The sequence below is a fragment of the Pleurodeles waltl genome, chromosome 11 (genome assembly GCF_031143425.1).
Source record: "Pleurodeles waltl isolate 20211129_DDA chromosome 11, aPleWal1.hap1.20221129, whole genome shotgun sequence".
Taxonomy (NCBI): domain Eukaryota; kingdom Metazoa; phylum Chordata; class Amphibia; order Caudata; family Salamandridae; genus Pleurodeles; species Pleurodeles waltl.
In genome coordinates, this window is record NC_090450.1 from 33,703,952 (window position 1) to 33,769,745 (window position 65,794).

The 65,794-nt window shown below is 46.1% G+C and overlaps 1 protein-coding gene across 1 annotated transcript; it reads left to right on the top strand.

Moving 5' to 3' along the window:
* Window positions 1–32,418: 32,418 nt before the first annotated feature.
* LOC138265061 (5-hydroxytryptamine receptor 3A-like) lies at window positions 32,419–59,845 on the top strand. Its single transcript, XM_069212609.1, has 9 exons — window positions 32,419–32,497; window positions 36,154–36,317; window positions 39,251–39,295; window positions 42,252–42,361; window positions 44,335–44,504; window positions 48,702–48,847; window positions 53,898–54,108; window positions 56,941–57,165; window positions 59,589–59,845. The coding sequence occupies exons 1-9, from the start codon at window positions 32,419–32,421 to the stop codon at window positions 59,843–59,845; spliced, it is 1,407 nt and encodes a 468-aa protein (XP_069068710.1).
* The last annotated feature ends 5,949 nt before the right edge of the window (window positions 59,846–65,794 follow it).

Consider the following 65,794-nt stretch of genomic DNA (forward strand, 5'->3'; position numbering starts at 1 on the left):
GTCCGGTTACTGCTATTAAAAGCCATGTTTTTAGGTGCTTTCTGAAGGTTACGAGATCCTGGATACCACTATCTTATACAATAAGATAGTGGTTCCCAACCTGTGGTCCGGGGACCCATGGGGTCTGCAAAGCTTCCTTAGGGGGAGCGCGACTGCTTGGAAAATTACATAATATTAACAGATTAGGTTCCCAGCTTTAAGTAATGACTCAGTGGGGGGTCCCCAGATTCCAATAATAATTCAGTGGGGGTCCCCAGGTTCCAGTAATGATAAAGTGGGGGTCCACAGCAGTCAAAAGGTTGGGAACCACTGCAATAAGACATTACATGGGTAACCTAAAAAGGAATTCAGGTTAAAGGGAACATGATGAATAAGCATTTTCCATTACTGCAGCAAAATGAATCTTTAGGCTTAGTCTAACTATGAAAACCTTAGTACATTTTAATACAATAACACATATAAATCACATTGCGCACCTTACATTTAACTCAGAATATGCAGAGCAAATCAATTAATTGCCTTTATTTTTACATCACTTGAGAACACAGTTTAAACGTGCTTTCATTTTTCTGCACACAATTAAAATTCATAATAAATCAAAATAAATACAGTTAAGTCATATTCGTTTACTATGTTATATTTTTCACATCTAATATATCACTAAAATAATATTTTCATGGAAGCCCTAAGTTGATACTTATTTAATTCACATTGCACGACTTTTGCCATGTTAATACGCAATACATAAACACTTGGTGATAACAATGTCAGCCATAATTCAAAAGTGCACGCTTTTACAGTGCAGGTTAATATTTTCTATTAGGCATTCGAATGAGGGTTATAAGTCACCATATGCTGAATTCTATGCCACAAATGCATTGGTAAAATGTAAGCTCTAACAGTGGGTGATGCAGGACTGTGGGGCTTCCCAATTACAGTTTTGTAATTGTAATTGTATTTATATAGCACTTACTACCCCTGACAAGGCGTCAAAGCACTTTTCGGCGAGTAGCACAGTTATATGGCATAAAAGCCTGACAAACATATTTAAAAAACACATATCATTGCCAGGCTGTACAGAATTGTCCTCCAAGGTGAATCCACCATGTCTGCCATGACAGCAGCATCCAAAAATATTGAACCTGACTTGAACGTCAGTTAAGGGTAACCAGACGTAACAATTGCTGGTACCCCTAGCACTGCCATTCTACCCCTCTTCTCAGGGGGTCACATATGTAGTATACGAATGAAACCTGTCTACCCTGTTTACTTCCTGTCCTTTCAGCTCCCTTTGCGCAGAGGCCTTCAAGGCCAAGAGGGCCATTTGTTATGCCTCCAGGGAACAGCGACAAACATCGTGTTCAAAACAGTGCTGTATTAAAGTGACACTTAGCCAATCTCTAATGGGCCATCAATAATGGGGGTTTTCACTCAGTTTCTGGCTGGGAATAGGTGTCAAGGCAGAAGTGGGGTGGATTAGACCGCCCCAAATACCCCTCAAAGTCCTTACCCCCATTTCTCATAAAGTAAGAGATTGGGGATACTTTTGCTCTTTTAGGGGTTGTATTTTTAAAAGTCTTAACTGAACACAACTGCAGTGCTTGAATTCCTAAATATTTGAAGACCTGGCAATTTTATAGAATGCTTATGAGCAAATATCTTTTGTGTTTCTGGGTGGCCCAATGATTTTTAAGTGTGGCATTACAAAGTTTAAGGACCATTGCCCTAGAGTCTCAGCGGCATACTGGGTGGCGGCTGCTAACGATGGACAAAAGGGCCAAACAGTTGATATCATTGGGGGTTCAAAGAGAAGATGAGGTCACTCCTGCTAGAACTGGCACTTTGGTTCTGTGAGGTCGAGCCCGACCCCTCCTTCACAGTCCATAATCTTTCCTTTTGCAGCTGAAGCGGCACCTACCTCATTAAAAAAAGATCAGATCTAATGCATCATGAACTGACTGGAATTTGGACAAAAAAGCCTTTTTTTAGTCAGAAAGAGATAATGAATTCTAAGAAGGTACTGGCCATTAACAAGCTCAGACACTTAGCACAAAGAAGGTGGGTTGAGCAACCTCTGGGCTGCAGATACCTGATCTCACCCTGACAGTCTGAATGATGTGGGGACAGGTGCTCTTGCAAACTCTATGCTGCTTCCAGCTGAGTGGCTTAGTCCTGGGGCCTGGTGGGACCGTACCCAACTCGCCATATGAAGAGGCAATAAAATATTTGAATATCAGTCTCTTTTTAGAAAACCTTTGGCGGTCAGTGAATTTTATAGGCCAGGTTGTCGTGTGCTTATTATAAAATCATCAACTTCTCATTTGCCTGTTTTATTGACAGTCCTTTTATTAGGATTTTATTTGATAACTTTATTAAGTTGTGTCTGTGAAACGTAGAGTACTGAGTCGCAAATAGTACGCACATCTGGTACACAGATTTTCACAACCCCCGGAAAATGATCATTTTGCAGTTTGGACCTTTCTGCCCTCCTAACAACACTGGTATTTTTAGAGCATTGTTTGCAGATGAGAACCAACATTTTCTCTTGTGATAAGACACCTTGCTATAGTTGCCTTAATGTAGCAATGGACCAGACGTGAGTCAATAAAGAGTAAAGCATCAATTTGTTTGTTTAGATGTTGTCAGGCCAGTTCTCTGGGACCTGTGAAACTCAAGGGCGATAGGCAATCTTTGTGAAAAGTCTTGCTGTTGTTCCTGAAACACAGAAGCCAGAAGTTACTGTGAGCTTACTGGACTTCCAAGTACCTTCTGTTTGAGCTTTGACTTTTATGGTGTAGTGAGTTTATTCAGACAAAACTTACTCTTGCATTGTGGTTTGTGGTAGAACACCTGCTTAGTTCTGGTAGCACCTACACCACTTACAATAAATGGAATGTCCTAGAAGCGGTGGCGGTGTGCTTGGTAACGCCAAGAAGTCTTATTAATGTCCTGAGTAAATGTAGCTATAATTACACACTAGCAGATTATGTGGGCTTTGATTGCAAGGATACAGATTCAAAGGTGATTTAAATTATATAGCCAAAGTGTAGTGTTGGGTTATCCAGGACACAGAGTCACAAGGTCATACCTTACTCAGCTCTGTGGATGGAGCGTACACAACTCTCATAGGGCACAATGGGTGAGAACAGACAGGAAGTGGGAATGACCAAGGCCTCACATACCCTCATGCTCTCCCTGTGTTGTGTTTAGGGCAGAACACAAGTACAGCTGTGAGTGGAGAAGAACATGGACCTCGCATTCTCTTTGACCCCCTCGTCAGGTTCTTGACCGACCAGGTCTGCATCCACCAGCCTCTAGTCTGTGCGGTGTTGATATTGTCGAGCTCTTCCCATCAATCTTTACGATAGTTGTATTCTTGTTTACACCTAAACCAAGATGGATTCCGTACTTCAGGAAGCAGCAGTATTCTTGACTTCCGTCTTGGGATATTTGTCCAATCCCTACAGGGGAGACAGCCACAGATGTTGCCTCTGGTTCCACCCCTCCTCCGCACAGGACTACAGAGTCTTCCAAGTGGCAGATGAGCACTGGATAAGTCAAAGTTATTAGCTTACACCCAGCCTGGTGACAGCTGGGCTCCAACCAGCTGGCCACACAAATTCAAAAGGTCCTTAGCAATTGGGTGGAGCTAATCTGTCAAAGGTGCACCTCCTTCATGTGTGGGTTTGCATATAAAACACTAAAGACTCTTCCATAAGACCTTAATGTGCATGTGTCCTGGGACCTGAGATACAGGGTCAAATAATTCAAGTTTAGTCTCTGCACTAAGAAAGACACAGACTAAAAAGAGTGGGGAGATTGTGTCCTTGAGGAAAGTGCTTGCTGTGACACCTGTCTCTGTTCAAAGAAGAAGCTTGCAGTGTGCAGGCCCCAGCAATCTTGGTATATCTGTTGGGATCCACACGGTGCAGGACTTTGTGCATAGAAGAGAGACATGGGGAAATGTAAGGCTGTTGTAGGCATAGAGCTGTGTAATATGTTCTCAAATCACTGACCATGGAGACGTACTATCCCAGGAGGAAGGTACAAATTCTAAGAAGCATCATTCAAATATATTGTATGAATTTGTGGGTCTTCTAGAGACCAAAGATTAACACTGTCATACATTTATTTGATATTAACAATCGAAAACAGTCAATTTATTATGTTATGAATTTTAATGGTCTTAATTTGAAAGAGTTTTTTTTTTAGTTTTGTATGATATGTAAATAGCCTGTGAATTGTGTACCTATCCGATTTGCTTAATTTGTATACATTTATATATAGTTATTACTAACCTAAAATAAATAGTGTGCAAACTGTGGGAGTCCCTGAAGGGTCGACCAGCCCAATGTGAGTTAAAATAGTGGTAGCTTGTTGATGAACCCACAAATGATGAGAGGAGAATCGGGGCCTGGTCACTGGGGCCTTCCTGAGCCTTGATAAATGAACCCTACATGTGTGCAGGAAATACACTGGTCACAAGGAAGCACTCCCTGGCTGAGACTTGTTAAAGGGAAAGTGTCTCACAGCAATCTGTGGTTTTTTTTAAAGCATCTTTTTGATTAGTATTTTCCACAATACAAAGATAGGGGAGGAGAGCAAGAAAAATGAAAAAGGAGGAGACAGCTTACAAGAACATGTGGAAGCATCCTATGCTCTCAGTCGCCAAAGAGCAATGTGTGTGTTTTTAACCATGAAAGTAATTCTTATGTCTGGGTTTTGACAGTGACGCGGTCAGGCAGACTTACATCCTGGAATATACATAGGGCTTCATTACCAGTGGGCAGTTAAATCCATGAAGGGGCTGATTTAAGAGCCCCTAGTGCCTCCTTGAGCCACATTAGCCTAATTTTTTTTATGCTAATGTAGCCCAACGAGGTTAAAATTGCCGTGCCAAATTTACAAAGTGCTCAATGCATGCATTTTGCACCCCTTTGTAACCCTTTGCGCTACATTATGCCTGAGCCAGGAATAATGTATGCAAAGAGGGCATTCCCCCGTTAGGGGGGGGGGGTGAAAAAATGGTAAGATCTAAAAGATTTCTTTGCATCATTTATTTCTGCACTTTTAATGCCTGCTCAGAGCAGATGTTAAAAGGGGGCACACCATTGTTTTCAATGGGCTTTGCAGGATTAGCATCACCATGTTTGACGCTAATCCTACAAAGCTCCGAGCTAGTGTCAAAAATGTTGACGCTAGTTCCCCTAACTACTGCGTTGGTGTGCTGTATCTTAGATACGGCGCACACAAGGTGGCGTTAGGGGGTGCTAAGGGGCACTAGGAAAGTGGTGCTGTACTGGGTGCAGGGCCACTTTTCTTAAATCAGGCCCTAAGTGTGGTAACTCCTATTACTACACTTACTGGAATTCAAAGTTTTTTAGCTAACAACACACTACCACAGTTTTCTTTAGCTAACTATCGACTCATCAAACTTACTCTCTTTTATGTGAGAAAAATGTCTGGTAAGTACTGGGACATGCTGATTTTGGTGCAATAAGTTTGCATTGAATGGGACCAGGGACTACTTTACAACCATAACCCGCTTTGTCTGTTCCTTCTGACACCCGCCTGTGTGACACTGTAATGTGCTAGCTCTGCATGAGTTACCACATTAAACCCACACCCAATGGCTTTGCCAATGCTTGTTTGCTGATCTGGCCCTGCTATTAGGATACTTGCCGGAGGTCCATTGGATTCTGTTTTATCAACATTGTGAAGAAATGAATGTGAGACAGCATCATGGTGCTCTCATAGCAACACAATTTCTACATCACCCGGAGGCTCAGGAGATTTGTGATGATAAAAAAAACAAAGGGAGGAGCGAGGCATATGGTTTCTCACAAGCCTCACAGTCGGTTAATGAGGACTTTGGGAAGAATGGGTGTTAGGAATTGGGTTGTCGGTTGACTGAGGTGTGAGGCCTGGTCAAGCAACAGCCACAATCCCTTGCACAGTGATCCACAAAAAGTCACTAAATTAACCTGTGCTTGACCCTGGGTACCTTGGCACACAAAGCAGTCAACTTAGAGGCAACGTGTAAAGCATTTATGCAACACACAAACAGTAATAAAGGGAAAACAACACAAGCAAAAATCCAAACTAATTTAGAAATATAAAGTCTAATACATTATTTGACACCAAAACAACAAAAATTCAATCAATAGAAGTGGACTTATGAATTTTTCAACTTTTTAGTAAAACTAGGACCTAAAAGATCAAAACACCAACTGTAGGCGACAAATAACACGAGACCGAGTCAAAGTTGAAAAATATGACCGACCCACTGGATTGCAATTCGGATATAAGAAGTGGATTGGAGCGGTAAGTGCTTACATTCAGACTTAAAAAAATTATTGATAAAAATATTCTGAGAAGGTAAAGTTCAGAGGTGCAAGGCTGCAGGGGATGGCCAAGGAGGGAGCATGGTCATCGGACAGCCTTTGGTCAAAGCAGCGGTGTAGATTTCTACATTCAAACTTGGGGCCTGATTTAGGTTTCAGCGGATGGGTTACTCTGTCACAACTGTGACGGACAGCCTGTCCGCCAAAATCTAAATCAGGCTCTAAGTCTCTGAAATGAAAGTTGAAAAACTCCAGCAGAACGAAGCAGAGGGCTGTAGTCAAAGACATTTGCACGTGACCTCTTTGGCAAAGGACCACTGAAATAGACTTGCTTCTGTTTAGAAGAATGTAGTAGGAAAAGCCTCAAAGTCAATCCGACCGGCAACACACCTTGGGTGGTTTCTATGTTCCCAATTTTGGATTCTAGCTTTCTGGGCACATTTAGTACCACTTCCATCGGTCCAGGAGTGAAGGGGCACCACTTGAAGGGTCAGGACTCCCTCAGGCTCGGTCCAGGTACAGGTTCAAGATGGAGGAAGCCTTTTGTGTCCCTGAGGCTCTGAACCGGAAGCCAGCAAAGTACCCTTGACTACCTTAGAGGAGACATATGTAATCAAAGGGGAGTTTAAGGCTTGGCAAGGGGGTTTTAATGGTAAGTCGACATGGCAGTTTAAAACTGTATTCGGAATCCAAAGGCAGGCCTGGGACATGTTTTAAGATGTTACTTAAGCGGGTGGCACAATAAGTGCTGCAGGCGCACTGGTTACACCCAACAAGCAGGCCCTAGTAATCCAGAACCTTGGGCCTGTACATACTAAGAAAACCACAATGGTTCTGGACAAAAAATAAAAAATCATTCTTTTGTTAATAAAATATTATAGTAAATAAATCATGTAAACATATATTACAAGAAAAAATAATAACCCAACAAGGTACCCACAAAAGAATTCTTAAACAAAAGTAGATTATTATTATTATTCCAATACGACATTGAAAATGGTCACAAAAGACAAGAAACAACACTCAAGAATTAGTGCACACCCTATTTCGCTAACCAAACAATATGCAAACAATATAAAGGCGGTCATTCTGACCCTGGCGGTAAAAACCGCCAGGGCCGGGGACAGCGGGAGCACCGCCAACAGGCTGGCGGTGCTCCTTTGGGCATTCTGACCGCGGCGGTACAGCCGCTGCCAGAAACGGAAAGTCGGCGGTCTCGCGCCGGCTTTCCGCTGCCCAGGGGAATCCTCCATGGCGGCGCAGCTTGCTGCACCACCATGGGGATTCCGACCCCCATACCGCCATCCTGTTCCTGGCGGTTTCGGCCGCCAGGAACAGGATGGCGGTATGGGGTGTCGTGGGGCCCCTGGGGGCCCCTGCAGTGCCCATGCCAATGGCATGGGCATTGCAGGGGCCCCGGTAAGAGGGCCCCACTTAGAATTTCAGTGTCTGCTTAGCAGACACTGAAATTCGCGACGGGTGCTACTGCACCCGTCGCACCCCTTCCACTCCGCCGGCTCCATTCGGAGCCAGCTTCCTCATGGAAGGGTGTTTCCCGCTGGGCTGGCGGGCGGCCTTTTGGCGGTCACCCGCCAGCCCAGTGGGAAACCCAGAATGACCGCCGCGGTCTTTTGACCGCGGTACGGTCTTCTGGCGGTTCCCGCTTGGCGGGCGGCTCCCGCCGCCCGCCAAGCTCAGAATCACCCCCAAAGTGTATACAAACATAACAAGTGGAAAGAGATCTTTTTTTTAAAAACTGTTTTTATTAAGTTTTAAATGTTGAAACCAACAAAAAATATACAGTACAGTGCAGGTTACAGCAAAACAGTACATCATCATTGCATAAGGGTACCAAAGGACCTTTTTCAACAGAGTCCAAGTCATGAGAGAGTCACAACCACTGTACAAACATTACCCCCATCCCACCATCCAACCCAGATCATCATGAGACCAAACTTTAAACAGCTTATGCAAATAGGAACATGTTGAATCCATAGTTGGCCGTCACCTGCTCAGAGGATGCGATGTGTGTCCCCACCCCCCTTATCCTCCGCACTTCTTATAGAGCTTATGTCCTCCCCACCAGTAAACCATTCCAACAAGGTGCCCCAAGCCTCTACATCACCGAGTGCCCTCTGGTCTTTTCGTGTCAAGCACATATGCTGCTCCTCATCTGCCCCCCATTCCAGTAAATCCCATATCCAGTTGGAGATCATCGGGTTCCGGGAGCTCATTCACCCAATTGCTACCCTACGCTTGGCCAGTACCAGCGCTAGCTGTGCCAATTTATATGGAATACTCCGACCACGTGGCTTCCGCCCCACTCGCAAGAGACAGGTCATCGGCGTTGCCTCTAACCCCAATCCCGTGGCCTCCTCAATCGTTGCTGCCACTTCCTGCCAGAAGTCATATACTGTCCTGCAAATCCAGGCCAGGTGTAGGAAGGAAGCACCAAATGTACCACACCTAGGGCAGCAGGCTCTACGGCTCGGGTCAATCCTGTTTAGTCGACTGGGTGTGAGATACGTTCTATGTACAAAGTTAAAATGCAACAACTTAAACCTATTGTTACACGACACCGTATGCACCAAAGACAAAGCCAAATCCCAGTCGGCATCCGCTATTGGTTCCCACAGGTCACACTCCCATGCCCTGCATCCCACAATTATCACACCTGGTTGATCCTCCCGGAGGGCTTTATAAAACCAGGTAATCAAGTGCGTCCCCTCACCCCAGTTAATCAGACCGTTCAGCACCGAGGAGGCCCCTGAGGTGACCGGAAAACCACTCCAGATCTCACGTGCCACATTCTCAATTTTTGCATATTGCATATTGCAAAAATTGACCAGGGCCCAGATCAAACAAATCCTAAACGTCAGTAAAAGAGAGAAACTCTCCATTGGGATAAAGATCCCCAGCCACCTCACATCCTCCCAGTCTCCAAGCCTCTACCGACATTAACTTCTACATATCCCAAAATGGGGCTAAGTCCCATAACTACAGCTCCCTATCAAAAGGGGCTCGTCGGAGTACACGTTTAACTTCCTGCTCCCAAATCCCAGCAGTGGTCTTGATCAGGTTGGGCGCAGCAGGGTCAGATCTTCCCCCTGACATCAATATATGCACCAATTACCGCCCATCGCACATTCCTGCATACAACCTCTTCTCCCAGTTATCAGTATCCGTCATCCACTTGGCAGCATATTGCAAGTGTGATGCGTAATAGTAGTGTCGGATGTTAGGAATCACCACCCCCCTCAAGATCCCTCTGCAGCACTGACAGAGCCACCCTACTTTGTTGACCAGCCCACACCAAAGAGATCAGCAGACTATCCAAACGATGAAAGAGCCGGGCCACCAACGGATACAAAGAGTTTTGGACCAAGTATAAACACTGTGGCAAGAACACCATCTTTGCCACCGCAGCCCTGCCCATCACAGAGAGAGGTAACCTGTTCCAAAATGAGACCAAGCGTTCCAGGCTGGCAACTACTCGCTCAACATTGTATTTATCATGCGCAGCCATGGAGTGAGTGACCCACATACCAGAAACTCTCAACCTCACACCTGAGTCCTGCTCTAGGTAGATCAGCCTGTAAAACCCTGGTAAGGGACCCCAAGGGGAACAGGAGAGATTTTTTCCTGTTGACTTTGAGACCAGAGACAGCCCCAAAAACATCCAACCTCTGCAGCAGCATCGGCACTGAAACACGAGGTTCCCGTACAAATCCCCCACGGTTCCAGCTCCTCTCGAAGCCATATCGCTTGTGGCTCCGCCTCCAGAGCAAACAGGAGAGGCGACAGCGGGCATCCCTGCCTCGTGCCTGTGCCGATCTCCCAGCTGTCTGAGAGCTCTCCCCCTACCCGTACAGTAGGAGCAGTATACAGTAACCACACCCAAGCGCAAAAACCGGGGCCAAACCCCATACCCTGCAAGACATCTAAAAGATAATCCCACTCAACTGTGTCAAAGGCTTTTTCCAAATCCAAGGACACTAGCGCAAATTTGTCTCCAGTATTTTGTGCAGGACATGTGCCAAGCGATGCAAATTATAGGACGTACTACGACCAGGGATAAACCCAAATTGATCCTCGTGCACTATTCCCTGAATCACCCCACGGAGCCTGGTGGCTAATATCTTCCAAAGTATCTTGACATCACTATTTAACATGGTAAGCGGATGATACGAGGAGGGGTCACCAGGGTCCCCCCCAGCTTGAGCATCAAACACACAATACCCTGACACATGGTGTCTGGCAACATACCACGCACTCAAGCTTCCTCAAAGACTTCCAGTAGCTTCTCCCGTAGAGACAAGGAAAACGTTTGATACAACTCAACAGGAAAACCATCACCACCGAGGGATTTGGGCTAAGTCATCGCAGCCACTGCCTCACTCACCACTCTACAGTAATCGCAGTCTCAAGGGCATTCCTACTCTCCAAGCCCAAGCGCGGGAGCTTCATCCACTTCAGAAACCCCCCCACACCCTCCTCAGGTAGTACAGCGCCAGCCCTCGACACCCTTTGAAGATGCGCAGCCAATTCCCGTAGAATGTCAGTGCGCTTCGTGAGCATTTCGCCGCCAGTGTTCCTAATATGCAAAATAAGAGGGGCTTCCACCTCCCATTTCAGAATCCACGCCAGAAGTTTGCCAGACTTATCTTCCTCCCAATGCAGTCGCTGCCTATAACCTCTAAGTGTGATCCGGCTTAAAGTATCCTAACAACTATTAACCTCCTTATGTAACCTGAGTTCCTCCCGTTCAGCCATTCTCGTGTCCGGTAACTGTTGCTGCAGCTCCCTCAATTTCTCCTCCAGTTCTGTAAGATCCCACTCCAATTGTCTGCGTACCCCGCACACCATGCCTATACACTACCCCCGTATGACTGCCTTCATAGCCTCCTACTCCAGGCCCCTAGATAGTATTGTGTTCCAATTCAATTCCATGTACTGTTAGATGGCCTCACCCACCCTTTCACGACACCCCGCATCAGTAAGGAAGTCCGCAGGCTACGCGCTAGACTGGTGGCCGCTGCACCCCATTGTAATTACATTCGCACTGGTGCATGATCGGATAAGAACCTACCCATATGTGTAACATCCAGCACTTGCGGGCTATTGAGACCACCCAGCAGAAACCTGTCCAATCTGGTATGCATATTATGTGTTCTGGAATGACAAGTGTATTCCCTGCCCTTAGGGTGCAGCACCCTCCAACTGTCCCATAACCCTAAATGTGTCATCACTTCCGTGAGAGATTTCACCATCAAAGGCTTAGTCCCCAGCTTCGGCGGAAGGCGATCCAGTTCACCGTGCAATACACAATTGTAGTCCCTGCCCAGACCAAAGGTCCATCCACACTGTCCCCCAAAATCTCAGGTATTCTGGTATAAAAGGAGTGATCATCAGTGTTAGGTCATATATATTGGGGATAACAATGGGTGAGCCATCCAACATGCCTTCCACCAGAACATATCGACCCTCGAAATCTACTTCACTGTATATGTGGGTGAATGGAACCCGCGGACCGACCCATATAGACACACCTCGCGCATAGGAGGAGAAGGAGGATGAAAACATTTGACCCCACCACTTCTTGGACAGTTTGTGTGCTTCCTCCTCAGTCATGTGTTTTCTGAAGACAGGCAATATGAACCTTATGCCTCCTTAGACATGAGTGCACCCTATAGAGTTTGGTGTAGCTCTTCAACCCCCTGACATTCCATGTCAACAAATACATTTGACGACCCATAGTGATACTGAGTTGCCCTCCCTCCCAACTGAACACCTCTCCCAGTGTCCCACACCATCATGGTAAGACAAGGGAAAGACATATTGCACATCCCGCCCTTATACCTGCACTGTTGAATAAACTTCAAACATTGACAAACTTGGCCAATCAAACCCCCTAAACCCCCAACTCCCACCCCGGATATACAGTAAAACAACCATAACAAAAAATACTGTAAGTCCACTCCATAGATGCTGCCAGGACAACAGCCTAAACCCCAACTTACAATGTCTAAAGTCCTACCACAACTGTGGAGTGACCACCCCTCACCCTGGCATCAATCCACTGATTACCCAAGTACCACCCCAATCTTAGTTCACTAAGTATCAGAGGCCCCCGATGAACAATACAGTCCAATCCTTAAGTGAGGCCCCGTCAGGACCGGAACCAAATTAGGGCTGCATCTCTCCACCAGAGAAATACTTTCATTGTTGACACCAACCCCACAAGGAAGGGCGCAACAGCACCCTGAATCATTAAGATCATAGTCAGACTTGCGCAGGAGCCCCCCCAGCTCCTCACCCCAGCACCACATCCAGACCCCCAGCCAAACCAGCAGACACCACCGCCATTGTTCCGTCCTGTTGTATCTCAACTCTGCAATTAGAGTCCACAGCCGACCCGCCAGTCCCAGTATCCTCCAGCCGACCAGCTTCACGTGACCTCTAATCCGGACTCTCCGTTCCGGAGGCCCAAAGAGTGACGCCTCCAGTCCGTTCCGTCCTCCCCAGGGCCACCTTATCCCACATCTCCAGCCATCTCAACACCTCTTCCGGACGATCGAAGAAGTGTGATCTCCCACCTGAGAGTACCTTTAAGCATGCCGGATACAGAAGCATATATCTAATGTTCATGGTGTGGAGTTTTGCCTTGACCTCAATGAATCCCTTTCAAGAACTCTGCACCTTGTTCCTGTAATCAGGATAAATGGATATTTTGCAGTTCTCATATATTGCCTTGTCGGAATCACAGGCGGCCGGCAACACACAGTCGTGGTCCTTACAGTTCAGAAGACGGGCAATTATGGCCCTGGGCGGCGCACTAGACCGGGGAGGCGCAACAAGTGCCCTATGCGCACGCTCCACTATAAATACCTTGGATAGCCCAGTCGGCTGCAGCACATCTCTGATCCAGCTCTCCACAAAAGACTCTGCAGCGGACCCCTCTGCACGCTCCAGGAACCCCAGCAGCCTGACATTGTTCCGCCGGGAACTCCCATCTGCGTCCTCCAAACTCGCCTCTAGCCGGCCAACCGTGGAATTGTCCTGCAGCGTTTGTTTCCGCAGGGCCCCCACCTATGTTTGTAGCTCCACAGTAGAGCCCTCCGCCACTTTGACCTTGGCAGACACCTTCCGAAGGTCCTCCCGAAGCAGATTACCTCCACTGCCACAGTCTCTATGTTACCCTCCAGAGCCACCCTAGAGCCCTGGATGGCAGCAAGGAGCTCCGCACATGAAGGTTCCTCAGGATTCGCTGGCACCCTCATATCTCCGCTCCCCTCCGTTCCATGCTGGACGCTGTGGCAGGGGCACCGGGGTAGTATACTGCTCCATTGTGTTACCCTGTGATGTGTCTGTCCACTTATGCCGCCCCATCCCATCCTGTACCCGGACCAGGGGTCTGACCCAGTCCCGGCTGTAGCAGGGAGATGTCAGTAAAGTCTGGAAAGCAAAGTGCCACAAAAGCATAGTCTGCTGCTCTTCCCACTGCCAGGCACCACTGTCAATCCACTATTTCACAAAGTGTCCAGTGCAGAGGCCGCAAATACCCCCATTAAGAGAGGGCCCCTCTCGATGCGTTCATAGGTAAGAGCCAAAGGGATCAAAAAGGTAGAAAATGTATGTCCAGGAGCCGCTTCCGCACACACCTGCTCCGGTGCGCGCTAACCAGCGAATGCAGTCCAGCTGGCCCAAATGCGGCTCCCCAGATTCCAGCAGGCCCCCCCCGGTGCCCCCACAGGATACCACGACCCGTCTCCAGGTCTAGGCAATCTCCACCAGAGGCCGCGTATCCAGCAGGCCCACCAGAGTCAGCAGCGTGGCAAACGCCGCCCACCCTCCGACACCGCACCAGTCAACGGACCCAGCAGCTGGCCCCTGCACAGCCCAGGGGAGGCCTCCGACCACAACCTCCACTCACTTCAGGCCCTCATGCAGCTCACCAGGGCCCAGCCATCTCCTTCGGGTCCGTCTAGGATGCGGCTGTCCACCTCGCGGCCCAGAAGGCCTTCTGCATAGGATGGGGGCCACCTAATCAGCGAGCCCCCCCAAACCGGCAGCGCAGCCGATGCGCCCGCTCGTCGCTCCGACACGAGCTCCCCGGGCCCAGCCACTGCCTCCCGCGTGGCCCAAGAGAGGCCCACGAACCACGGCCTCGACGCCTGCCTCCGCGGGTTCCAAAAAGAGGGACCGTGATGTGCCTGACTTCTCAGCACGTCATCCCACTGCAGAAGGGGGGGTCCCCGCTGCCTCAGGTACCCCAAGATCTCTTCAGGATGTCGCCGGGAGCGGGAGCTCACTAGGAGCGCGTCCCGCCAGCCATGTTGCTTGACCACGCAACCCGTGGAAAGAGATATTTAATTCATATGAATGGTCCATTTTCAAATACAGGAACCTAATACAGCAAATATTTGATCTCAGTCTGCCTATTTGGTGTTGACGGCATTTTGATCCTTGTGATTCGTCGGATCATCATCAAATATTAGAACAGTAAAATTAGAGGCCCCATACTATCGTACAAAATAAGATATTTGTTGGGACAGATTAATCAAGGGATAAGTACTCATGTCGTTGACCACTGAAAAGAGACTTTTCCCAGTCACTTTCCTTCCCAAACACACCACTTAGGGAGGCCTTGATTTATTCATGTTTTTAACCACTAAACACAGACTTTTTCCAGTCACTTTAGCTCTGAAATACACCACTTAGGGAGGCCTTGATGTGTTTACTATATAATACTTTTTTAACAAATTAAAGATTTTGTATTTATTGTCCAGAACCATTATGGTTATCTTAGCAGGCCATTGGTAACATTTACATTGCAAGCCCTAGGTATATCCTTTATCATTCTATAGGGGACTTACAAATAAATAAAATATGCCAATTGGTTATAAGCCAATTTAACTATGTTTTAAGAGAGTGAGCACAAGCACTTTAGCACTGGTTAGCAGTGATAAAGTGGACAGAATCTTAAGGCCAATGAAAACAAATTCAGTAAAAAGTGGCTGCAGGAGGTGTCTAAGGAGGGAGTGTCAGCGTCAAATAGCCTTGGGTTGAAGCCACAGTGAAGATTTCTATGTGCAGACCTATTCTCTCAAATGGAAGTCAAAACCCTCCGGAGGGATGAGGGAGAGGGCTGTAGCCAAAGACAGATCCACAAGGCCTGATACCCCTTTGGCGATAGACACCATGAATTGTATGTAATATATGGGTAGTTCACGAACTTATACTGAGGCTCTTACAATTATTATTGTTTCATGGACTTTATTTACCTCAACTTACTTGTTAAGAAGTATCCCCCTATTGTATTACTTTAGTATTGTCATACTGTTAATGTGGACAAAAGATAAATACCAGAGAAATTGGTTAGTGGTGAAAATTGTATTAATCAAACAATGTGGCGAACACATAAAAAAAAACTTCAAATTTCGCATAAGTGACAATACAACTTATAACATACATCCACATTAATGAGTGTACAACAAATAAATACATACTTTCCCAATATAGAAAAGTGTCCACTAATATAAGTGTCAACAAACATAAGTGTCCAAAATATAAAAAAAATCTTTGTAAACAAGTGATAGTGTCGGCCTTGTTAAACTCTGTATGAGGGGGGTATTATTTTCCTCCACACATATGGTCCTTCAGGTACAGTAGGGCCCTAAGCGGATGGAGCATGTATCTTTTCTCAGTTTCTCGGGCTATATGAAGAAGGTAAGTCACAGTCTTCATAGTCAAATTGTTTGCTACTTTATTTGAATTTACTGCCCCCTATTCCACATTACAGAGTACCCCGGTACGTTCCGACCTTCAGATTGGGCCTATCATTTCTTGGAAGGTCTGCTTCAGGGCAAAATGCTCGTATACTGGAGAAGGAACACACGCCTTTGGTTTTGTAAGGTCCTTTTTTGCCTTGGGACCTGGATGCACCAGTTTAAGTCTTGTTGATTCCACTGAGGAGATGGAGAGGAACCCGGGAACTTCTGGTGAGTCACAGGAATGATGGCTGAAATGCCTGCAGTACGAACAGAATTGCTTGCCTTCTTTGCCTGGTGAATCGCACTCATGGATAGTGCACTGTTGTCATAACCTCAAAAACACGCTTCCAAAGATAGTGTGCATGGCAGCTCCCAAAAATAGTTTCAGTAGAGGTGCACCTAGCAAGTTCTGCAAGTGACATTTGTAAAATTGCAATCCAAACTCCACTTTACCCTTAAATAGGGTTTTTCATTAAAATTCCATAGACACCAAACATGAGATAGCTACTGGCTTACATTTTGAATTTACAGTTTATTAAATGTAATAAGGAATCCCAAATGTTATCCTAGCGGAAGAGTAGGCCTCCAAGTAGTGAAAAATACATGTAGGGTTTTTTCACTACTAGGACAAGCACATTTAAAAGTACATGTCTATCCTTTTAATTACATAGCACCCTGCCCTATGAGCTACCTAGGGCCTACTTTAGGGGATGACCTATATGTAATGAAAGCAGAGTTTAAGGCGTGCAAGGGGCTTTAATTTACAGGGCCTAGGTATATGGATTACCTCGCTACAAGGGATTTAAAAGTAAATTAAAGATGCCAATTTGGGTATAAGCCAGTTTAGCCATGTTTTAGGGCAGTGAGCACAAGCACTTTAGCACTGATTAGCAGTGGTAAAGTGCACAGAGTCCTAAGGCCAACAAAATGAATTCAGCAAAAAGTGGATGTGTAAGAGGGTTCCCCGGGAGGTTCCTATTTGTACCAGGTGCTATAGAACTGCATAGGCCAAATGACAAACATGAATGGGTGATAAATGAAGTGATTTATTATCTTGTCTCTAATAGTTCACACTTTTAGTTTAGTCCAGCACTCTGTTTTCCTTCTTGTCCCTTTTCTCTCAGGTGGTTCCGGTCTTCGGGAAAATCAGCGATCGGTTGTGTGCACATTAAGAAAAGAGAGAGAAAGGACCAATGACAGGTAAGTCTATTGATCGGTATGTGGTGTTTCTTATATAAGAAAAAATATATTATATTATAATGGGGGGAGTGGATATTTAGTGAAGAGGGTGGATACTGATATGCAAAAAAGAAATAAAGGTGACTGCATACACTGTGATTCCTACCGTGCACCAGTCAGCATGCTTCCCCAGTCAGGTTTTCAGACTCTTCCAATTCCCCTCCCTATTCCCCCACCTCCTCTTTCCCCTTCTTAATATGGATGAGGCAGAGCCTCGCAATTGGGCACGTAACTGGGATAGCCACTTCCCGCCTGGGACGTGGCAGGCTTTTGGGTCCTGACTCTTGGAACCTTGGTGGTCCTCCGTTGGGCTGGTTCTTCCGCAGTCTCCTCCTGCTCCCTCCTCGACCGCTTCGCTGATCCACTCTCTTCCGCGCCTGTTCTTCTCCTGCTCCCTGGTTGCGTTTTCCCCTTGTTCTCAGGCAACGTCTACTTCCTGCTCTCTGGTCGCGTTCTCCTCCTGTTCTTTGGCGGCACTCACCACCTGCTCCCCGCTCACGGTAATTTCCTGCTTGATGGTGTCTTTTCTCTGCTCACTGTCGGCGTCCTCTTCCTCCTGTTGGCTCGTCCATTCTCCCCTTCGGGTTCCCTTGTCATGTCATCACCTGCGTGCTTTCCCCTACGTCAGCATGTACGATTCTGCATGGTCCCGCTGGGGCACCCTTCGGTTGGCCCCAATCCTTCAGCTTCGTTGACGGGGTCTAGTTCCCCGTCACAGGATGGAAAAAGGAAAAATGTTGTGAGTGACGCTGCAGAGAGGGCCAGGTCCAACAGTGGGGTACCGGCTATTTTTGTGGGAACACATCACATGATGGGTTCCACTGCAGGTGGTCCAAAAATGAAAAGATCCACTTTTGACATTTTAAAAGAAAGGAACCCTTCACTGAGATGATCAGATAAGCTTTGCTGTTGCATACACAGATCTACTAGCCATTGCCTCTACCACAGGCGCCAGCCTCCACCTGCACACCAAATGATGCTGCCCCTTCCTCCCAAGGCCACCAAAGTCTGCTGTAGGCTCTTCTCATCCAGGATGGCAGTAGCAGCAACAATGAAGTAAGACTGTCTCTCAAGTGGAGTGAGATGCAGCAATCTATTCTGTAAATACAAGAAGTAAGTAGTTGCTCCACGTCCATAGATACGATTTATGGAAGGGAAAGAATATTTTACTAAAAAAGGTAAGTCTATGACATAAATGTCTTACAGAATGAACATCACTTCCCTGGCGAACTACTTCTGCAATAATTAAAGTTCACCTTTTTGGCAAACATCTCTGACTTCAAACCGCCACCAGCCCAGCAGGTTCTCTGAAGGCACTGAAACTTTCCTGTGTGGACCCCATGTTCAGTTCCACCCACGCAGCAAAGTTTTTTTGTTTTTCAAAAACAAAATCCTATATCAGGAATTTGTTTTTGAAAAAAAAATCTCTATAACACTCTGGGTGTTTTCTCCTCGCATGTGAGAGTTATTTATTTGGTCTCCTTTGTTCAGGACTGCTAGGCTTTCCGAAGTGGTCTCAAACAGGAAATAAAATACATTAGGGCGTGCACCCTAATTAGGGCGAAAGGTCTGAGGTTCTTTGACTGACAGTCCAAAGTCAGGTGGGCAATTGGTCAAAGGTCACCACCAGCCGAGCCAGAGGAGACTCCACCATTGGAAACATGAAGGTTCGACCGACTCTAAAAAGAACAGGTGAAATGGAATCGTAGCAGATTTCATCATATACGAGGAAGATCTGTTTTATTGCTAACCAGATTTTGTATTGAAGGCCACATGATACTGGGGTTCATCACAGGTTCTCTTTTCAGAAAGGATTGTCCTTAAGGCTTTGGCTGAAGAGTCTGTCTCCACAATAAAGGGCGTGTTACATCGAATGATGTTAAATGGGTGCTGGATTAAATTCCTTTTTTTTTATGTTTGATAAGGTACATCCTGTTCTGCAACCCACTTGGTGATTTATTTAAAGTTTGATGTGCTCTACTGTGTTCCACCAGGGCAATGGAGGAATGTACACTTCTGCCATGGTGAACTACTGCCTGCAGTAATTAGAGATCACTCCCTGCCTAGCAGACTTCTTTCTGACTTCAGAGACACCACGAGCAGGGTGGCTTCTCTGAAGGCACTGAAATGTTCCTATGTGGGCATTGTGTTCAGTTCCCACAGCAATGTTTTTTGTTTTTCAAACATGGATTTTTTTTTTTTAAACAAAAAATAAATGTCCTTAATATTCTGGGAGTTTTCTTCTAGCAGGTGAGGGATATTTATTTGATCTGCTGGTCTGGACTGCTTGGCTTTCCCTGGTGATCTCAAACAAGAACAAATGATATTGGAGCGTGCACCCAAATTAGGGCGGAAGGTCTAAGGTACTTTGACTCATGGTCCAGTGTCAGGCGGGCTGTTGGTCGAAGGTTTCCACCGGCAGAGCAAGGGGAGACTCTGTTGTTGCAAACAGGACAGTTCAACAGGCTCTGAATAGAGCAGGCAGATCATGGGTTTGGCAGACAGGTTATTCTAAAACATTTTATGGAGGTTACCCTGTCCTCCAAACACTAAATAAAGCCCAGTATCTTTCTGAGTCTGTCACGCTGTGGGTCGCAGCTCAACTCACAATTCACTCACCTGCCTCCTTGGTGTCCCCTTTTACAGTGCCGGACACCCTTAACACTTTTCTCATTGCCTGTCGGGTGGGTTTGAGGCATTCCTCTCCTTAGTGGCCATATTTTTGCTTTCTGTAGCTTCTCCTTCCCAGAATTTCTGGGGTAGGGATTTTACCTACCCAATCCATCATGGAGGCTCCATCCTGCATTCCTGCAAGCATTTTCCAATCCATCATGGCGGTCTTGCTTCTTTCCCGCTGTCACTTCCTGTTTTTGGGTATAGAAGGAGCAGAATTGTCTTTCCCCTTGCGTTGCAACACTCCTAGCTCTTGCTAGTGTGTCCTCGCTCCTGCTGGTGTTTCCTTGCTCCTGCTGGTGGGTATTGCTCCTGTTGCTTCCATTACTGAACCTTTCTATTCACCTTGTTCTTGGCATTTCCACTTGCCTTATGTGTGCCTTTTGTGCCTTTCTGCAGTCCTGGTCTTCAACCTTCAGTGCCAGGCCGCATTAGACTCCTGGAAGTATCCAATAACTATCAGAGTTTTTTTGCCTTCTGGATTTTTCCTCTTGGTGGCTCCTTCTGGGGGCACTATCTGCTAAGACATTCCATCGTCAGCGCCACTGTTGCTATCAGAAGGGATTTACCATACCTTTGGCAGACAAGGACATTCAAAACATGGACTCGTAGATTTTCCCATCGTCCCAAGAATGCAAATAGAAGTCCGTCTGCTGAAGAACCTGACATGGTCAGCACAGTCAAAGGTGTAAACAAGGTTAAGAAGAATGATATGAATAGACTATATCAATTGATTAAGCTAAATAGTTAGTTTATTTCTTTAATTGTCTGGTGAACAAGACACTGTATATCTGCTGAAATGTAATTTTTGAATACATACTAATTATTTCATCGGTGTTGTACAATCCTAAGAATATCTTTGAAGGAGACTCAAAGTTGAATTTCCCTTGTTTTAGATCTAAAACATGTATTCTAACAAGAGACAGAACCTCAAGCATGGTGGTGATTTAAGGATAAACACCAGAATTTTGTTGAAATATGTTATAAAACAGATATACAGAATGTCTCACACGATATACCTCTGGAGGGGCAGGGACATTGCATACAGTAAAGGGCATTACTAGGTTCTCCAAAATGCTTGCATCTCATGTTAACTGACATCATCATCCGCTCAAAAATAGGGTTTAGAAAAGATCTTGACAGAGCAATGTTGATTTTAAAGCAAAAGGATCCAAATTCTTCACAGTAGTGGCATTTAACTCCCTATAATTGATCATAGTCCAAATTTCCCACACGGCTTTGGTACAAAAAATATGCGTGCTTCACTCAGGCTCATCTAATGCTTCTTAAAACCCATTGTTAACTTTTATTTCTCCGGTATTGTTCTTCCAGTAGAGTGATAGCATCTATCTATTCAGGCATGTAGTACCTTAAGATCTGCTTTGGAAATGTATAAAGCATTCATGATATTGGTTAGGAGGTCATTGTAATGCTTCTTTCTCACAGACAACTTCACAAAACATTTGGTACGGAGTATGAAACTAGTTGCCTGTTAAAGAAGCAGATGATATCTTTACAACTTTGAAGACCAGACTCTGGCCCTCATTTTGACTTTGGCGGACAGAAAAGCCCATCCGCCGAAGTCCCGTGGTCAGGTCACCACCAGTGCGGGGACCTTCCCACGGCCCCTATTATGAGTTTCTCGCTGGGTCAGCGGGCAAAAACAGAGTTTCTGCCCGCTGACCCAGCAGGAAACAGCCCACAACATTGACGCCGGCTCATAATTGAGCCGCTGCAATGTTGCGGTGCGTAGGGTGCACCAACACCTGTGGTGCTTTTCACTGTCTGCAAAGCAGACAGTGAAAAGCGTGACTGTGCTGCCATGGGGGCATCTGCACTGCCCATGCCAAGCGCATGGGCACCCCTGGGGCCCTCTGCACCCTGACTCTGCCAGCATTTACATGGCAGTGCAACTGCCATGTAAACGCCGGTGGAGAGAGGGGCCGTAATCCCAGGACAGCGCCTCATGTTTTTACTTATGAATAAAGCACTGCTGCATCGTAGTCCATGGTACACACCTACAATATGGCGGGGTGCTACCACAACAATGCTCAAACCATCATCAACAGATTCACAGTGTTCACTCATTATACAGCCCAATGTTCTCTTCCAGATGGGAGCTAGTCCCGCTGCCCTCCATTACAGGGATTTACAATTTACACATCCATTTCCTTTGTCTGTGAGACCTCATTCCCCTTCAACTTTCCCAGTTTCTCCTTCTCAGATCTTCCAGAGACTCAGGCTCAGCCATCTTCATCCTTCCTTCTCAGTGCTAGGTTGTTATGCCCCTTCCCCGTGTCGAAGGTTCATTGCGCAGCCAGGGCAATGGGTCAATTCCGAGATGCGAGTGAAGCTGCGATATGAGTTCCTATGTCATCGTTGAGGATTCCTTCTAGGAGGGCATGAGATGCGAAGTCTGATGCAGGCACAGTTCTGAGGTGCTGCAAGGCTGCAATGCAGAGTGCGTCTTCGCGGTTGATGAGGGATGAGAGGTCCTACACTGTGAATGTGTAGTGTGGCGGCCATGCTGATGAGGCAGCGGGCTGCGCTGCAATACGAGTCTGCGACAGGAAGATTGACGTAGCAGCGACATGTGTTGGTTCTGCTTGGGGTTGCACCGCACAGCAGAAAGGATGTGTTGGTCCTGCAGGATCCTCAGAAGGTGGCAGAACACCTTAAGCCCACTTCCAAGGTTCCAGGGCTGGTGGCACCAATTGGCAGGGTACATGGACAACTGGCATGTGCTGGGATCGAGGTTGTTGGAGCCTTCTGTCCCTGAGGCTTAAGTCATGAGGCCAGCTAACTAACCCTTGGAGTCACTCAGGCATCCTGGGTTCAATAGATGTATGTCAAGTCCTTCTCACCCAGGCAAGAGGGCAGCAGGTAAGCACAGCAGAGCACCAGTCCAGCAGAGTGGCAATCCTTTTAGCAGCACAGCAGTCCTTTTTCCTGGTAGAGTATCCACAGGTCCAGAAGTGTACTGAAGAGTTGATGTCTGAGGTCCAATATTTATACATAGTTCGGCCTTTGAAGTGGTAGAAACTTCTAGAGGCTTGCCTTTGAAGTGCTCACTTGCCCTAGCTCCAGGCTAACTAGAGGGGTTATGCAGCTCTTTGAGTAGGGGCAGGACACACCCTATTCAAGTGTAAGTGGGGCTATACCCAGCTCCTCCCTCCCATTAAGCCATTGATGGCCCATCCAGGCACAGCTAGGCTCCCTGTTGTGTGTGGCTGTCAAGGAGGAATACTCAAAGCTCAACTGTCAGCTACACTCAGTAATGTGAACAGAGGCAGGCTGCAGGTACCACATGGCTAATGCAGTAAGAATGCCAACTTTCTAAAAGTAGCATTTTCACAATGGCAATTTAAAATCCAATTTCACCATCAGTTAGGATTTTTCACTACAATGCCAAAGACACCATACATGAATGAGTGACCTCTTCTCATGTGGAAGTTATGGCGTATTAAATGTAATATGTTATCTCCAATGTTATCCTATGGGAGAGGTAGGCCTTGCTGTAGTGAAAAATTAATTTAAGGAGTTTTCACTATCAGGACATGTAAAACTTGAAAGTACATCTCCTACGTTTTAAATACATTATACACTGCCTTAGGGGCTGTTTAGGGCCTACCCTGTGGATGCATTGAAAAGGATGTTTTAGGCCTGACAAAAGGTCTATTTTGCCAGGTAGGGATGGCAGTTTAAAACTATACACACAGGCTGTAATGGCAGGCCTGAGGCATGTTTAAAGTGCTACTTGAGTGGGTGACACTTTCAATGCTGCAGGCCCACTAGTGCCATTTAATTTACAGGCCCTGGGCACAGGTAGTGCCACTTTACTAGGGACTTACAAGTAAATTAATACGCCAGTTGAGGATAAGCCAATTCTACCTCGTTTAAGGAGAGAGCACAAGCACTTTTAGCACTGGTTAACAGTATTAAAGTGTGTCGAATCCTAAAGCCAGCAAAAACGAGGTCAGCAAACAGGAGGGTTGAAGGCAAAAAGTTAGTTTACAAAAAACAATCCAAGGATGCCAGGTTTAACAGTATTGCACGGCAATATCACATTTATGTGTTGTTCACAAAGTACATGTTTCTACTGGTGTTTGTAGACTTCTGGGTAATGTTTTCATGTTTAGACTAGTGTTGCTATTGCAACCAAGCAGCCGTTGGCTCCATTGTGCCCTCTGAGGAAGACAGACAACGTGAAACTACACAAAATTATTCTTCACCTGACTCTTCTCCTCTCAATTCCCTTTCCCCTTGCACTGTCTTGTTGCTAGAGTTCTCTATTGCCAATAGGGGCCAGCACTTTCTAAGGGGAAATCATCGCCATAGCCTCATCTCTGGAGATCAGTGCTAAGTTCTTGAACCATCTGCCAGCATATTGATAATGTTGCTCCGTTCCCAGGTCCTGCCATCGGAGCACCTCTAACATCCCCCCAGTGTGGTTAAACTCCAAGGGCCAGATTTAAGAGCCCCTTGCGCCATAATATCGCCACATTAGCGTCATTTTTTAAATGCTAATGTGGCGCTCTTATGGCAAAAATGCTGCACCAGATTTACAAAGTGGCGCAATGCATGCATTGCGCCACGGTGTACCCCTTGCACCACATTATTCCTGTGCCAGGTATAATGTATAAAAGGGGGGCGTTCCCCGTTGGGGGAACCGAAAAAATGGTGCAAATTTTTTCAGCATTTTGAACGCCTGCTCTGAGCAGCTGTTAAAAGGGGGTACACCATTGGTTACAATGAGCCCATATGTACTGTTCAGGGTTAGCGCCAACCCTAAAAAGTACATCAATAGTGTCAAATATTCTCAAGCTGTGGTCCCCTATATGCGCCACGGTGTGCCGTATTTTAAATATGGCTCACACATGGTGGCAGTGGTGGGGCGCTAAGGGGCGCAAGGAAAGTGGCTCTGCACTGGTTACAGCGCCTCTTTCCTTAAATCTGGACCAAAATATCTAATACTTCCTCCTCTGCTGCTTCAGGAACATTATTAGTCATTTGGACAAATAAATAAGGAAGAAGAGGCGGCGCGGTAGGGCACAAGTCCTAACTCTGTCCCTCAAGTGACTAATTTAGTATCTCAGTTTCTTGTGGGTGTCTGAATCCCCACACCTAAGACTCCTGCTTTCATTTCATGACTTCCTCCTAACAATTTAGGAAAGCTGACCATTGTTCTGTACTGAATTTGTGTTTGGGATTTTTCATTGTTTTCTTAATGTTATTCAAGTGCTCAGTCTCAAAGGTTTCTTCATTCAGTAAATAATTATTGGGGTCATCCCTTGTGCAGTTTACTCAATTTTCTACTTAGCTGTACATGATTTTATTATTCTGGTGGGACATTGCGTTAGTGCTGCCCCTTTAGCTGGGGCTTTCTTCAATTTTTGATTTTTCCACCTGCCTTTTTACTTACTATGCCCTCATTCACAACCAGATAACCATATAGGCAGTGCTTAATTTGTGCTTGTTGTTTCCGGTGCTGAGCACTGGCACTTATTTTTGGGGCCGGCACTTATTATTCTGCCTCAAGCATTTGCTGCGAGCAAAAGACACATATGGGAAAGACGGAGGAAGAGAAAAACGAAAAAGCGTCACGAAGGTAGAAAGCAGAAAGCTATAAGAGTGAGCTGAAGGGGCAGGGAGTGGCCCTAAATGGATTAAAGAGGGCCTAGATGGTTTTAGGATTACGCTGCCTCAGTATTCCGTGCTCGCAAATTTAATTGCAGCAGCCGCGTGTTTAAGAGGAGGGCTTTAGGCACTGGCAAGTTTTTATTTACAAATTAAGCACTGCATATAGGTGTCTGCTGGACTTGTGTTCCTGGTCATCTGCACAGTGGGTCGAGTAGAAGAGGAAAAGGGTGGGAGTAACAGCTCTTCCTGTCTTCTCTTTTTGATAAAGGTAGGGAGTTGAACAGTCGTGGCAGTGGGGTAAAGTGGCAGGGCAGCACGGGGTGGGTTTGAGGGGGACAAAACAAACAATGTTTTTTTAAAAATAAACTTACCTGAATCTCGCCGCATCCGCATTGCCGCTCTTCTGGCTCCCCAAGGCACAGGGTCCCAGAATGCCCTGTAGCCAATCCTAACACTGCGCTCATGCTGCTGGCAGAATGAGAGCAGTGTTAGGATTGGCCTGAGCCCCCTCACTTTGCCCTCCGAGACAGACTGGGAGCCTGTACTTGCTGTCTCCAACCCGGCAACCCAGCTCAGGTTGGAAAGAACTCAGTGCGCATGTGTGTTTGGCCGTCCTGTGACTGCTGGCCAAACACACATGCGCACTGAGGGGAGCGCGCACCACTTCCCCTCCCTGCCTGTCATCACCCCTGGCCCCACCCCCTTGAAAAATAAAACAATAATAACCTTGGTTTATTATCTTATTTTTCAGGTTTTGCAACTGTTGCTGCTGGCAGGGGGCGACGCTCAGCCACCATAGCTGAGGAGCCGCCACTGAAATACATTCATGCTTGTCTTGCTGACCCCCTTAGCTTCGGATACCACCATTCACAGGCCGCCAAGGTTTGCAGAGCTTCAGCAGCAGCTAGATCGGTGCACATCTTTCATTCACACATTCATCCACTACGGTCAGTACTATGAGTTCTAGCCTATCCTTGCCCCCTTACACTTTCTAGAGCCTCCTGCCCTTATGCCAGGGATTCTTCACACACTTGTAACTCCTGGTATCCCAGGACTTCCTACCTATGCCAACTGGTCTATGATGTGGATGCGGGGGGCCTAACAGAGGCCCTGGCAGCCCCTGCACTGCAGGGTTGAAAGGATTACCCATACTGGAGGGGGCCCCCTCACCCCTACTTATGTGAGTGTGAGTTTGGCACCTAGATGTGTTGGAAGGAGCCTATTCTGTTTACCGCTTCCGGTCCAGTGCAGGCAGCCCCTGGGCCTGCGCATTAGGCGCTGCTAAAAAAATATTCTCACACTCGAATTAAAGCCTGATCGGCAGTGCTTAATTTGTAAATAAAAAGGTGCCGGTGCCCAAAGCCCTAATCTTAAACACACGGCTGCTGCAATTAAATGTGTGAACACTGAATACAGAGGCAGCGTAACCCTGATGCCATCTCGGGCCTCTTTCCATTTACAGCCACTCCCTGCCCCTTCAGCTCACTCTTGCAGCTTTCTACTTTCTCACTTTGTGACGCTTTTTCGGTTTTCTCTTCCTCCGTCTTTCCCAAAAGTGTCTTTTGCTCGCAGCAAATGCTTGAGGCAGAAGACTAAGCCCAGGCCCTCAAAAATAAGTGCTGGTGCTCGGCACTGGAAACAACGAGCACAAATTAAGCACTGCTGAAAGGGTTTGCTAACAAAAGACAAAGACTTCGTCTGTGAATAAAAGCATTGGCAAAGCAACCATATATACACGAAAACATGTACGTTTCAAATAGGGTTAATCCTTATGGTTTTACTAATGCAATTGTACATATACTACTCCTACGTGTAAATAACAACCTAAAACACCATTTTAAGTGTCCACGACTGTGCAAGTCATTTTACCCCCAAACTGGTTCCTGCATAAGTTAAAATAGTCGTTTCGGGGGTGACATGAGAATCGGGGCAGCTTGTCTGCCATGCTGTGTGGTCATGGCTGAACTTTTTTTAGCCATGAAGATAGATCCCCAACGTGATTCACATAAGAAATGTCTCCCACATGTTGGGCGTTTTCACCAGGTGCATGGGAGGCACTTCTAAGTTTTCACTGCTAGGACACTGAGGCCACTGTGGACTCCAGGGGGTGATCTTGGACGGAAAGGTCACTGGTGGTACTGACGTCAGAGGGGTCACGCATGTGAAAAGCACTTCCAAATCTCTCCATATCGGTGCCAGGGCCAGACTGGGAACCCAAAGCAGCCCTGGCGAATTTGTCAGACCAGTCCCTGTACAGTGCACAGTGAGTGAGTGCTTCAAGTGAGACTTACCACTACAAGAGCGCTTGGAGGTTCCACCAAAACAATTGGGAAAAAATGTCAAAAATTGTGCATTCTGCAAAAAAAAATTCTTTAGACATTCAAGCCCATAGTTATACTTTTTTAACGCGGCATTTGCGTCATTTTTTGACGCAAAAGCGGCGCAAACTTGCAAAATACAATTGTATTTTGTAAGTAAGCACCGTTTTTGCGTCAAAAAGCGGGGCAAATGCGGCGCTAAAAAAGTATAAATATGGGCCCCAGTTGTATTAGCTTTTAGAGCATAGTAAATGGCCGCCTTACAGTGCACCTGGATGCAGCAGTGATTGTTGGGGCTCTTCAATGAGTCCCTCATTATCACCCTCCAACAGAGCCCCTCATCCCTCCATAGCCCCTCTCTCACATGCATATCATTTGTATTACATGACCTCTCATACCAGTGTAGGGTGTCAGAACACTTTACATCACACACACAAAACATTGAATCATACGTGTGAAAATCAGTGCACATGGAATGTGACATAAGAGAAAAGGGAACACCGGGTTTAGGATTTACATGCCATCCATGCAGGTAGGTGGCATTTATTACGAGTGTTTGGGCTGGAGAAGCCCAAGTTCAGGATTACAAATCTAACACAGTAGTTGGGGTTGGATTTACTAATAAGAATGTATTTCTACCCGAACTAGCCACTTTTAGTAATATTAGGCTAATGAAATACTGGGGAAACACACTTAACCTTTGAACCTGTACCATGCAGTGTGCATGCAGCTGTTTGCTGGCAGCTCACTGTGCTAGGTTATGATTGTAAACTATGAAATGCAAGTTACAAAAGGCTCTCGGTGGCAAAAGCATTAACCCACTGAGCTATGCACATTAAATACAGTTCAGTGATCTGCATGGTACACCTTATTTGCAGCAGGCACATTAACCCTCTGCGCTACTTTAGATGAGCCAAAACTGCCAATGGACAAAACCCCCATCTCTCTCCAGCATTTTTGACTGTTGCCTGAAAACTGCTGGATATACGACGAACTCTGCAGGAGAGTGAGAAGCGAGAGATTAGGCCTGCCGATTTTGATACTGGAGACTGATATTACATCACTGCTGCAAAACCTGCCCCCACCCTTCCGGCCTCCCGGGGAAACGCCCAGTCCGGCCAGACCGGCCTTGGCTACGACTTCCGAAAGGGTCACCCTGATGGCAGCGCAGGCAACAGCTCTGTCTTTGGAAACACGGACCTTAAGTGAGGTGCAGTAACATAGATGGACAGAATAGACACTACTTATTACATCTAGGCACTTTCACACTACTTTGCTCAGGCCTATATGCACAGAATAAGGGACTATTGGTATGTTTTTGGTGAGATTACTACTTCTTCATCTGTATAAAGTTTACATTTATGATGGTCTGATCTGTATGGCTTTTTTTCAGAATATCCATTTAAGGAGAGTTTGCATACCATGATCCTAATGGGGGCATTCCTTATATAGTCAGTAGGGGCCAAATTGAACAACAGTTTGTGTCACCCTTGCACCACACAAGGCGACACAGGGCGATGCAAAACCTAGATTCAGATTTACCCGGCCACACCAGGCCACCCTGCGTGGCTTCGTAAATCTGATCACTGCCTTACGTTACACTGCATGGTGGGGACATTACGTGGATGGAATGTGGGTGTTTTTCCAACACTGGTTGACCTGGGAATGGGTCACAATTGTATGCCTTCATACCAGAGGGGCGACGCAGAAAAATATCTTGTTTCTCCTTGTTGTTTCCTCTTTCGAAGTGTGCTGCATTCATGAAAATGCCCCTAGGGATTGTTTTGGTGCAGGAAGGTGCCCGTTGCTGCACAACAATAATCCTGCCTACCACACTGGTACCCTTTCACCCGCACAAGGGTGTCAGTGTTAGCGCAAGGCAGCACATTGTGCAAAAGGAGAGGACATGAATGCTCCATATGGTGTTAAATACGGTGCGTTTCTGCCCTCTCCCTTTAACGCATAACAGCAAGATGTCTTGCTGCATTGAATTGCGTGAAACCTTGATGAATAGACGTCCTGAAAACAGGGTATTCATCCCTTGGTAGCATCCCTCAGGGTGTATCACTGTATTCCAAATCAGAGCAATGGAATTCGGCAGCGGCTGCTCCTCCGCTATGGGGAGGAGCATTGCCCCCCACCAGCAGCAGCAGCTGCAAAACTTTTACTATAAAACCTTAATAAACCCTGTTTATTATGGTTTTATCGTAAAAGGGGTGGGGCTACGGGTGATGACAGGGGCGAAGGGGGAGGGCACATGTATGTTTGGTCGGCCTGGCCAAACACACATGCGCACTGTGCTCTCTCCAACCCGGCACTGTGTTGCCGGGCGGGAGAGAGCAGACAGAGGCTCCCACTCTGCTTTAGAGCGCCCTGGCTGGGCGCTCCCAGCCAATCCTAGTGCTGCTTTCATGCTGCCAGCTGGGAGCCTGTGCCTTCAGTGAGGACAACAGAGCGGCGTGACACGGCGAGTCCAGTGGAGGAAGGTATTTTTTTTAAAATTATATTTTGTTTTTATATTTCTCTTGCCCCGCCACTAGTTGTGCCACCCGCCCCTTCCCCACCCCCACGAACCGCCACTGAATTCTGGGAGCTCCATTCAAGACAAGGAAGTGTCTCAGGGCTAATAATGGCTGTTATAGGCCTTCTGCTCCAACATTCCAATGCCTATCTTTCTAATTCCATCTTTGGAAATGAGGGTGCTGTACCCTAAGTGTTGGAATATTCTACTAGCTTTATAGCCCTCTGTCCTGGGCTGTACTGGTCGTTAAAGGTCCTCTTCCTCGTTAAAGGCCCTCACCTGCAGCTCAGGCCTACATTTCAGGGTCAGAACTTTAAACAACCGGTGTACACTACGACAGCTGGCTATAAGGCTCTTTTTTTGACCCCTTGTGTACCTATAGGGGGTGAATAAGAAGTCCCTGCAAAATGTTGCCACGGAGCGTACCTTTACTTGAGGGGTTCTGGAAACAGGCCTACAGACCCCCCAAAATTTGCATCATAAAGCACGCATGTCATTTGCTTTGGTTTTGGGGCCCGCGTGCCCTTTTTGGGCAGCTCTGGGATCTCTCATTGACCGGAGTCGTGGCTTTGTATGGGTGTTAGCGCTCAATGTGCAGCTCAACATCTGTGGAAGGGGTCCGTGGGACGTGGAAGCTTGTGCGTTGTGCCTTATTAACACCATATTTTAAATTAGCTTCCCTTACTGGTCCTAACCTGAGAGGGTGCCGTCTCCAGCCCACTGAGGTGGCACAGCGGACTTGGGCAGATGTATTAATGCCATTATAATGACTCCATATTTACAGGTACATCGAATAATCTTGCCTTCTCGCCGAGGCTTATCCCTGGCTGGGGGATGGGACTGCAGGTGACGCCTCATTATTCTGGGCTCCTGCACGATGCTGGCCTCATCCCTCATGGACCTGTCTTATCTACCACCTAATACCCTGCAGGAAAGCTGCTCCGCAACCTTAATGACCGCAGTCCGGAGGCCTGGCACTGCCCTGGCGCGCGCTAGTCTGCCTGGAGACCCAGCCTTTGAAAAGAGAGGAGGCCTCTGAGAGAGCCCACTGCCCAGGACAGCACAGGGAGCGCCAGTCTGTGCCAGTCTACCTGGAGACCCAGCCTTTGAAAAAGAGAGGAGAGACCTCTTCTGGGGTCCACAGCCCGTGCACAACTCAGAGAGCCAGTCTGTGCCAGTCTACCTGGAGACCCAGCCTTTGAAAAGAGAGGAGAGACCTCTTCTGGAGTCCACAGCCCGTGCACAACTCAGAGCGCCAGTCTGTGCCAGTCTACCTGGAGACCCAGCCTTTGAAAAGAGAGGAAAGACCTCTTCTGGGGTCCACAGCCCGGGCACAACTCAGAGCGCCAGTCTGTGCCAGCCTACGTGGAGAACCCATTCTTTGAAAAGAGAGGAGAGACCTCTTCTGGGGTCCACAGCCCGGGCACAACTCAGAGTGCCAATCTGTGCCAGTGTACCTGGAGACCCAGCCTTTGAAAAGAGAGGAGAGACCTCTTCTGGGGTCCACAGCCCGGGCACAACTCAGAGCGCCAGTCTGTGCCAGCCTACGTGGAGAACCCAGTCTTTGAAAGGAGAGGGAGGCCTCTAAGGGGTCCCACTGCCCAGGGACAGCACAGAGAGCGCCAGTCTGTGCCAGCCTACTTGGAGAACCCAGTCTTTGAAAGGAGAGGGAGGCCTCTAAGGGGTCCCACTGCCCAGGGACAGCACAGAGTGGCCAGTCTACCTGAACAGCCAGGCAGGAGGACCACTGCCCAGACACACCTCAGAGGGCGTCAGTGACCCTGCTTCTGAAAGGAGAGGGGAGACGTCTGCTTGAGTCCACTGCCAGGCACACCTCAGAGAGTGCCAGTTTGTGCCAGTTTGCCTGGAGACCCAGCCTTTGCTATAAGAGGGGCGGCCTCTGCACGGCCATGGAGAGATGCAGGGCGCACAGAGGTTGCTCGGCAGCTTGTGCCTCCCTGGTGCTGGTTTTCAGCGTCTTCCTGCAAGGTAAGGCCTCCTTCTCCACTGCCACCCCAGCCACACTTCCTATACCCCCCCACTGCCACACTTCCTATACCCCCTCCACTGCCACACTTCCTATATACAGCCTGCACTGCCACACTTCCTATACCCCCTCCACTGCCACACTTCCTATACCCCCTCCACTGCCACACTTCCTATACCCCCTCCACTGCCACACTCCCCTCCACTGCCACACTTCCTATACCCCCTCCACTGCCACACTTCCTATATACAGCCTGCACTGCCACACTTCTTATACCCCCTCCACTGCCACACTTCCTATACCCCCTCCACTGCCACACTTCCTATACCCCCTCCACTGCCACACTTCCTATACCGCCTGCACTGCCACACTTCCTATACCCCCTCCACTGCCACACTTCCTATACCCCCTCCACTGCCACACTTCCTATATCGCCCGCACTGCCACACTTCTTATACCCCCTCCACTGCCACACTTCCTATACCCCCTCCACTGCCACACTTCCTCTACCCCCTCCATTGCCAGACTTCCTATACCGCCTGCACTGCCACACTTCCTCTACCCCCTCCAATGCCACACTTCCTCTACCCCCTCCATTGCCAGACTTCCTATACCGCCTGCACTGCCACACTTCCTATACCCCCTCCACTGCCACACTTCCTATATACAGCCTGCACTGCCACACTTCCTATACCCCCTCCACTGCCACACTTCCTATACCCCCTCCACTGTCACACTTCCTATACCCCCTCCACTGCCACACTTCCTATACCCCCTCCACTGCCACACTTCCTATACCGCCTGCACTGCCACACATCCTATACCCCCTCCACTGCCACACTTCCTATACCCCTCCAATGCCACACTTCCTATACCCTCTCCACTGCCACACTTCCCATATCCCCTCCTCTGCCACACTTCCTATACCCCCTCCACTGCCACACTTCCTATACCCCCTACACTGCCACACTTCCTATACCCCCTCCACTGCCACACTTCCCATACCCCCTCCACTGCCACACTTCCTATACCACCTCCACCTCCCCCTCCTCTGGTACACGTCCTATACCCTCTCCACTGCCACACGTCCTATACCACCTCCACTGCCACACTTCCTATACCCCCTCCACTGCCACACATCCTCTACCCCCTCCACTGCCACTATTCCTATCCCCCCTACACTGCCACACTTCCTATACCCCTCCAATGCCACACTTCCTATACCGCCTGCACTGCCACACTTCCTATACCCCCTCCACTGCCACACTTCCCATACCCCCTCTACTGCCACTCTTCCTATACCCCCTACACTGCCACACTTCCTATACCCCTCCACTGCCACAATTCCTATTCCACCTGCACTGCCACACTTCCTATACCCCCTCCACTGCCACACTTTCCATACCCCCTCTACTGCCACTCTTCCTATACCCCCTACACTGCCACACTTCCTATACCCCTCCACTGCCACAATTCCTATTCCACCTGCACTGCCACACTTCCTATACCCCCTCCACTGCCACACTTCCCATACCCCCTCTACTGCCACTCTTCCTATACCCCCTACACTGCCACACTTCCTATACCCCTCCACTGCCACAATTCCTATTCCACCTGCACTGCCACACTTCCTATACCCCCTCCACTGCCACACTTCCTATACCCCTCCACTGCCACACTTCCTATACCCCCTCCTCTGCCACACTTCCTATACCCCTCCACTGCCACACTTCATATACTCCCCCCCGCGATGTTGCTAAAGTCTCCACGAAACTGTTGAATTTGAGATAATGCTCAGCTTTCACCAAATGGTCTGAAGGGCTTCAGGCCTCCAGCCTATGGACCCAACTTGCCCCCGAAATTTTTCTAAATAGTGATAGTGAAAAATTGTGGAACAAGGGCCAAATGTATGAAGGATTTTAGTGTGTGCAAACCCTCTGATGTAACGGGCCAGACATACAGACACTGGATTCGTAACATGGTTGCAAACTGCGCAACAACTTTTTTCAAATCCAGTCAGAGTTTGCAAACCGACCTAGGTTGTATCAGGGAGGTTCAAAAACACAACTTATGGTCAATGCCTTCTGCCATTTGTAATCAACCAATACTTCAAAGCACCTAATGAGCTAATTATCCAGGAGTTCTGTTTATTTCGAGTAAAAACAACTCAGTAAACGCAATCGTTAAATAACAAATATGCAAAGCACATATTTCAGTCACAAAGTGCTAAAGCATAACATATCAACCTATTACAGTCGCTGACACATGAACAGTTAGGGGAAAGAACCGTAGCTGCATAATATACAAAATGAAAAATATTCAAATATCGATTAAAAATGTTTCGATTAGAATGAATAAATAAAATAACATTTACGTGATACATAAACAATTGGAGATATAGTCTACTTTATACAAACGCATCACATTAAAAGCAAGTTAATCACTGTCACATAAGATTATTTACGATGGACCTCCATCACCCTGACCTCAATAAGAGCTCAGTCTTGATATTTCAGTGGTCGATACTATGGTTCAAAATTTGCAACCCTACATTTTATGGTACTGACCATAAGACGCCGAGCCCCTCCCTACAGTCCAGGTCCATGGCATTATAGCTTTATCAAGGAAGAAGGCAGAAAAATAAAATACGCCCTCTTTGACCCCTACAAGTAAATTAACGCACCAGTAAAGTGAGCAACCCCAACCCTTCCTATGAAGTGCCATGGCAACTGTACCACTGGGGAACGTTTGCAGAAAACGGTGCAAAATGATGAATATTATTGCATGATTTTGAATTTGCCCCAAAACTACAAATTTACCAGTATTGGCCCATTCCTCTCCTTCATCCTTTCCATCTTCTCTTTTTCCTTGAATGGTTCTTTCCTTCCTGCTTTCTAGCATCTTTCTTTTCTCTTTATGTGTAGTTCATTCTTTCTTTCCAAGTTTCTTTCCTTCTGTCTATTCTTTCTTCATTCCATCTGTCTTTTTTCCAGCTTTCTATCCCTTTACACTTATCATGCACCTGTCATTCCTTCACAACTTCTTTTCTTATTTTTTTTTGTATTCCTGACATTCTTTATTTTTTTCTCTTCTTTCCTGCAGTCACCCATTCTTTCATCTCACATTTTTTCTTTATTTCATTACAGTTTTTTGCTATCCATCTTTCTCTCCTTCCTTTTTCTTTTTGATTTATTTTTTGTTCCTTTTCCTTTCCACCCTTCATGCTTTCTTCTCTCCCTACTTAATTCACTTTTTCTTATTTGACATGTTTTCCTTTTTTTTCTCATGTTCTTTTGTACCATCTTTCTTTCATGCTTCCTTTTTTCTTCCTTCTTTCATTATTTTCATTTTACCTTCTTTCCTTTGAGCTGTCATCCTCCATTTGCCTCTAACTTATTTTTACCTTGCCATTTCAATAATGTATCTTTCTCTTTGCAACCATTTTGGCCGCTGATAAGTTTTTTGTTGGTCCTCCTTTTCATTCCCTTCTTCTAACCAACCTCTATGCACCTTCAAGTCCCCTTGAACTGCTTCTTGATTCCACTTGAATCCATTGGTAAAAGAGGGTCAGTGTATATTTGGCTTGTGGGTGCTCTGTTGGTTGCCCTCACCAGCAGGTCTGGCCATCTGAACTCTAATGTCTTTTTTTGGTCCACAGACTACACCGTGACTTCCCAAGTGACCTGCAATGGGGGGGAGACGGAGCACTTCCTGGAGTCCTTCAAACATGTGTTTGGCAAGAAGGCTTTCCGCCCGGTGAAAGACTTGAACCAGCCCATGGTGGTCAACATTTCCATCACCCTCTATGCCATCCTGGGAGTGGTAAGTACTCGACCCACAAATCCGCACAGAGAGCATGGTCATTAAGGGTTGTATGTATTAGTCTGTCCATTCCAGTCCTCCCCTAGAGATGGAACATTTAGATCCTCAGAGGGGCATTTGCTGGCAGAGTATTGCATCAAAAGAGAGGCATCTGGGATTCTAATAGGGATATGTTATGCCAGGCAAGCTAGGCATCCTCCGGTGCGACATACCAGATTCGTGGACTATCCTCAAGGGTATAAATGCCAGTCCCTTTGCGCTTTATCGAGAGTGAAAGGTGCAGGTATTGTGTGATCTCCTTAGATTTGGGAAATAGTGGTACTGCACCCAAGGGGCAGGGCACGCTGGCCCTATGTGTCTTCTTCAGTGACCTGACTTTCCATCCTTAAGAGTCATACACAACAGCAACCTGTTTGCCACAGGTCTGCCACCTTTGTTGCACCAGGAACCCTAAACATTTGTACATCAGCAGAGCATTTGAAGTGTGCAAGCATGCCACTGACAAATCATAGAGGCACTGCAACACTCCAAAGCACTAAATAAGTACACAATATAGCAAGGTTATTGCAGATAGTTTTAGAAGGTGATCTGAAAATGTTGGAGTGTTATTGATTTTCTTGTCCCTACCCATGATTTGTAGGTCAAGTCAAATGTTGGGTCGTCCCACCATCTAATTCCTTAACTGTTACAAAGATTATTGGTGTGCTAGTCATCAGTCTTCTTAAGCTGGTCTCTCCGCATGGCCCTTCTTTGACTAGGGAGATAACTCAGCAGGTTGGATTGCAGCTTTGCAGTATCTGCAAAGTTGCAAGCTCTAACCCAGAAATTGTAACTCAGGTTACTCTCTAGGGATATCTTTCAGAGTGAATGGCCCTCATTGAACAAAGGCCCATTTAAGAGTTTTGCTTTTCTTGGATGGTGGTAACGCCCTTCTCCATGACCTCCCAGACTCTACACTGGTACCCTAAGTGCATCCACCAGGCAGCACTACGGCTCATGCAGGAACTAAAGAAATATGATCCCAACACCGCATCCTGATGGAACTTCATTGTCTCTCCTTGCTGGTCCTCACCATCTTCAAAACCAGCTGCATCATTTACAAAGCCATCACAACCAGCACCCTGCTTATACTGTAGACAAGATCACCATCTCTGGTGGTTTTCAGCACGCCAACAACCAGGACTCCATCAGACTGCAAACTAAGAACGGTAAAAAAAAATAACTATGCAATGGGCCTTTTCCATCCATGATTCTGGGATTTGGAACAGCATCCCTGTATCCAACAGGACTGCCCAAGCACTTCCCCAATTTATGAAAGAATGGAAGACTCCTTTTTGAAGGACACTACATCACAATACTTTAATCATCTACAACCCAACTTCTTCTTCTACCGTTTATTGACTTTGTGCTTGCCTGTGACCCTGTCTAGTGCTTTGCTGCCTTTTGGTGAGCTTTACACTATAGAAATACAACATATATAAACATAAAATGCTGTCATGCTCTTTAATCACCACTGGTAGCTAACCTTTTCCCTACTGCCTTAACATCACCCAGAGGAGATGTATTTTCCTTTCATGCAAGGGCAATACATGTTACCCTTCCCTGCAAAATATGTGGCATCCTTCCATCCCTTTGCCAACCTTTCCTATATGGACTTGCTTTTGTGACAGCCACTCATGCTTTCCATGTCTCTGCTGAAATATCTAGCCTTTTCCTCTACTATAGGCTCTTTTCACTTTTACAGTTTCTACTGATTCCTTCTCCAGCAGGAGCCCTCCCTTAATCTCTTGGCAAACACCACAAGTAATGATCTCCACCTCGCCATCTGGATCCATTTGAAAACGAAGAACGATAACGCCAAGACCACTAAATCAAGGCACAATTAACTCAGATACCTTTATATGAATTAAAGATATCCAAATCACAAAACAATATAGAAGAACCCACTGACCACAGCAAAAATGATTTTATTTCCATATTTTTTGCTACTATTTTTCCTTTGTAGAGGGGGACTCCTACTCACTGTCTACTATCCCTCCCCTAGCCTCGCTTCCTTCAAACCTTTTTTCAGAAATTTGTATATTCTTTTATTTGGTAAGCTTGTCCTCCAAACCCACTTCATGTGACTCTTCTTCCTTTCATGGCCGCGATAGTCTGTTTCCCTCCATTCTGTTCTCTTTTAATATTGTCAGAGACATTTTATTCACACATACATTGGTTTGAAGTAACATGTTTTACGAAATATAGAAAAATGCACAATTCAAAACAATATAATTGATGAGATGTTATTATATGTAAAATCATCAAAAAACGCAGCATCCAGAGGGACATATCAGAAGAGAAGAATCATAATGATAACAATTGTCTTAAAGATAATCTATAAGACAATTTGTGATATAAGAGAAAAGATGAGCAAAAAAGTAGAAATGCTGGTTTTATGTTAGATAATTTTATTGTGTTTCATATGTACGTTTTCCTTTATTATTATTTATCATTGGAGTTATTAGTATTATAATTATTGCTAGATTTTCTAACTGTTTTAAGAAACATGTTAATCATGGGATGTAGTCTAATATTTCTATGCATGTATTTGACGCAATATTAATGTACGTATTCATATTTATTGCAATGGTCTGAAATGTTCTCTTATATTGCATCTGTTGTGATATTTGGTTCATTTTTCCACCCCACACTTATTGTTTTTATTAGTTATATCTTCATGGTTGTGGCTTTGTTGGTTAAGGGTAGAGCTGGTCCTGTAATGCCCTCATTCCCACCATCCCAAGCAAACATTACCTTGACCCTTCCTGATGCTTTGCTAATCCCCCTGTTGGTTTCCTCATTCTTCTGCTTTGCTCTTGTCACCCCTTCTTAGTTTCACACAGTGGATTGTTGCCTCTGCTTGAATTTTATCTCAATTTCTTTCCCTCAAGAATGAAAAGAACCAGCTGCTGACCACCTTCCTGTGGCTACGGATGGTAAGTAAGAGCAATTGTTGGATGTTGAATGTTGATCTGTGGTCCTCAGCACTGACACTGGACTTCTCTATGGACATTCCAGAACAAAATATCATTCTTTTATAGACTTTCGTTACTCTGATGTCTACTTTCTTATAATAATCATCCAGTGGACACTGATAGACCTTCTTTTATAGGAACTCCAGCATGTGCAATCCACACTCTGATTTTTTTTTCATAGGCTCTGCCAACATGGACCATCTTTTCACTCATGACCTCTCTCAGTTTTAATTTTGCTTCATTGAGTGGGTTTCCAGCACTGACCTTCCTATTCAGATTATGCACTCAAATGTAATCCGCAGGATGGGAGGAGTAAACTATGGTTGCGCTGTCCCATCTGCTCCTTACCTAGTGGTCAGATTGTGGAGAATTTCTAAGATTCCTCCTGGTAATGATCACATTAGCAATGACGCGGGCCCCAGTGTCACCCCAACCACTTGGCCAAACTGGGTGACTTTTTCATCGTTCAGCCACCCAGTTTTCCTGTCCCTTGCAATGTTCGCAAAGATCCTGATGTCTTTTCATAAACTATTTTTAAAACAAACCATACTACACATTATTCGACATCCTGGAGTATTGTATGTTCTGTACGATCCTCCGGGCATTGTTTTCACACCTTTCGGTGGAAACACACAGTTGGCTAGGAGTACTAAGGGACTGGCTGCAAAAAGTGGTTGTACGTTGCACATACTTAATGCGACTAGCCTTTAAATTTCCAATGCGACAATGCAGCAACGGGCCACTTTGCAAAATCTTGGGGGAGCAAGCAGTGTGCCCACTTCCCCGAGGCGGTAGACACCATTCAGAAAGATACTACTCGTAAATCCCTTTGTGAATAGCAAACAGTAGTACACTTATACAGAGGTCTGAGGCGGAAGTCACTGTTCAGAAAGATATTACTCGTAAATCCCTTTGTGAATAGCAAACAGTAGTGCACTTATACAGAAGTCTGAGGTGGCAGACACCATTCAGAAAATGACTACTCGTAAATCCCTTTGTGAATAGCAAACAGTAGTGCACTTATACGGATGTCTGAGACGGAAGACACCATTCAGAAAGATACTAATAGTAAATCCCTTTGTGAATGGCAAACAGTAGTGCACTTAAACAGATGTCTGAGGCGGCAGACACCATTCAGAAAGATACTACTCGTAAATCCCTTTGTGAATAGCAAACAGTAGTACACTTATACAGAGGTCTGAGGCGGAAGTCACTGTTCAGAAAGATATTACTCGTCAATCCCTTTGTGAATAGCAAACAATAGTGCACTTATACAGAGGTCTGTGGCGGAAGTCACTGTTCAGAAAGATATTACTCGTAAATCTCTTTGTGAATAGCAAACAGTAGTGCACTTATACATCTGAGGTGGCAGACACCATTCAGAAAACTACTACTCGTAAATCCCTTTGTGAATGGCAAACAGTAGTACACTTATACAGAGGTCTGAGGCGGAAGTCACTGTTCAGAAAGATACTACTCGTAAATCCCTTTGTGAATAGCAAACAGTAGTACACCTATACAGATGTCTGAGGTGCCAGACACCATTCTGAAAGATACTACTCGTAAATCCCTTTGTGAATGGCAAACAGTAGTACACTTATACAGATGCCTGAGGCGGCAGACACCCTTCAGAAAGATATTACTCGTATATCTCTTTCTGAATAGTAAACAGTAGTACACTTATATAGATGTCTGAGGTGGCAGACACCATTCAGAAAACTACTACTCGTAAATCCCTTTGTGAATGGCAAACAGTAGTACACTTATACAGATGTCTAAGGCGGAAGACACTGTTCAGAAAGATGCTACTCGTAAATCCCTTTGTGAATAGCAAACAGTAGTACACTTATACAGATGTCTGAGGTGGCAGACACCATTCAGAAAACTCGTAAATCCCTTTGTGAATTGCAAGCAGTAGTGCACTTACACAGATGTCTTTGACGGAAGACACCATTCAGAAAGATACTACTAGTAAATCCCTTTGTGAATGGCAAACAGTAGTGCACTTATACAGATGTCTGAGGCGGCAGACACCATTCAGAAAGATACTTCTCGTAAATCCCCTTGTGAACGGCAAACAGTAGTGCACTTATACAGATGTCTGAGGCGGATGACACCATTCAGAAAGATACTACTCATAAATCCCTTTGTGAATAGCAAACAGTAGTACACCTATACAGATGTCTGAGGTGCCAGACACCATTCAGAAAGATACTACTCATAAATCCCTTTGTGAATAGCAAACAGTAGTACACCTATACAGATGTCTGAGGTGCCAGACACCATTCAGAAAGATACTACTCGTAAATCCCTTTGTGAATAGCAAACAGTAGTGCACTTATACAGATGTCTAAGTTTATCTTTGTGAAACAGGCCCTATGTTTGCATAATAAACACAGCCTTTATTTTTAGTGGCTGATTTCAGTGAATTTGGGCCTGATTTAGATTTGGGAAAAAGGGTTACTCCATTACAAACGTGACTGATCTCCCGTCTGCTGTACTACAAGTGCATTATATCCAATGGCTCTTCTAATACGGCAGATTGGGTATCGGTCAAGTTTGTGAATTATTAACACATCCGCCGAATTCTAAATCAGGCACTTAGTCTGGGATCCTCTGTGCTGTGCTGTTTGGGATGCAATTTCTATTGCAGATGTGTTTATTGGCTTGCAACAGCTTATTAAATATGGTGTTTGGTGTGGGGACTGTAAAACAACAAGACACTCCAGAATACTGAAATTACATTGCACTGACAGTTGGTTTTCAGTGCATTTTGAGGTGCCCATACTAGTCAATTTCTATTTGGAGCCTTGGGACTTAACCTCCCTAATCTGAAACGGTTTACTGTCAAGTCATGACCAACTTTTCCAATGGTCTTTAGGCAGTTCTTGACCTTGTTTGAATGTCTCCTTTGTAGGTGTGGTTCAATGAGTTTGCTTGGTGGGACCCCAAAGACTGTGGAAATGTGCAGAATATATCAGTTCCTGTGGAGCAAATGTGGACACCTGATGTCTTTGTCCTCCAGTTGTGAGTAACATCAAATGAATATTTAAAGTGATGCTTCAGCCTCTAAGCACAAAGGGGGTCATTATGACCCCAGCAGTCGGCGTTAATATGGAGGAAAGTACTGCCAACAGGCTGGCGGTACTTTCCTTCATATTAAGACATTAGCGGTTTGGCTGAAGCCAAACAAGCCAAACAGCCAATGTACCACACCGACTGCCACGGCGGTAATGACCGCCGGGCTGGAGACTTCAATCTCCAGCCCGGCGGCCGTCACTTGCCCGCCTGCTGGATTAATACCCCACCTACCGCAATGGTGTCCATAGCATCCTTACCGCCATGAAAACCGTGGCAGTAGGCACTATGAGTGACAGGGAATCCCTTCCCTGTCACTGATAGAGGTCTTCCCCGCCCCCTCTCCATCTCCCCAGATTTCCCCCCCACAACCCCCTTTCCTCTCCAGACGCCCCCTTCACACACACCCCTCCCTTCACACATGCGTACACACACCCATTCCAACATTCATCCATGTATGCATACATCCATTCACACACACATCCACACACACTTACATACATACACGCAGACACGCATTCACTCAACTCAACATACATGCACGCACCCCCAAACATGCACACACATACAACACGCAACACACACCCGCATACACACACACACAGATATATACACCCCTCCACCCCTGTCCCCTGTCGGAGCACCCACTTACCTGGATCCAGGGGGTCCTCCGGTAGGGGACGAGGCGCTGCTGCCAGCAGCAGCATCCGCCAGCAGAACACCGCCAGGCCGTATTATTCTCATAATTATGGTGGCGGTCTAGTGGTGTGGCGCTGCTGATGGCAGCAGTGCCACCTTACCGCCATCCGCCGGCATGGCCACAGCCTAATTTCCGCCATCCATCTGGCGTAAATCCGGCTGTGGTCATGATAAGGCGGACGGCTGGTAGCCGCGGCTACGGTCTTTTGGTGGCCGTCGCCACAGCGGTAGGTGGTATAGACCGCCAAGGTCCTAATGAGGGCTCAAGTTCTTAGACACTCAAACATATCCACTTCCAACACTCTCTTACGATGCATGAACTTTCAAGGGCATCAAAAAATGTCCCTCAAAGCTCTCAGCATGTGAAAGATGGACAGTAATGCGCAATTCAACTCTCTGCCTTAAAAAATCCAAACCCTAAAAGCTATAAAGATATTCAAGACGCATGAGTTTCCAGTTATATCATTGTAAAACAATATTTAAAACAAAAATATTGACAAAGTAAATACTGATCAAAACGTTTTTGTTTTCAGTTTATTTTCCCACAAAAAACACAGAGTATTTTGGTAAAAAAAAGAGAAAGGTGTACAAAATGCAAATGGCCAATAACAGAAAAATGAAAAAGAGTAAGATAGATAGGAGGGTGGCAAAGATAGTGTACCCCTTCACAACAAAAATGCAGCACACTGTGCAAACAAGGGAAGGAAGAAAGGATGCAAGTTATGGGGGGCTTCAGACAGCTTTTAAAGGGAGGTTAGGAGGCTCCAATCCCTCCTGGTTTACAGGTACAATGGCCAGTGTATGAAACCTTGAATCATTTGGGACCATCCGTCAGTCCCTCCGTAACCTGGTGTGTGTTGTCATTCACCACTATCGGCGAGGGTACACTTTAAGCTGCATCTTCTAACCAGAGTAGCCTGAAGCTCTGCTAGTAAAAGTCAAGAGAACTCTCATTGAAGTCAGGGACTCTGACATTCACTGTGAACACAGTGGACAAGCCAGAGAAGGTTCAAGCGGGGCAAAATAGCACATCTTCACAGGCATGCAAAGACCTTTTTTCCTAACCCATCAGCATCTTTAAAAACCCCAGTGCAAGCCTTTATCCATTTTCCCACCCAATCCTCCTTCCCATGTTCAGTCCTATAGAGTCACCACTTGGTGACATCTAGTGCTATGGTGGGTCTTGTGGAGGGTCTGACCTATCTTCCTTTTGTCTTTGTTAGTGTGGATGAGGACAAATCCCCTCAGCTCCCTTATTTGTTTGTGGAACACAGCGGGAAGGTGCAGTACCGGAAACCCCTGCGTGTGGTCAGCTCCTGCAACCTCAGCATTTTCCGCTTCCCATTCGACATCCAGAACTGCTCCCTAACCTTTGGATCCTTCCTAGACTCAGGTACGTGAGGTGCTCCTGCTCTGGAACTGAAGTACACTGGGTGTACCACAACATTATATATCTGTGCTTTCTACACCTATATCCATTTACATGGCAATTACAAGTTCTTTACACAAGCAGCACTGTGGGATGGACATACAGACCTGGATTCCAGGACAAACTGCATCTGTGTGAACTTTGAGCGATGCTGTGCATCAAAATAACTCAGCAAGAAGGAAGTAGGAGTTTGACCAAGGTGGAGATAGAGGTCATTGAGATGTTGTGGAAGAAGCTCAGATGAACTGAGGATGCAGGTATATGGTGCTCAACCAGGGATGTAAGGAGGACAGGCCTTCTTCCTTTATTCAAGGTCCTTATCCCCTCATTGTTATGTTCAGAGACATGAGTTTTGTGGAATGTGCCTTAAAAACACAAAGGACCTCTCCAGAAAGGCTAGGTTCTTTGTTATGTAACTGAATCCAGACAAATTAATTGTTAGGTTCCCGTTATACTTTGTTTTGTATAGCCCATACCAGGGGCCGAGCCAGAGATGGCATCCCATTCAACACAGCAACAGCCATGGGAATGAAATGGTGGCTCAGAAAGGCTCAGAGATTTTCTCCTTCCTGTGTAAGAACTGATCTGTATAAGTGTTCCCTGTACCATAACTAATGTATGAGTTTATACCTACAAGCACACATGCGCAACAACTCCATTAGGATTATCTGCAGCATTTTGCTTGCAGAGTCATGCTGGGAGCATACTTGGGAACCTCATGATCCTTGTTTACTCTTCCCACCATGATGACAAAACATCACATCCATCTGTTGTACCGACCTGACAAGCAAACACAGACAAGTACATCAGACCCCACCAGCATCTCAAGCATGGGACCATCCAGATTACACTTTTCTAGATACCACCATACTAACCAGCATCATCTCTGTGGCAGCAAGTTCAGAGCACCATTCAGAACCTGACACACCTCACAAACTCTTCTATATAAGACACAGTTCATCCAGACACCCTCCCAAACCCACATACACACCCAGGTCTGCAACCGCCAAGCAAGTCCACAGAGTGTGACAGGACAGTAACGTGCTATACAAATACTGTAGCACAACAAACATGCTCTGCTCGGCATTGACAACACAGGCTGCCTCCAGGTCCTCCGAAAGGTGGGCGGAGCACACAAGGTGGCAGGCAGGTGGTTTTAGGGACTACATTACAGGACTGGAGATCAGGCTGCAGATCACGGTGCAGACACAAGCAGGAGCTGCATTTCAGGTTTGCAGATCAGGGACCTTGTGCATACATGAGAAGACACCACAAGTATTACTTATCACATTTGGAAGTTTAATTCATCTCTTACACCAATTGGGATGTCACAACGCATCCGGAGAACTAAAGTATGGGCTCCATTGATCCGCTTTGTCTACAGAAAATCCTTCCAACACCAAAGCAGACCCTCTGGAGCCCCTGCAGCTGAGGGGAGGTGCTTGTGGGCTGCTTTGCACAAGCAGCCCTCTGACTCTCCATCAGGGGATAATATGCATCATCCATATTAATCTGGACACTTATGTGCTGGAATCTGGGTGCAGAGGGATGTAATTGGCACAATATCACACAACAGAAATACCATCAGTCACTACTTGGAGAGCTAGTCTTGGGCCCATGAGGGTCATTGTCAGCACTGTCACCTATCTCTTGTGAGAAGTTGTGTTCCTCCTCAGTGGTCAGGTTCCTGCCCTCAGATCACCATAAACAGACATATGTAGTGCTACTACTGACTCCTGTGTCATTGTTGGTGGATGTCACCAGCGGCAGTGAGCTTCGAAATGCACTGAGCATGGGACCGTAAATTGTATCTTCATTGCAACTGGGAGGCATGTGTTCATTTTAAAATCCCGATAGATTCCTGGAATGGGCAACAGTTCTGAGATTTAAGTGCATGCAAGGAGTTCATATGAGCTTTATTTTGCTTGCAGGGGCTGCTGGTCACTGGTTGCATGCAAGAACTACAAGCCAGGGTTTCAGGTGGCTACAGGTGCTGAAGATCTTGGCATTAGGTGCATGCAAGAACTACAGGTCAGGGCTTCGGGGAGCTACAGCTGCTGAAGATCAGGGCGTCGGGTGCAAGCAAGACCTCCAGGCCAGTAATTTGGGTGGCTTACGATGCTGAAGATCAGGGCATTCAGTCCATGCAAGAACTACAGGCCAGGACTTCAGGTGCTGAAGATCAGGCCATAGGGTGGAGTCAACAACTACAGGCCAGGGTTTCTTGTGGCTACATGTGCTGCAGATCAGGGCATCGGGTGCATGTAAGAACTACAGGGTTTCTGGTGGCTACAGGTGCTGCAGATCAGGGCATCGGGCGCATGCAGGAACTACAGGTCAGGGCTTCGGGTGGCTACAGGTGCTGAAGATCAGGGCATGGGGTGCATGCAAGAACTACAGGTCAGGGCTTCGGGTGGCTACAGGTGCTGAAGATCAGGGCGTTGGGTGCAGGCAAGACCTCCAGGCCAGGAATTTGGGTGGCTTACAGTGCTGAAGATCAGGGCATTCAGTCCATGCAAGAACTACAGGCCAGGACTTCAGGTAGCTACAGGCGCTGAAGATCAGGCCATCGGGTGGAATCAACAACTACAGGCCAGGGTTTCTGGTGGCTACATGTGCTGCAGATCATGGTATCGGGTGCATGCAAGAAATACAGACCAGGGCTTCGGGTGGCTAAATGTTCTGAAGATCAGTTCATTCGATGCATGCAAGAGCTACAGGCCAGGACTTCAGGAGGCTACAGGGGCTGAAGATCAGGGCATCGGTTGCAGGCAAGAACTCCAGTCCAGGGATTGGGTGGCGACAGGTGCCGAAGATCAGGTAATTTTGTGAAGGCACGAACTACATGCCAGGGCTGCAGATGCTGAAGATCAGCACGCCGGTGCAGGCAAGGACTACGAGCCAGGGCTTCAGGTGGCTACAGATCATGGAGATCAGGGCATTGGGTGCGTGCAAGAACCACAAAACAAGGCTTGGGTGCCTCCAGGTGCTGGCGATCAGAGAATCAGGTGCATGCAATAACTGCAGGCCAGGGCGTCTTGTGTAGGCAAGAACTATAGGCCAAGGTTTCAGGTGGCTACAGGTGCTGAGGAGCAAAGCATTGAGTGCATGCTAGAACTACAGGACAGGGTTTCAGGTGGGTACAGGTGCTGAGGAGCAGACATTGGGTGCATGCAAGAGTTACAGGCCTGTGCTTCGGGTATCTACAGGTGCTGAAGATCAGGGCATTGGGTGCATGCAAGAACTGCATGTCAGGGCTACAGGTGCTGAAGATCAGGGCATCAGCTGCATGTAATAACTGCAGGCCAGGACTTTGGGTGGCTACAGGTGCTGAAGATCAGGGTGTCGGGTGCATGCAAGAACTACAGGCCGTGCTTTGGGTGGCTACAGTTGCTGAAGATCAGGGTGTCGGGTGCATGCAAGAACTACAGGCAATGCTTCGGTTGCTACAGGTGCTGAAGATCAGGGCATCTGGTGCATGCAAGAACTATTGGCTTGGGCTTCGGGTGGCTATAGGTGCTGAAGATCGGCCCATTAAGTGCATGCAAGAACTCCAGCCCAGGGCATAAGGTGTATGCAGGCAGTGCATGCAAGAACTCCAGGCCAGGGTTCCGGGAGGTTACATGCGCAGAAGATCAGGGCCTTCAGTGCATGTAAGACCTGCAGGCCAGGGGATAAGTTATAAACAAGCAGTACTAGTCAGTGCATCATGTGCTTGCAAGACCTGCAGGCCTGGGCATAAATTGTATACAGGAAGCAAAGATCAGGGCAACAGGTGCAGGTACGTGCTTCAGAATGAATGTTCGGAAGATGCATTTGCCACATTTGGCACATAGGTGGTATTAGATGTATCCAAAGCACACAAAATTTGCAGATGAGGACCTTATGTAACCCATGGATCGGCAAACTTAGATCAGTGGTTTAAAGGCTGACACTTGAACTGAGTGTTGCAGGCAGTGTTCAAAGTGTCTGAGTGTTGCACAAGGTGAACATCTTGCAAAGGCCTCCTCTAAGTTATCACATTAAAGTGAACAAAAAAGTGATGGATGGAATGCTTGAATTCATCTAAGACACTGGTAATTACCCAGGAAGCACCCCAGTCGATCATTATTTTGCAATCCAACACACTGAGAAAATCATTACTTCCTGTCTCTCCTGCAGTTCATCACATCAAGCTGGGCCTGCTCCCATCAGTCGACAACACTGAAACCTTCTGCAGGGAGACACTGACCTCCCAAGGCGAGTGGGAGCTGGTAAAAATTGAGAGCGGGTTCAGTGACAACGTACCTGAAAAGATTACATTCAATGTAAGTGGTTCTCTAAAGTTGACCCGCTCTGGGCCTCTCATCCATTGTGCCTCTAAATGGTTGTGTCATATCCTAACCAGGACAACTAGTGCTTATAGGAGAGCTCGTTCCATTTCATGCTGGCCTTTGGCAGCAGAGGCGTCCCTTTGAAACTACAAAAGGTGATAGGTAAAATGTTTGCAAAAGTGTCATCCTCTGGCTATCACTCAGTGCCACATTTCAGTACATTGTTTTTCTATGCACTGCACCACTTCAGCCAGGGTGCATGTCTATAAAACCCAGGTATGGTCTAATGCAGCCCTTGTCTTGTCTGCCATTTGGAGTAATTCCAGAGAGGTTTGCATAGGGGATATAAGGGGCTGCCATGAATTTAAATACAAGAATGTATGACTCGTCGGAAAGTGGAGGAACAAGCCATATAGCCCTCCCTCTCCAAGTACTACTCACAGCTTCCTTCCATCCATGTTACCATGGTAACCATGCCCCATCCTTCCATTCTTGTTATCATGAAGAATGTATAAAAAAAGCTCCCTTTGATCAAATTTGTGATAAATGATTTGGACACAAATTGAGATCCTCTGTGGGCAGTGATCCTCAGAAATCCTTGGCCTCACAGAACAACAGCGTATTGTCAATCCAATCATTGCCAACAAATTACACGTATACCTCCTAATCAGTGGGGACATCTGATTCCTTTATTTACTTTGTGACTCTAAGATATAGCCTTGGACTCCCATTTCTCTACCACCTTCCACCTACTCAAACAAGATCTGAGTTCTATCTCATAATGCAGCGCACACAGACCACCACACACTAAATAGACAAAAAAAATCTTTGTGTGCTTTCTTTCCTCAACCATGTTCAACTCTTGAAACAGTAAAACATGTTTATGTATTTATTTAGACATGTTTATGTATTTATTTAGTTAGCTGCTTTTGACTACCACTACATTGTCACATTGCAAATGGTGGGATGGGAGTGCTTGACATAGGTGTCAAACCAAAGCTAAAAGCCTCAAAAAACAAATAGGGTCATTTTGAGGGCACCTAGGCTTCTAAAGAAGGAAGGCAATCTCTGCAGCTGGTTGCTAACTCTGGAATTTCTTGCCACCCAACTTAAAGACCTTACAAAATATTTACAGTGCTGAAAACTGCTCAATAGCCACAGTTGTACTCCCCTTCCAAATCACTTTTTTCTATCAAGCCAAGTAATAGATGTCTAGAATTGATAAAAACTCGTCAGCACATAATTTGTCAAACTAATCACTCAACCTCTCAATCAGCACCTCCTTGGTGCACACTTTAAGCATAAACTCACTCACTGCATATACCTCACCTGGTTACAAGCACTACAGGCTTTCTTGAAAGAAGATCTGTGACAAGGACTCGCAAAGACCAGAGGTTCACAAAGGGACCTTAATTAAAGGCAGGGACTCAAAGACCATGATTTAGAGTTTGTCGGCTAGGGTACTCCGTAACAACCATGAAGATGTACCCTGTCTGCCAAAGTCCCTGTCCACCCACTCAATTTTGGGTTGCGCTGACCACCAGTTTTATGCTGATGGAGTGAAATTTACTCCTTCAGTGTAAACCTTCATCCAAGGGCTTGAGGGAGTGCAGACTGCTGGAGGTAAGCCATCCAACCGTCTGCCCTACGTGAAGTTGCCGGTCAGATGGCTTCTTTTACTGACCACCACTGTCTTGAATTTTCTCGCAGTGGGGGACAGAAAAATGAAAATATGATGCCCACACCATGGGGATCACTCCCATGGTGTTCTGGGCATTAGTCATTACTTTTCCAAAAACAAGCTCCTGCTAAGTGAGTTTGTTTTTTGAAAGTAAAAACTTTTAAAAAGTTGGTGTAAGTAATCATCATGAATGATAAATGCACACCAAACATTTAAATGGCTTTGTATGAACCTGCGTGATGACCACCCAATTTTAAATCTGTCTCAAAGACTCTACAACATATCCCTTTCAAGAGGTTCCTAGTTGTTCCAGTAGCTCACCTGGAATGAAATAAGAATAACCACTTCTCTCAGGCAACATATAATGTATAAAACCTGCATGTCTAATAGAATACTGAATGCATGGAAGGCACACATTTGTGCCAAATGAGTAGCAATGCCTTCCTGATACATTGTACTCCTGTGGAAATACAGGTATTAACATTTTTATCCAGGGAAAAATAACATCTCTTAAAATTACATTGACTATGATGACATAATGCACATAACAAACATTCTGTGCTGAAAAAGCACCGTCAGAATGGGTACAAGCGAGGGCTAGCTTGGGCACTAATCCTGGTGCCAGTTACACATTGCTTTCCGGTCACAGTGCACAGGCTCAAGCCGCAGACAGTAGAGTTAACCATTATATCACAGATATTGTTGCAGTTCTAATGTCCACATTGTACAGTATGTAATGGATATTATCAAGCAAGTTTCAATATTGGCCCCAAGAGTGTAAAACACCATTGCCATGCCTTGCTGGTAACTACACTGCCCCACATGTAAAACACCATTGCCATGCCTGTTACTACATTGCCCTGCAGGTAAAACACCATTGCTGTGCCTGTAACTACATTGCCCCGCATGTAAAACACCACTGTCATGCCTGTAGCTACATTGCCCGTCAGGTGAAAACACCATTGCCATGCCTGTATCTACATTGCCCTGCAGGTAAAACACCATTGCAGTGTCTGTAACTAAATTGTCCAACAGGTAGAACACCATCACCATGCCTGTAACTACATTTTCCTGCAGGTAAAACACCATTGCCATGCCTGCAACTACAATTCCCCCGCACGGAAAAGACCATTGCCATGCCTGTAACTACGTTGTTTGTCAGGTAGAACACCATTGCCATGCCTGTAACTACAGTTCCGCCGCACGTAAAACAACATTCCTATGCGTGAATTACATTGTCCGTCAGGTGAAACACCATTGCCATTCCTGTATCTACATTGCCCCGCAGGTAAAACACCATTGCCATGCCTGTAACTACAGTTCCCCCACATGTAAAACACCATTCCTATGCGTGAACTACATTGTCCGTCAGGTGAAACACCATTGCCATGCCTGTATCTACATTGCCCCGCAGGTAAAACACCATTGCCATGCCTGTAACTACAGTTCCCCCACATGTAAAACACCATTCCTATGCGTGAACTACATTGTCCGTCAGGTGAAACACCATTGCCATGCCTGTATCTACATTGCCCCGCAGGTAAAACACCATTGCCATGCCTGTATCTACATTGCCCCGCAGGTAAAACACCATTGTCATGCCTGTAACTACATTGTCCTTCAGGTGAAACACCATTGCCATGCCTGTATCTACATTGTCCTTCAGGTGAAACACCACTGCCATGCCTGTAACTACATTGTCCTGCAGGTAAAACACGATTGCCATGCCTGTATCTACATTGCCCCGCAGGTAAAACACCATTGCCATGCCTGTAACTACGTTGTTTGTCAGGTAGAACACCATTGCCATCTCTGTAACTACAGTTCCGCCGCACGTAAAACAACATTCCTATGCGTGAATTACATTGTCCGTCAGGTGAAACACCATTGCCATGCCTGTATCTACATTGCCCCACAGGTAAAACACCATTGCCATGCCTGTAACTACAGTTCCCCCGCATGTAAAACACCATTCCTATGCGTGAACTACATTGTCCGTCAGGTGAAACACCATTGCCATGCCTGTATCTGCATTGCCCCGCAGGTAAAACACCATTGCCATGCCTGTATCTACATTGCCCCGCAGGTAAAACACCATTGTCATGCCTGTAACTACATTGTCCTTCAGGTAAAACACCATTGTCATGCCTGTAACTACATTGTCCTTCAGGTGAAACACCATTGCCATGCCTGTATCTGCGTTGCCCCGCAGGTAAAACACCATTGCCATGCCTGTATCTACATTGCCCCGCAGGTAAAACACCATTGTCATGCCTGTAACTACATTGTCCTTCAGGTGAAACACAATTGCCATGCCTGTATCTACATTGTCCGTCAGGTGAAACACCATTGCCATGCCTGTATCTACATTGTCCTTCAGGTGAAACACCACTGCCATGCCTGTAACTACGTTGTCCTGCAGGTAAAACACGATTGCCATGCCTGTATCTACATTGCCCCGCAGGTAAAACACCGCTGCCATGCCTGTAACTACATTGGCCCATAGGTAAAACACCATTGCCATCTCTGTAATTACATCACCCCCACATGTAAAGCACCATTTACACGCCTGTAACTACAGTGCCCCCACGTGTAAAGCACTGCCCAAGATGCAAAGCTTTGTTGCCATTTCTTTATTCCTAGTTTCCCCGGGGTGTACAGCCCAGCTGCCATACCACATATGCCCCCAGCTCATGCAGTATGCATTACAGACATTACAGTAGTACTATGGACAGTGGTTCTTAACAGCTAAAGCACCCTTGCCAGGCCAGTATCCTCTTTGCTTCTCAGTAAGTAAAACTCCTTTGCCACAACACTGTCCACAGTTCCCGTAGCATGTAAAGCACAATTGGCATGCCAGTTTCAACTTTGTTTGGTAGTAGGTAAAGCCTTGTTTCCCACCAATAACCACAATGCCAGGGGATGCCGAGGTGTTGTAGGCTACAGACTCTGCATGGGCTAAAGAAGGATCTCTTCCAAGGGCTATTTCAATCCAGCCCTAGAAACATCCTGAAGCCCCTAGGACAATAACACTATGGCCCACTGATCCATCCCAAGTATCTATGTCATTAAATGCACAGTCCTTCATGCCACCGTATCATCACACAGACATCAGTGAATACTTTTAACCAAGATATAATTGAAAGGATAGACCTTCATGCCCTCTGACCTGGATATGTTTGAAGTTTGGGCTTCTCTGGTGTTTTTGCTCATGCATTGTTGCTGCCGAGCTAAAGGTATTTGAGTGTGGACCTTTACTTGCCTTGTGGTTATAGTGATGTGCCCTTCTCTCCATAATCCACATGTTGTTGACTCCTGGGTCTCAGTTCTGCATGTAATGTGTATGAATGTCTGTCACCCTAGATCATCCTGAAGCGCCGGCCTAGTGTCTACGTGGTGAACCTGCTGATCCCCAGTGCCTTCCTGATGCTGATCGATGTTCTGAGCTTTAACTTGCCTCCCCACACTGTGGACCGTGCTTCCTTCAAGATGACGCTCCTGCTAGGTTACACCGTCTTCCTGCTGATCCTAAACGATCTGCTCCCTGCAACGGCCAGTGGGACTCCGCTGATTGGTATGAGCATTCAGTAACTCTTAAGTCGGCCTCAAGTGCCTGAATTGTGATGGGATGGTGGGGGCATGGGCTTCTTCAAGAGTCGTATGTCCATCAGGTGAAACTTCAGCTCCCTAGAGGAACTTTATCAATTAGCTACCAGTATTTCCTCCCTTTGTTGTGTTCATAACTGATCAATGCTATAATAAGATTTTTCTTTTCCCAAGCTAACTAGGAGTCCCAATGGGGCTGGTGCTCTTTCAGGCATAAAAATTGATTTATCCAGACCTGGGAACAAAATGGGTTTCTTTGGCAACTCTACCCATTCTATATGAGCCCAAAACCAACTGTTCTGGTCAAGTCCTAAGGGATCCCAGGTCTGAACAATATATGCAGCCAATCACGACCAAGACTTTTACACTGAGGGAGTCATTTTATGTTTGGTGGTCTGGCTGCTCTACGGCTGGTGCAGCAGCAGCACCGACTAGGCCACCCCCAGCTCCGGGCTGCACACCAAATTTAAAGAATGTTGCTGGAGGCATTCTTCCTTCAAAGTGGGTCCCTTGTTCATAGGATTAGTCACTTCAAGGGAGAAATCAGTGACCTCAGGTCCACCATCTCCTAGGAAGCTTTTCTGCACTATTTGTTTTATGAAGAGGGACTTTCAAAGCCTTTGTGTAGCTTTGCAAAAAACTAAACAATTTCCATGATACACTGTAGGACAGCTGGGTATGTTTTCTGCTGAGGACTGCCATGGTTTACCTGGTAGACCCAAACACGAAAGAAACTGGTAGAAATAGTTTATGTACAGGGGCCGTCTCTGACATCATTCTCGCTTGCATTAGGTCAGTCTAACTGCTATCCTGAAGGTGTTGTGATCTGCTTCTTTGTCCGCAAAACTACCACCCTCAGCACTCGAGGCTGAGATGTGAGACATGGGTGGAAGGGAAGACTGCCAAGTGCTGGCAGCTGTCTTATTACTGCATACTTCTGAATGAGTGGTGGGAAACTCACTCCTATCCTGTGTCTGAAGCATCAAGAGGGTGTCATTCTTCTTCACATCATTAACCATTTAGACTGAGGAAGAGTCTTGCTTGAACCTATATGGCTGACACAAGCCAAGGGCATCTCAGTTGTTCTCACTTCATTGATTTAATACATCCCAATAGAGTAGCCCTACTTATATGAGTGACCTTAATCACCAAAGTAAAGTCCAACTCATTCCTTACATCACTGGTGCACATACTTCCATGGAGAATCTCTCCCTACACATACCAATGGTCTCACGCCTAAGCTGATTTGTATGCTGGTGTATGCAAGAATCCCACTTTTAAGCTATTTCCACACAAGATTCTTTCAAGGTTTTACCTTCCAAATATTTGTAGCGAATAACTCAAGCTAAGCATTTTGTGCAAGGGCAAATAGCCCATGTGCCATTAGTACCTGGGCAAATACTGCGTGAACTGAGAGCTTGCTCCTGAAATGGAATTAGCACCAAGGTTCTAATAATGGCCTTAGAATCTCACACATTCTGCCATCGCTGGTGACATACAAACAAGTCACTTGTACACTATAGTTTAGTTTCAGTCGTTCCATACCCTTTCCCCATGTCTAGTGTCAACATCTACATTGCCCCTCTCGCCCACGACGCCCGGCTACACAACCTCAACATCATCTCCTACGCCGACGACACCCAAATAATCCTTTCTCTCACCAAGGACCCCCTCACCGCCAAATCCAACCTCCACGAAGGAATGAAGGCTGTCGCAGAATGGATGAGAAACAGCAGACTGAAGTTGAACTCAGACAAGATGGAGGTGTTCAACCTGGGCGTCATCCTCGACTCAACACTCTCCATGTCCAAGCAAGTCGGCGCCGTCTCCTCATCCTGCTTCAACACCCTCCGCATGCTTCGCAAGATCTAAAGATGGATCCCCGCAGATACAAGAAAAACAGTCACCCAAGCCCTCATCAGCAGCAGACTTGACTACGGAAACACCCTCTGCGCAGGAGCCCCGGCCAAACTCCTCAAACGACTGCAACGCATACAAAACGCCTCCGCACGCCTGATCCTCGATGCCCACCGTCACAGCCACATCACTCCCCTTCTGAGAGACCTACACTGGTTCCCCGTCAACAAAAGGAAAACCTTCAAGCTCCTTACCCACGCACACAAGGCGCTCCACAACACCGGTCCAGCCTACCTCAACAAACGACTCACCTTCTACACCCCGCCCGCCAACTCCGCTCAGCCGACCTTGCCCTCACCACCGTCCCCCGCATCTGAAGAGCGACAACCAGAGGCAGATCCTTCTCCCACCTCGCCGCCAAGACCTGGAACTCCCTTCCTCTGCCCCTACGTCAGACCGAAGACCTGCTGACCTTCAGGAAGCGGCTCAAAACCTGGCTATTCGAGCAGTAGCAGCAGCCAGCCCTCCCCTCCCCCCAGCGTCTTGAGACCCTCACAGGTGGTAGTGCGCTCTACAAATACTTGATTGATTGATTGATTGGAGTCCAATTGCTCTCCTTACATATTTTTCCCTACAACTTTCCTTATACACTTCCATGCAGCATTCCTCACTCCCACATCACACGTTAGATGTGTTTTACCTTAAATGCTGCCAATGCCATCTTGGAACTATTGTCATATTATTGATGTATGTTCTGTAAGTGGAATTGGTGGAGTCTTTTGCTACAGATGGGCAATATGATCCAATCCAGATGGTGAGTGGAGGTTGTTGGATGAGATGTGTAAGCTTTGGGGCCCCACAAGCTGAGCCTCTGTGGCCATTCTAAAGTTCCCATTTTCAATATAATCAGGTAATTGTTTTTTCCTTACCTTTCTTCTTTTAGGGATATATTTCTCTCTGTGCCTCACGCTGCTGGTCATCGGGCTCCTAGAGACGGTCTTCGTCATGAACATTCTTCATCAAGGCTCATCTAAGTGCCCAGCTGTCCCCCAATGGGCCAGAACTATGGTCCTGCACTACTTGGCCAAGCTGGTGTGCTACAAAAAAATAGATCATTGTGATACCTGGACACTGAACAACTCATTCACCTTCGAAAGTGTGATACAAGGTAATGGAAACTCCCACTCTGCAACTGCAGAGAGAGAGATCGCAGGACCCGCAAGATCACAAACCATGCCGCAAGGCACTGTTGTATGCAAGAATGACCCAGGAGACTACATTAGCAGACGATAGCCGAGCCGAGGCCACAAAACATTTGAGTATGTGCACTTTGACTTTGGCCACTTGTCTGTGATGGAGCTGAAGGATGTTGTGATATACTGAGTCAAAGGCAGCGGAGAGGATTAATGATGTGAGCAAGTTAATGGTGCCAAACTCAGCTGTTTTTGGCAAGTCATCCCTCACTGTGATTATGTTGTTTTCAGTCTGTGGCATTGGTAGAATCAGGATTTTCAGGGTCCGGGTTGATGTGTGCCTTAATGTCTGTCCGCCACCTCCATTTCAGCATTTCTCTAGCTTCAAAGGTGTTATTCTGTTCAGCTGAGTTTGGTGAGGAGAAGAGGTTTTTCAGAGAATGTTTAGGATTAGGAGGATGCTTTTTGTCTGGCATCCACTTCTAAGATAGCCTGATGGTCAGTTAAAAATTACATTTTTGGGGTTGTTGGTTAGTGATTTATATGAGTAGGGAGACTGCAGAATATATTTTACGAGCCTCTTTTTTTAGGAGGTTGATAGTAATTTGAGATATTCGTGCATTCTTGGTACCACTTTGAACAGATCACTAGGCTACTAAAATCTTGTTGTACCTTATCCAAGAACCATTCTTACTTAGCTGAGAAAAGTGTACTAATGTAAATGTGAGTTATGAATGTTTAACGGCTAAAGTAACTACCTGGAGTGATTTTGTTTCTTTACTGGTCTAATATGCAAAAGACTTGTTAGAGCTGATTGAGAAGGCACTGAAGCTACTGTTGTTTTGAGGTATGTTTTTGATCTTGTTGAACTGATCGCAGGATTCTACAGCCATGTGTGATGAATTCATAGAGGATGCTGACCAAGGTTCAGGATGACTGGAAACTTAGGGCCCAATTCACAAAGGTAAACTTAGACCAAAAATTCTAAGTTTACGACTTTTGGTATTCACAAATGTAAGTTGCGAGTTGTATCTTTACATCTATACTTGGGGCATAATATCCCCACTTAGGGGCTGAACCTCTGCACTTGGTGCAGAATCTCCACCATGAGTGCCAGGAATCCACTCCGCACTCAAAGTGGAATCTCGGCACCTGGAGATTCCACCCCAAGTGCGGACAGTTTTTTCAGAGTAATTATGTCATCGAAGGAAGAATTTTTAGACACGTGTACATTATCCACATATTGATGAATCAAAGCACCAGAATCATCCCTCAAGGTTCGCAGACAAATTTAACTATGTGAGCGCTTTACTCACTCTTGAGGGAGTCTACAGTTGGTTATGTCCGAGTGAGAGGAGGGTAGCAAATTTGCTTATGTGCTATGTGTTTTGAACGTGGTGAATTGACAAAGGGGCTTGACTTTGAAGTCTGCTCATGTTTCATACATGTTGATAAGTCTCTCATAGTTCATACACAGTGGAGGGAAGGAGTTGCTTTTTTTTACTATAGCCTAACAAATTATCTTAGAATGTTCTTGCACTATGCTTGTAATAAAGCATAAACAAAAGCATACAAAAAATGGCAACCCCGGAGTCAAGTTAGCTATCTTCTGACATGACACCTTGAGATATTCTTCCAGAAAGACTAAGGGGGTCATTCCTACCCTGGCGGTCCGAGACCGCCAGGGTAGGGGCGGAGGAAGCACCGCCAACAGGCTGGCGGTGCTTCTGGGGCTATTCTGACCGTGGCGGTAAAGCCGCGGTCAGAAAAGGGAAGCCGGCGGTTTCCCGCCGGCTTCCCGCTGCCCCTGTGAATCCTCCACGGTGGCGCTGCAAGCAGCGCCGCCAAGGGGATTCCGACCCCCTTCCCGCCAGCCTGGTTCTGGCGGTTTTCACCGCCAGAACCTGGCTGGCGGGAACGGGTGTCGTGGGGCCCCTGGGGGCCCCTGCAGTGCCCATGCCACTGGCATGGGCACTGCAGGGGCCCCCTAACAGGGCCCCACATTGATTTTCAGTGTCTGCTTGGCAGACACTGAAAACCGCGACGGGTGCAACTGCACCCGTCGCACACCAGCAACTCCGCCGGCTCCATTCGGAGCCGGCTTCCTCGTTGCTTTCCCGCTGGGCAGGCGGGCGGCCTTTTGGCGGTCGCCCGCCAGCCCAGCGGGAAAGACAAGGTAGGAATGACCGCCTAAATGCTCAATCATTTAATCTGTCTGCAAAATACCAGGTTTATTACAAAAATCATACAAGGCTAAGGGCCTTTAATTTACCACAAATAAGATGGTCAAATTACTGGAAAGACAATCACAAACATATCTTAGCAGGCTTTGTTTCTAAATTCCTGTCACTTCTGACCTAACAAAAAATGGTTTTGTTTTATCTTGTTTGATTCTTAGAGAAGTCAGTAAACCTGCATATTGGTGACTACAACCACCTTGGGCCACACCTGACGAGTCTACTGAGAACCATTTCCAGTGACCTGCAAGCCATGCGGAAGCTGGTGGAGAACTACTTCGAGCAGCAGGAGATTGCTGAGGAATGGCTGCGCATGGGCCTTATTTTGGACACCCTCATCTACCGTGTGTACCTGCTGTTTATGCTGGTCTATGCATTGATACTTGGGTCTACCTGGGGCTCGTGGTACCACATCTAATGTTCTGTGCCATGACCACTAAGAATCATTCACCCAGTGACCTTGGAAGTGACATTGATCAGCCACTTACACTCTCAGCAACTGAAGGGAGGTAACGTGGCCTGTTCATGAAGTGCCAACAGGTGGGTACACTTCCTTCTAACCCCAGCGTGTCAGTAGCCCTCAACTCGGATCCTTAAGGCCCACACATGACTTGACAAAGTCCACCCCGGAGAAACCCTTGCAGAAGAACTCTGTCTCCTTGTTTCTGCATTAAATGAATCCATGTGATGAGAGAGGGAAGAAACGCTGCACATTTAAGAATAATACTAGAAACCTTAAAACATGCAAACATAGGACAAAAAAAAAACAAAAAACTCTCCCTCAAACCATAAGAATTTGGATCATCGTCCCATAACAAATTTGGATAGGATGAATATAATTGCAGTAAATGTTCTGCAAAGTAAACTACTAACCGGTTCCCCCCCAGTTACCTGTTGAAACTTTGGTTCATGTTGAGACCACACCATCTCAGTTTGAGGTCAAGGGTGGTCAGGGCCAGTTCTGAATTCACCAGGAAATGTTGTTAAAGTACTTTTTTAAAGTACATTAGATCTCCACAAGAATTTCTCAGATCATAGGATCCTGAATTTCACTATTTTTAGTTCAAAGTGAACATTGATTAGGGTTCGGAGGGAGGTTGTTAGGGTGAACAGAATAACACTGCAAATAGCAGGCCTTCTTCTAGCACACTTAAGCGTACAATTATTTTATAATCGCGCAGCTGGGAAAGTTTGGTTGCCCCCTGAGACTAGCCAACCAGAGAGCAGCCGGTTATGACCTACATCGAGAAAGGAGTCACTTATTTCACTGACTCAAAAGATTTGGGGGAAGCACAAGGTTTACGATGGCAGAGCCTCATATGGCTCTGCCAGTGTAAACATCTGACCTGGTAGTCAATCTACAAAAGGACCTAGAGGTCACAGTGATGGCTGCCACCACATTCTATTATTGTGGATAGCCTGAGTTTCAGTGGTCTACTGCAGTGATCCTTAACCTCCTACCAACCTCTCCTTAATAATAAGTGGAACCTGGGGCCCCCAAGGAATCATTTTTGGAATGTGTGGACCCTATTGAGTCACTACTGAAAGTCATGGACGCCCGTCTAAGCATTTTCAATCATTTGAACCACAAAACAATACACACAAAATACACAAAGAAGCATCCATCAAACAAATACACAAATGAATAAATATTTTATATAATTCATAAAACGTTACAACAAAGAAATCAAAATTATTATTTTAATGTGAAGTTGGGAGCTTTTCTAAATTCAATGGATGCTACTCATTGTCCAGAGTATATTCTGTTTGATGCACTTGCACTGCTTTCATGAATAAATCTAAGGATGATAACTCAATTTTTAGCTTTCCCTTTCAAATTCTTTCACATTTATAGAACATCTACATATTTTCAGTTTTACATTTTGCTTCTTTATTTATGTACACTTTATTAATCTGTTCATAATATTTAATTTCCTAGGAATTCACAGACCCGCTAAGTCGTCTTTGTGGACCCCTACGTGTCCCTGGACCACAGGTTAAGAACCATTGGTCTAATGCTTCCACCCCAAAAATAGATTCTGTTGAGTTTGGTAGTAAAAGACATCTGTTATTCAGCGCCTAGATGCTTGAAGGTGTGAAAATGCACTTTACAAAGACATTATGTTATGCTGACGGGATGATTGTCATTCATTTTCCCTGCTTGTGCTAACATGGGCAGGAAAATGCAGAGTGGCCCCCGTAAGAAGGCGGAATATTATTTGGGGTGGGCAGTTGCCAACCTCAAGGAATAATGTCACTAACTTGTCAGGGAGAACACTAAAGACACTAAATTACTATGGGCTCAATCCTCTGGTAGTTATGGCACAGAGCAGACAGGTTTAACTTAAAGCAATGTCTAATGTATTTATACAGTCACAAAAACAGCAATAAAGTGAAGGCACCAAACAATAGAAATCACAAATCAAGTTCTAAAAATCGAGTAAAAAGTATTAAACAAAAGAAACCAAAACAGCAAACTCCCAATAAGGGGAACAGGAGATATGACTGTTTAAAGTGTAAAAAAAATAGCACCAAAAAAGCTCTTTTTGTGCCAATGATAGTCTACAAAAGCAGTAGTCAAGGACCTAGGCACAATTTCAGCCTGACGGCAATGGAGCACTTCAACTATATAGAGCAGCTTCATCGCAGCCAAAGATTTTACCGTCCGACAGTCTTTTTAAGGAACTAAAAAATCCTTCTGCTGGGCAAAGTTGAAGCTATGTTGGATGAAGATGCATTAAAATCAGACACCTTTGCTGCAAAGTCCCCAGATTGCTCAAAAGGTCCTAAAAGTCCAAAAAGATTTCTAAATCCCAACTTTACAGAGTTTCTGGAGCAGCTCCTCTGGGTCACGTCTAAGATTTTCAGGACCCCAAGAACAGCCCTTAGAGGCCAGGGCTCAGTCCAGCAGAAGCCACCAGATAGGCCAGTTGATACTGGTAAACTGGTCACTTCAGGGTAAGGCTAGCAGGGTCCCTGTAGCCACATCAAAGATAGCCAACTGACCTCTGGAGTCCTCTTCTTTTCCCTGGGTACAAGATGGAGCAGGTTCAGTCCTCCATGGCTCCTCTCCGATCACAGGCAGCAGGTCCAGTCCTCTTCTGGTCTTTTGCAGGTCCAGAAGGTGTTCTAAGGAGGGTTTCTTAGGCTTACACATTTATGGTTTAGCACTAGCCAGTGGGTGGAGTGACTCCTGGACACTCCCTAACCTAACCTGTTTGCCCTATTGCAAACACACAGCGCTCTTCACTCTTAAAATTCAAGATGGTGGAACCCTTCCTGCTTTATGTAGAGATACTGGGTCCACTCAGTGGTGTAGCCAGGGAAATGATGAGTGACTTTCCCTGTGTCCACTGCAAACCAGTTCTAGCTATAGCTTCCTACCCACTGGGTTGTACGCCAGCCTGGCTATAATGGGCCTTGGGGAAAAAGTTTTCCCTTCTTCAGTTCTTTCCTCACACTGAACTATGAATGGGTAGGCCTCAACTATGTCCCTTTCAGGTTAATAAAGTTCCTGAACCCACCACAACTGCCCTTCCTTGACTGATAGAGATCAAATGTCCCACACTCAGCACATCCTGTCACCAGGCCTCTGGGGGCAGTTTTCACACCTCATTGAGGTCAAGCACTTGACGGACACCTGCTGGAGAGGTAATGTGAATTAGTCTCCAGGATCTTCAGGCTGGGTAAAGATAATTTTCTGAAATGTACTTTTCTTAACATATATTAAAGATCGGACTTCACCATTGAATTGGACTTTTGCAAAGTATTAAAAATAGTCTTTGAATGGCTTTTGTAGCCGAGTCCTGTCAAAAGGTACAGATTACATTTTATAAGCAGCACTTTGACATTTTCTATGATTCTGTTACAACCCTGCCAGAGAAAATAGCTTTTAAGATCTAGTCCATGGAGGAACATGGCAGTTTTAATTTCACACTTGTTTCACTTTCAGATATCAGACACCCTACCTTGTAGGCAACAAGGTATACTTTGACTTATTAATATTTAAAGCAGGGTTTCTCGCCTGTGAAAAAGGGCTATTTTGATAGGTTTTTCAACTGGGTTTAGGCCGCTGCAGTCAGGTTACACTTGGTAGGCCTGAAGCAATGAAACTCCATGTATAGCAAGGGGGCCGCATCCGGCCTTCTTGATCTTAAAGTGCGGCGCCCTGATCAACAGCAGACCGGACTGCTATTTACTTGACTCAGCACCAACATAAAAAATATGTAAAATAAATGGACAAGCATATTAATTTTCAACTCAATTGAAGATTAAAAACGAAGAAACTAAGGTGTCCTACACAACAAGACCGCTTAGGCTCTTAGTGCGTGCAGAAACATGTTGGTCCCCACTTTTTTAAGACACTTTGAATCATTAAACTCAATGGTGTCCCCACTGTTCTTTTCACCTTACCTACAAACACCTATATTCAATTCTTATATCGAACAGGTGATTTGTAAGATAATCTTATTATCTATCACACCTTTCAACTGGATCCCTTGACTTATCCCGCAAGATAAAATTTCAGCACTCCCTCAGAGTTCTTTTAACATCGAGGTTGAGTCCTCCCAGATAGTATCATCTTACCTGGGTGGGGCTAGATGGTCATATGATGAAGCATGACACTATAATGTGTGTGAGACCGCCTAGTCCATAAAGGGAACTCCCTCACACACCCAACTGCCACTCTAACCCTCTACATCCATGAAGGCAACCGCCTAACCGGCAAACCCTGAAGAGGCTACTAGAGGCCTAGGGCCAGATGTAGCAAGTTCCGATGTTGCGAATCGGAAATTGCGAGTCGGTGCGGCTCGCAATTTCCGATTCGCAAAATCGGATGCAGAACGGTGTCTCAGACAATATTAATATTTATGAGGTGGGTCGCATTTTGCGACCCCATAGCGAGTCCCTACACTCACAGGGATGGTGGCCTGCTGAAGACAGCAGACCTCTATGTCTGTGACTGCTTTTTAAATAAAGCAGTTTTTGTATTTTATTTTGCAGCCCGTTTTCCTTGGTTTCGTTTTTTCAGAATAGGCAGTGGTCCATTGGACCACTGCCTACTCTGAAAAAAACATTTTGGAAACATTCACAAAGGGGAAGGGGTCCCATTGGGACTCCTTCCCTTTTGCGAATGAGTTACCACCAGTGTGACACTGGTGGTAACTGCTAATTGCTTTGCAGTTTGGCATTGCGATGCGAGTCGCAAATAGGAAGGGGACACCCCTTCCTATTTGTGAGTCGCATTCACATTTTGCGAGTCGGTACCGACCCGCAAAATGTGAATGTGCATCGCGATGAGCATTTTGCATGGCGCAAACTGCGATTTTCGCAGTTTGCACCATGCAAAATGCTTGCTACATCTGGCCCTTATTCTCTATATCCCCCATACACTTTTTGTGTCTACAGTTCCTTGATGAAACAGGAGTCTGTGTGGGGTTGTGTTACTCCCAATATTCTCTTTTTGTGTCATAAGAAAGTCCTAGACAACTTTAGGAATACCTTAATTTTTAAGCACATATTGCATCAAACATGTGAAAATACCGATACATTCTCTTCAAATTCAAACTGTGTCGTTCATTAACATGCAGAACCACTTTACTTCAGTACGTCAGATTATATCATTGAGAAGTATTTTTTGAAAAGTGATAGTTTTCAAACATGGATTTAGAAACATTCATGTTCCCCCCGCCCCCCACCCTGACCACAATGCCAACAGTGAACTACGAGAGAAGTCAGTTATGTGCACCCGTTGGGTGACCTGGGTTGCTAATATACATGGACAATATTATAGGTTATTAAATCACACACAGGAGAAGGTTTTGTACAGTGCACATCTTGAAGTACTGTGTTTCAAGGTCCTTGTATATATGTAATAATGAAGTAAAAGGAGGGAAAATGAAATAAAACAGTTGCACAGGATCACACAAATCGGTAAGTTGGAAAGCCGGGATCAATCCCAGGTTTCCTGGTTTCACATTTTGCAATTGAGCCACTAGATGTACATGCTTCCCTTCCTCTACACCCACCTTACATCCCTCCTCCCTGATGGCCATCCTGGTGGCATCAATGCAGCCCTTGATTACATAAGAGACAAAACGTTTTGGCCCCTGGGAAAATGGTTGCAAGTACCCATGGCCTGAATCCTTCTTTCCCACGCCCGTTCTGTGGATGGCGCAATAGGTGCTGCCGTTCGCAGGTGGTACTTAACCTTCAAGCCCTGGGTCCACTTTCTATGCCATATGGTAGGGACTCAAATGCAAGTTAAATAAGTCAATTAGGAGTAAGACAACACATCATTGTGTAAAGGGGGAGCACAGTCACTTTACCCCTGTTTAGCAGTGGTAAAGTACACAGAGTTCCACAA

Excerpts from the sequence above, each read along its gene's own strand:
- LOC138265061 (XM_069212609.1), top strand. The coding sequence starts at position 32,419 with ATGGAGAGATGCAGGGCGCACAGAGGTTGCTCGGCAGCTTGTGCCTCC. Across the intron at positions 44,505-48,701 it reads TGGATCCTTCCTAGACTCAG|TTCATCACATCAAGCTGGGC; the intron begins GTACGTGAGGTG and ends TCTCTCCTGCAG. Across the intron at positions 57,166-59,588 it reads CTTCGAAAGTGTGATACAAG|AGAAGTCAGTAAACCTGCAT; the intron begins GTAATGGAAACT and ends TTTGATTCTTAG.